This window comes from Paroedura picta, chromosome 7 (genome assembly GCF_049243985.1).
Source record: "Paroedura picta isolate Pp20150507F chromosome 7, Ppicta_v3.0, whole genome shotgun sequence".
Lineage (NCBI taxonomy): Eukaryota > Metazoa > Chordata > Lepidosauria > Squamata > Gekkonidae > Paroedura > Paroedura picta.
The window spans coordinates 110,452,180-110,523,411 of NC_135375.1; the positions used below are offsets into that span (position 1 = coordinate 110,452,180).

Below are 71,232 nucleotides of genomic sequence, written 5' to 3' on the forward strand. Positions count from 1 at the left end.
AACTGGAGATGCCGGGGATTGAACCTGGGACCTTCTGCCTGCCAAGCACTGTCCTCTTTTCGTTGTTCAAAATATTTTGACCAAATCTATTTTGAACATACGCTTCCCACACTGTCGAGGGAATAGAATATCACGAGAAGGCTCTCTGGCTTTAATTAGCAAAACGCACTCCTACCCACATGGCGTGCAATACACAAGCTCCACCGGTCTTTTGTCTTCTCATTCAATTGAAGAACATTTCTGATACATTTTAGAGACTAAAAGCCTTTTTAGGAGGACGATCAACACTGTCAGGTACAGATGGGCGTATCTTGAAAGATTTTTTTTTCCTTCTTAGAGCCACCATACCCAACTACCTGACTATTAGGTATCACCAGCAGGTTCCCATCATATTCTCCGCCATGCCAAAATTCTCGAAGGAATGGAAGGCCTGCTGGGGGGGGGGGCTGGCTCAGTGGCACAGCCTCTGCTGGGCAGACAGAAGGTCCTAAATTCAAGCCCCGGCATCTCCGGTTAAAGAAGCACAAGCAGTTGAGTGGCTGATGTGTGAAGGACCAGCCTGAGACCTGGGGAGACACTGCCGGTCAGAGTAGACAATGCTGGCCTTGACGGAACAGTGGCCTGATTCAGTAGAAGGCAGCTCTTCTTGTCCATGTGGACAGCATAGGGGGGATATCCCTCTCACTCCATGAATTTGCGTGTCAATTTTTTTTTAAGTCAGCTAGTTCTCTATACAACGATGCTAGAGAAAGGCAGCAGGGAAAGAGGAAGAGCCAACATGGGGCTGACAAAAGTAAAGGAAACCATGGCCCCCCGTTGGCATGACCTGAGCGAGGACAACAATTTGTAACCACTGCGACAAACAGGCGCACGAAAGCAGGTGGTGCAAACCGGGCAGGTGGCTCTTTAAATACGATGCCCTAAAACCACTGCCAGATATTTGCTCACCGGCACAGTAACTCGGTTTCCTGCTCCTCTTAATACTCAAGAAATGTTCTCATCTGGGGAATTAAAGCGAGTTCCAAGCAATGGGAGGATTAAGTCTGATCTTAAATGCAGGTCAATAGAGCCTATTCAGTTTGAGCCACTGGTATATCATCTGCCAGAAAACAGTATACCCATTCAAACAGCATTCCCCCGTGCTAACATAAATGCTCTTTTAGACCTCGGTATTGTCAGCAGAGGAACATATTGTGGTATTTTAATCGGAGGGGAAATACCAATACTAAAGACACTCTCCTAATTCCAGTGGGCATACATCTGAAAACTTAAAGCCATGAAGTCAGAGTGGGAGATGTTTTTTTTCTGGGTGAGTTCAACAGTTTGTAAAATAATAGCATGCAAAGTCCCCAAATGCCACCACTTGGCTTTCAACACAGCAAGAGTCCTTGCTGTTATTTCCAGGCAACCCCCCCCCCCTCCCCTTGAAGCAGGGTGCTTGGTTTGTGGGCTGGTTATAACGAATTCAGGAGTTTCATGGGCGAAGTTAAGTCCGACAGAAGCAGGCATCCCGAGAAGTGGCCTATGAGTCATTTCTTGGCTCTCCCGGATCAGGAGAGGAATGATGAGGGGCATTTCCCACGGCTTAAAAATAGCACAATGGTTGCCGATTGAAAACGCTACTAATTTGCCATAACGCACGACGTCGTCAACAATCTGCAACAATCCTGAAACCGATCAGCAATAAGCACTTCGTTGTGGCGCTTTCAGGGGAATCCAGAAAACTGGATTCACCCTCCGGATAGCGATACACTCCTGCAACCAATCTGCAACACTAGCGCTAAAGACCTGTGCGTTACCATTGTAGCTGGTTCTTCAAAGTCCCTCCCCCTGGATCTCTCCTCCAAACTTCCGGCGAAGCGATCGCCATTTTTTTTTCTCGGAGCGAGCGGGGATAAACGCACCGGCGAGCCTCTTTCTGTTTAGAGGCTTCCCTGGCTTCAGTCCTTCACCTTTAGTCACTAAGCACAAACCACTTAAAAGCCCGTTTGCTGAAATAAAGTCCCTTTATTTTTTACACATAAATTCAGCCGAAAATCGAGCCCGTGAGAAGGGGGGGGGGGAATTTTTTTTTATCACTCGGGGCAGCGTGCAAACGATCATACAATCAAACGATAGCTCACAATAGGCAGCTGGATGGGTCTCTCCGTAGCAACGAATCTACACAGATTCGTTGCTATGGGTCTGTTTTTTTTTTTAAAAAACCTTCCTTAAAGGGAAAGCGGCTGTTTGGGAGCATGCTAACGGCTGCCCATTGGCTGCTTGACGGCCAGGGGCGGGACGAGCTTGGCAATAGCGCTTCCTTTCTAGCGATTTCTGCCGAGACCGGAAGCCTGTGGGAAACGCTAAAAAACGCAACTGATTCCACTACAAAGCCAGGTGTGCAAAACGACGAATTCCACTATTTTAAATGGCGATTTTTCATTCCGCAAACAATTTGCAACAAAGATCCCCGTGCGAAATGGCCCTGAGTTTCCATCGAAACAGAACGCCTCCCGTTTTTCCATTTGGGAACCAGGGCCTCATCACTCAAGCCAGAAGGGATGAAAGCACTTTGAGAGGACAGTGAGGAACTGCCAGGTTCCCCTCAACACCACATGCTCTTGAGAACGAGGTCTTCACAAACACGCCCGGCAGCCGGCCAATCCACAAGACCCTGGCAACACTGCGACATTTTGTTTCAATGGCATTTCCTAAAATGCTGGCTAAGACCAAGCAGTTAAATCACAGTTCCGCTAGCACAGTTCCACAGGGCCAGTGAGACAGCTCTCTTCCGCCAGGGCCAATGGTGGGCCTCCCGCCACTCCTCTCCAGGACCCCCCCCCCGCCCTTTCTTGGCCAGGCTTATGTTCCCGCATTACGAGCCAGATGGAAGATGGTTGGGTGGGAGGGGGCTTGGGTTGGGAGTTAGCTGTACAGTGTTTTAAAATCTGATCACAAATGTTTTAATTCTGTTGTTAACTGCCCCAAGCCTGCTTGGGGAGAGTGGTGGCCTAGAAATATAATAATAGCAATAGAAATAACAATAATAGTAATAAATAGCTTATTCAAGACACCGTTCTTTGTTTTGCAAGGGTCTTGGCTTCAATATTACCACATAATGCTCCAAGTTTTGGGTTAACAGGACTCGGAGATTTCAATTTCTACTCTTGTTGCAGAAAGGGAAGAGCCTTGGCTCTCGAGAGTTTATGCTCTGAATCTCTTGCGGGTCTCTCAGGACTCAATTCTTGGCCTCCCATCTCACTTTTTGTTAATCTATACTCACACACACACAGAGCTACAAATCAGTTTTCAAACTTATACCCCACCTTTCTGCCCTGAGGAGGGCCAACAAGGTGGCTCACAGATTAAAAATACATATGTCTCAAAAGCCACTCAAACCAAACGCACAAATAATTAAAACAAGTTTTCGGAGGTCAGATGTGTTAGCGTGCAGGAGAAGAGTTAGGTCTGAGTCCAGTGCCAGCTTAGGGACTAACAAGCGTTTTGGAATATGACCTTTTGAGTGTCAAGGACATTTCTAGATTTTTCTTCCCCACCAAAAGGTCATCCTCCATACAGGAGTATCTGGCATTAGCCTCCTTATTTCTCCAGTAACCTTGTACTGCCCCCTTGGCTTCTTTCGAGCCCCTCCTTCTCCATTTGTTCCCATCCAGCTGCTATCTCTGGAGCTGGTCTACTGCTGCACAGCTATTGCTCCATCTCAGTTTATTCCTGAAATAACAGGCCTTCCCACTTCCAGTTAATTATCGGCGGTTAAGCGCTTTCTGGCACAGCCCCATCTCTTCCTGGCTCTATCGTTTCCACTTCTACTATTATTATGGAGCGAGGAAGGGAGGGCTGATTCTGGTGACAAAATTGTCCTGTCTTGGAGGCTTGGACCCTACTCAACTGGAATCCTGCTCACTCTGTGGTGTAGACAACAAACTCCCAAAAAGCTTCTAGGCTAATTTAATCCCCATCAGCACTCACAAATGCTCTCCCCGCAGGTGGCCATCTCCCACACAAATTCTATCTGCAAAACTGTACTATACCAGAGACTCTTCTGCGGAACCTCGGCTGGCAATACAAAGCCTGAGGACCACTGGGGACAGAAACCATATGAGAGAGAAATATATTTTAAAACGCTTTTCCACCAGCCCTATGGTTGAGGCCTAAAACAACGCTGAGTAGAGTTGGCCTGCCTATCAAAGTCCCATTTGGGGCTGGTGAGACTCCTCTGTTGTTGTTAGGTGCGAAGTCGTGTCCACCCCATGGGCAATGATCCTCCAGGCCTTCCTGTCCTCTACCATTCCCCAGAGTCCATTTAAGTTTGCACCGACTGCTTCAGTAACTCCACCCAGCCACTGCATTCTCTGTCGTCCCCTTCTTCTTTTGCCCTCGATCGCTCCCAGCATTAGGCTCTTCTCCAGCATTAGACTCCTCTACTGCCTCCTAATTCATCATGGGTCACAGGGCACAAAGGCGCTCTCCTCAATAAACATCATGGCCATAAACAAGAGAGAGAATGAATAAAAATGGGCCCCAACATACTAAGAGGTTCTCTTCAATAAGTCTCACTGCAATAAACCAGAGGGACGATCCGACCCAGCCGAGTAAGAAACGCCTTTGAAATTTTCGAATGAGACTTCACTGAAATACAAGGTCTGCTCTACAACAGTGGTCCCCAACCTTTCCGAGGCTGGGGACCGGCAGGGCATCGGGCCGCGCCCCCGCGGACCGCGCCCGTGCGGGCCACGCCCGCGGATCGGGCCGCGCCCGCGGGCCGCGCCCACGGATCGGGCCGCGCCCGCGGGCCGCGCCCACGCCGCGCCCGTGGGTCGCGCCCGAGCCGCGCCCGCAAGCCGCTCCCGGGCCGCACCAACGGATCGGGCCGCGCCCACGGGCCGCGCCCGCGGATCGGCCGAGCGGGCGTGGCCCGCACAGGCGCGGCCCGGCCCTGATTCCCTCTCCCCGCCTCCCGCAGTAAGAAGCTTCCCGGGCCGCAAGCTTGCGGCCTGGGAAGTTTTTTACTGCGGGGGCGGGGCGGGGAGAGGGAGCCGCGGCCCGGTGCCATGGCCTTTGCGGCCCGGCACCGGGCCGCGGCCCGCAGGTTGGGGACCACTGCTCTACAATATCCTCAAAGAACGGGGGGGGGATCTAAACCTAGATAAAAGAAACATTTTTGCTGAGCCCCAAGGGATAGAAGGCAGCATAAGAACCCGAAGTCACCCTTCCTAAATGAATCCAGATCATGCTGATTTTTTAAAATTCTGTGCCACAGGCTTAATAGTAGAACAGAGGGCATCTTCACAAGACAGGAGGGAAAGGCTTTCAAGTTTGTGAGCTTACCTTCTAGCAAGTCTCTCGCCAGACCCGGTTCTGCCCCCGTGGACCGAACAAAGTCTGACAGGACCGCATCTAGTTGTGCTGCCAGAAGTGCAGCAGGGTCAGGACAGGACCAGAGGCTACGAGACATCCATCTGTTAAAAGAGGTGGGAAAATACAATAGGTCTATAGAAAACCACTGAAAGATGCTAGGCGGCCGCATGCTGAACATGGAATAGACAATAAAACTGAAGTTTATGATGATCTATTCGAAAACTTTCCTTGGACAGTCACGAAGGCTACTCTATGGCTAGCTGAAGACCCCCCCACCGCCCCATTTCACAAAAACTAGACCCACATTCTGTACCCTCCACCCCATTTATTGATCCTTTCTCCTCTGCTGAAAACATAAAGTCTCGTCTTCTTTACCAAAGGTGCCCTCTTACCTGCCAAAAGAACCACCACGTGAAATACATTCCAAGTTTGCCTCATCCTCTGGAATAGGACAGCCAGGGCTTGGATGGTTTGCCACTTCCTCTGGCATGTCACAGCAGAAACTTGGATGTGGTTTCACATTTTCCTCCTCTGGGGAATAATGATCTTTAAGTCTGCTCTGCTGTAAAGTACATTCAGACCCATCGCAACTGCTGCTGTTTTGCCCAGAGCGCCCTGGTGGCTTTCTGTTGTCTTCTGCAGTTTGAATTGGTGAAATCTTGTTCACCACAGAAAAGGGTCTCCCCAACTTTCTGTAGAGCCATAGTGATAGAATCGCAAGTATAGCCGCTACAAGGAGAACACCAAATGCTATCCCAAATGCAATTCCCAGTTGAATGCTGCCCATATTCACTCAGTGAAAAAGGCAGTCCGCTATCAACCAACAACCTTGAGGGACTGATGCTGTTTACAGTAGCCCTCGACGACCGGCCACCCTCGCCTTCCAGCATCACAATCAAGTTCAGAGGTGAAATGACACGTCACAATGCGGCAGTTGATGGCAAAGGCAGCCAATCAGGAAGGGCTTGGAGGACACATCCACCCGCTCAAGATGCTTTCCTGAGAGTCACCTGCAGATGTCGAGAACCACATCTTCCCTTTGTTTCCTCAGAAACCTCATTAAGGGCGGGGGGGAAATAACCCGTTCTTTTAACCAGAGCTATATGGCTCCTTACTAGAACTGCCAACCTCCAAGTTGGGCCTGAAGTTCTTCCAGGATTGCGGCTAATGCCCAGACCACAGAGGTAAGTTCCCCTGGAGAAAATGGTAGATCAGGAGGGTGGACTTTAGAGGCTCCGCCCCAATATCTCCAGGAATTTCCCGACCCAGAGTTGGCAACCTTACCACTGTCATTGCCTCCAAGACATTATGTAAAGGTAAAGGTATCCCCTGTGCAAGCAACGAGTCATGTCTGACCCTTGGGGTGACGCCCTCTAGCGTTTTCTTGGCAGACTCAATACGGGGTGGTTTGCCAGTGCCTTCCCCAGTCATTACCGTTTACCCCCCAGCAAGCTGGGTACTCATTTTACCGACCTCGGAAGGATGGAAGGCTGAGTCAACCTTGAGCCGGCTGCTGGGATTGAACTCCCAGCCTTATGGGCAAAGCTGTCAGACGGCTGCCTTACCACTCTGCGCCACAAGAGGCTCATAGATGAGACATTATGTATATAATGCTCATAATGAGACATTATGTATCCAGAATCATTTTCGGAGTCTGAGATCCAATTTGATGTTGAGAGCCAGCTTGGTATAAAGGCTAAGAGCGGTGGCTTTTAACCTGGCAAGCCCACTCCTCCACGTGCAGCCAGCTGGGTGACCTTGGGCCAGTCACAGTCCTAACAGGGCTGTTCTCAGATCAGTTCTCTTAGAGCTCTTCCACCCCACCTACCTCCAAGGGTGTCTGTTGTGGGGAGAGGAAGGGAAGGCACTTTGAGACTCCTTTGAGTAGTGACAAGTGGTGTATAAAATTCAACTCTTCTTCTAACACCCTTTATTGCCTACTTATTAAGCCTGTGTCACTTAGAATCATAGAATAATAGAATAACAGAGTTGGAAGGGTCATCTAGTCCAACCCTCTGCACTATGCAGGACACTCACATCCCAATCTCTCACCTACTGTCACCTGCCACCCCCTTGAGTCTTCACAGAATCAGCCTCTCCGTCTAGAAGTCCAATTATAATCCAGACTCGGTTTAAAAATTTCCAAAGATGGAGAACCCACCACCTCCCGAGGAAGCCTGTTCCACTGACAAATAGCTCTAACTGTCAGGAACTTATTCCAGATATTTAGATGGAATTTCTTTTGAATTAATTTCATCCCAATCGCTCTAGTCTGTCCCTCTGGGGCAAGAGAGAACAATTCTGCTCCATCCTCCACATGGACACCTTTAAAATACTTGAAGATGGTTCTCAGATCCCCTCTCAGTTGCCTCCTCTCCGGGCTAAACAGACCAAGCTCCCCCAACCTTTCTTCATAAGTCTTGGTCTCCAAACCCTCACCCTCTTTGTTGCCCTCCTCTGGACATGTTCCAGTTTGTCAACATCCCTCTTCAGCTGGGGTGCCCAAAACTGAACACAGGACTCCAAGTGAGTCCGAACCAGAGCAGATTAAAGCTGTACCATCACCTTCTGTGATCTGGACACGATATTCCATTTGATACAGCCCAAAATCCCATTTGCCTTTTTAGCCACTGAATCACATGCTGACTCATGTTCAATTTATGGTCTACTAAGACTCCTAGATCCTTTTCACACATGCTACTGCCAAGACAAGTCTCCCCCATCTTATATTGGTGTATTTAGTTTTTCCTACCTAAATGCAGAACTTTACATTTCTCCTTATTGAACTTTATTTTATTCAGTTTAGCCCACTTCTCGAGCCTATCAAGATCAACCTGTATTCTGTAGCTGTCTTCAGCTGTGTTTGCTACCCCTCCCAGTTCAGTATCATCTGCAAATTTAATAAGTATCCGTTTTAATGCCTCATTCACTTCATTATGGTGGTGGAAAGGGTTTTCACGGCAAGCCACCCTGGGCTTCTTCCTCGGAGGTCTCCCATCCAAGTAGAAACCAGGGCCGACCTTGCTTAGCTTCCGAGATCTGACAAGATGGGGCTAGCCTGGGACATTTATTAAATTGATAAGACTGCCCCTCTCGGCGCAGCCATCTCCATGATGGCTGGACAAAATTTTAGCACCCTATCCTTCAAGCATATATACAAAGCCTTGAAGGAGCAAAGTGGCCGAGCACACAAACATCACTCCTTTATAGTTCAGGGTGATTTTCCGACTGCCTCAGAACCGAGGTTCTGTGACAACAATAAAACAAGAATAAAATTATACATCACCCCAAAATAGCACCTTAGAGACGAACAGGGTTTTCAGAGCTGTCAAACCTCAAAGCTCCATTCACTGGAGAGAGCTGAATCTTGAAAGCTCCTGTGCTAAAACCCTTTTTGGTCTCCAAGGTGTCGGCGGACTTCTGTTGCAGGCCGAAACAGCAGACCTCTGAAACGAACAACAACAACAAAATCTATCACTCCTTTAAACCATGAGGCCAATCTGAAATGCTCAGCAATTCAAGCAAACAGCAATGGCAGCAACAACCATCAACTAACACCTGGTGGGACCGCCAGCTGTTGAAAAGGAAACGGTTTTTGTTAGGCCTGAAAGGGTGTTGCTAAAAAACGAAACTGTCAATAAAGAAGACTGGGGGGGGGGTGTTTGTACCCTGCCTTTTGTTCCCTGAAGTGGTCCCAGAGCAGTTTACAAACTCCTTTCCCTTCCTCTCCCCTTATCCTCTCTAGCCGTACTATGTAGGGGCACCTACCGCATGGTTTCGGGTCACTGCTGAGAACCCCCCACCTCTCCCTCAGCTGTCACTCGTGATACCCTCAGTTTCTGCTGAGAATCATCCTGCACAAGGATGGTTCACCCCACCTCACCATTTCTGGTGAGATTCCCCTCCTGGCATTGCATTCAGCATCTGGACGTTCGCCTGAGGCATCTCCCTTGGGCCATAGCAAGAGAGGACGCAAGGACTGGCCCCAGGGCTCCCACCCATGTAGGAACCTCTTAAGAGCCAACTTGGTGTTGTGGTTATCACAGCAAAGCCAGGAATAGCTTGTGGATGAGTCCATTATGGCAGGATAGAGGGGAACGACCAAGGAGGCCCTGGAGAGCTCTCACAAAGCCCCTGGGGAGCCCTGGTTGGGATCTCTGCCCTCCAGGATCACCCTAAGTTAGTTGTGACTCAATAGTACTTTCCGCCCCCAACAGCAGAATCTTGTCAGACCTCGAAAGCCAGTCTGGTTTACAACTGGGATGGGAGGAAGTTCAGAGTCACTAGGCAGTGGCGGGCAACGATAACTCAGCACTGAACGTCTCTCGTCCTGAAACCCCCATGGGGTCGTCGTAACTCAGTTGTGACTTGACAGCAAACAAACCCCAAGAGAAATATAAACATGCCAGTTTTGGAAAGAGACTGAAAAGGCAACGGGAGCACTAGCGTGTCTGATGGGCTTCAAAAAATATTCCATTCAAAATATTTTGAAGCCCTCGAAGTCTGATTAGAGCTGCTGATTGCTCTCCCCAGGTCTGAGAAGATGGGGGCCGAAAGAGAACCTGTTCTGCTTCTCTGAGCGAGCAGCCTCTCTTTGTCTGGAGGCCTGCGCTCCTGTGATTTGTAGCCACAAACCGTAAAAAGACCTCCAGCTGTGCACAGCTCCACATCCTAAGAAAGGGTTTGGTTTTGTTTTTTGCAGAGACACATCACAATTGGTAGGAAGCAGCAGAAACAGAATGTTATCCCACTTGCTACCAAAACAACTACCCCAAAAAAAATCCTTTGTAAAAGCAATTTGTGATGCTCAATGCAACTTCTGGTTATTTTCTTTAAATAAAAATAAAGACGATATCACTTTCCCCAAGGAATCGATCTTAGCCTGCGTCATTGAATTAAAAATGGCATTGGAACATTTTAAATAGTTACGTTGACTTAAGTCTTTGGACAGTAGTATGATAGACGTACCTTTCCTCATCAAGTTGACAGGTCCGGAAATGCCTGTGCAGCTGTTTGTGTAGATAAGAATAGCCTAGCTGTAGCCTGCGTGCTTGTCCGGCAAGTGTGTTTTGATACAATGGGGATCTGAGCAGTATTTTTTATTGTGAAAAGGATATCAGTAAATTCATGAAAAATATATATATAGGAATTTCTGACTGCCCCTCTTAAAACTGATCAATTAAAAACATACAAACAAAACCGTGGAGGGAGTCTCGCATGGGAATCACTTAGGTCAACAGAATGTCCATGGTGGGCACTTAAGCACTGGTTTTTTTGATCCTGTTAATTTCAAAGTACCAGCCCCTATGCTCTTGATACACAGATCCTGATGAGTCTATACAGCCAGCACTTTGAGAGCCTCTGAGCAATTATGTGCTGTGCAGGAATCCTTTTGCACAGCTCCCAGCCTGGCCCTCAACTAACATCCTCCCCTCCTCGGCTAACATATTAAAGGATGTGCAGAGACCTAATGGTGTGTGGCTGAATTTGGGCTGCCCCTCTCTTCTCCTGAAAAGTCTGTGCGCAGATGTTTGGGTAGATAACGTTGCTTTGCTGTAGCCTTCTTGTTTGTCCTGCAAATGTGTTTTGATGTGATGAGGGGTTGAGTAACGTTTTTTCTATTGTTGGGAATATCTGCTGGTTCATTATTTAGGTCAACAGAATGTCCAGGGTTGGTGCTTAAGCAATGGATGTATTTTTATCCTTGTTCATTTCAAAGTATCATAGCCTGATTAAAATAAGCATATTAATTTTGGATCTTTGATGCTAAAAAACAGTCCTGTGCTCCTGATACACAGGCGCCTGATTTATTTTTTTCTTCTTCAAACCCACTGTTTGCAAAGGAATCCTTTGCATATCTCTCAGCCTTACCCTCCGTTAATCCCCCCCCCCCCCGACACATATTAAACGATGTGCAGAGACCGCACAGGGTCTGGCTGGATTTTTTAAATGGTAGATCCAGGGTATTTCAAATCGTTTTTTTAATTATCCAACCCACTTTGAATCTATCTCCCCCCCCACTAGTTTTATGTCAATAAGGGTATCATTATTACCAGCATGTAAAAAAAATACCTACTCTACACTCAGCATCCAACCACGGCTTGATTAAAATAACAAAATGAATTAATTTTGGATCTTTGATGCTAAAAACCATCCCTGCAAAGCGGACTGTTGTACAGATTTACACTTAGGGAGTGCTGTGGGACTCCAAGGGGTTCTCTGTGTCGCTGGAAGAAGTCTCAGAGAGTGTGGAGGGATTGGTAGGGGTTTTTTTGGGGGGGGAGTCGGGTGAGTATATATAAAAAAGCACCTCTGCATTTCTTCCCTATACACTCAGTATCCAACCGTGACTTGATTAAAATAACAACATGTATTAATTTTGGATCTTTGATGCTAAAAGCCAGCCCTGCAGAGCGGCCTGTTATAAAGATTTACATATAGGGAGTGCTCTGGGGCTCCAAAGGGTTCTCTGTGTGGCTGGAATAATTCTCAGAGAGTGTGCCAGGGGTGTTAGGAGACTTTTTGGAACTCCAGGAGTGCGCATGCTACCAACATTTAAACGTGCCAATGAGAGTGGGGGGTTTTGGCTGGGAACTGCCTTTCAAAAGGGAGAAAGGGGGGAGGCATCCTGCTGCAGGACCCTCTGCCCCATGGAAACCACACCAGCATATCTACTGTAGAGTCAGGATGAATATATATTTCAATTCAAACACATAGCTCTCAGCCTGTATGATCTGGCTTTCTAAGGAATTGCTCAGCCAGTTTGCCTACTGAATAGCTCACATATGTCAGAAAGGAAAAGACAGTTTAGGTCCCCCCCCCCCCCCCCGAAACGGCAGGGAGTGTGATTGTGGTTTGCTGTAGCTTGGCTGTCCAGCGAGTGTGTTTCGGGGTGATTAGTAGAAGGGTGGGGTAAGAGTAATCGCTTTTTCTTCTGTTGTGGACTCTTAAAACTTATCAACATGAAGTTTTTATTCTTGTTAATTTCAAAGTAGCAGGCCTTTGCCCCTCCACCCCACCCTCCATACGCAGAGCCTGAAATCAGCTATCTGTATACAGTCAATGATGTGAGAGTATCCGAGTTGACTGATTTATTTTCGGAGAATGGGTGCACAAGAAGATTCACAATATAAAGAAAATACACAAAATATATCACATAAAATACATACAGAAGCAAATTTTAAAACCACAATGTAGGACTACTTTAATCCTTTGCAATCCTAAACAAAGCTGACAGCTGCTTAGTAAGGACCGAAACCGCGAGGTTCGGGTGTACAACCCAGAGGAGATTGTTCCACAAGTGTGGGGCTGCGGCTGAAAAGGCCCTTTTTTTTCATGCAACCACCAAATAATCTTCTTTGGTTACTGGGACAGGCAGGCAGGCCTCTCCCAGTGATCTTAATTCCAGGGCTGACAAACTGGAACATGTCCAGAGGAGGGCAACAAAGAAGGTGAGGGTTTGGAGACCAAGACTTATGAAGAAAAGTTGGGGGAGCTTGGTCTGTTTAGCCTGGAGAGGAGGCAACTGAGAGGGGATCTGAGAACCATCTTCAAGTATTTTAAAGGCTGCCATGTAGAGGATGGAGCAGAATTGTTCTCTCTTGCCCCAGTGGGACAGACCAGAGCGATTGGGATGAAATTAATTCAAAAGAAATTCCATCTAAATATCCGGAAGAAGTTCCTGACAATTAGAGCGGTTTGTCAGTGGAACAGGCTTCCTCGGGAGGTGGTGGGTTTTCTATCTTTGGAAATTTTTAAACGGAGGATGGGTTATAATTGGACTTCTAGACGGAGAGGCTGATTCTGTTAAGACTCAAGGGGGTGGCAGGTGACAGTAGGTGAGAGATTGGGATGTGAGTGTCCTGCATAGTGCAGGGGGTTGGACTAGATGACCCTTCCAACTCTGTTATTCTATGATTCTAAGTGACACAGGCTTAATAAGTAGGCAATAAAGGGTGTTAGAAGAAGAGCTGAATTTTATACACCACTTGTCACTACTCAAAGGAGTCTCAAAGTGCCTTCCCTTCCTCTCCCCACAACAGACAACTTTGGAGGTAGGTGGGGTGGAAGAGCTCTAAGAGAACTGATCTGAGAACAGCTCTGTTAGGACTGTGACTGGCCCAAGGTCACCCAGCTGGCTGCACGTGGAGGAGTGGGCTTGCCAGGTTAAAAGCCGCCGCTCTTAGCCTTTATACCAAGCTGGCTCTCAACACCAAATTGGATCTCAGACTCCAAACATGATTCTGGATACATAATGTCTTGGAGGCAATGACAGTGGTAAGGTTGCCAACTCTGGGTCGGGAAATTCCTGGAGATATTGGGGCGGAGCCTCTAAAGTCCACCCTCCTGATCTACCATTTTCTCCAGGGGAACTTACCTCTGTGGTCTGGGCATTAGCCGCAATCCTGGAAGAACTTCAGGCCCAACTTGGAGGTTGGCAGTTCTAGTAAGGAGCCATATAGCTCTGGTTAAAAGAACGGGTTATTTCCCCCCAGCCCTTAATGAGGTTTCTGAGGAAACAAAGGGAAGATGTGGTTCTCGACATCTGCAGGTGACTCTCAGGAAAGAATCTTGAGCGGGTGGATGTGTCCTCCAGGCCCTTCCTGATTGGCTGCCTTTGCCATCAACTGCCGCATTGTGACGTGTCATTTCACCTCTGAACTTGATTGTGATGCTGGAAGGCGAGGGTGGCCGGTCGTCGAGGGCTACTGTAAACAGGATCAGTCCCTCAAGGCTGTTGGTTGATAGCGGACTGCCTTTTTCACTGCGTGAATATGGGCAGCATTCAACTGGGAATTGCATTGGGGATAGCATTTGGTGTTCTCCTTGTAGCAGCTATACTTCTGATTCTAGCGCTATGGCTCTACAGAAAGTTGGGGAGACCCTTTTCTGTGGTGAACAAGATTTCACCAATTCACCAACCTACAGAAGACAACAGAAAGCCACCACAGCAGTTGCGATGGGTCCTGTCCTGACCCTGCTGCACTTCTGGCAGCACAACTAGATGCGGTCCTGTCAGACTTTGTTCGGTCCACGGGGGCAGAACCGGGTCTGGCGAGAGACTTGCTAGAAGGTAAGCTCACAAACTTGAAAGCCTTTCCCTCCTGTCTTGTGAAGATGCCCTCTGTTCTACTATTAAGCCTGTGGCACAGAATTTTAAAAAATCAGCATGATCTGGATTCATTTAGTGACTTCGGGTTCTTATGCTGCCTCCTATCCCTTGGGGCTCAGCAAAAATGTTTCTTTTATCTAGGTTTATATCCCCCCCGTTCTTTGAGGGTATTGTGGCGCAGACCTTGTATTTCAGTGAAGTCTCATTCGAAAATTTCAAAGGCGTTTCTTACTCGGCTGGGTCGGATCGGCCCTCTGGTTTATTGCGGTGAGACTTATTGAAGAGAACCTCTTAGTATGTTGGGGCCCATTTTTATTCATTCTCTCTCTTGTTTATGGCCATGGTGTTTATTGAGGAGAGCGCCTTTGTGCCCTGTGACCCATGATGAATTAGGAGGCAGTAGAGGAGTCTAATGCTGGAGAAGAGCCTAATGCTGGGAGCGATCGAGGGCAAAAGAAGAAGGGGACGACAGAGAATGCGGTGGCTGGGTGGAGTTACTGAAGCAGTCGGTGCAAACTTAAATGGACTCTGGGGAATGGTAGAGGACAGGAATGCCTGGAGGATCATTGCCCATGGGGTGTACACGACTTCGCACCTAACAACAACAGAGGAGTCTCACCAGCCCCCAATGGGACTTTGATAGGTAGGCCAGCTCTACTCAGCGTTGTTTTAGGCCTCAACCATAGGGCTGGTGGAAAAGCGTTTTAAAATATTTTTCTCTCTCATATGGTTTCTGTCCCCAGTGGTCCTCAGGCTTTGTATTGCCAGCCGAGGTTCCGCAGAAGAGTCTCGGGTATAGTACAGTTTTGCAGATAGCATTTGTGTGGGAGATGGCCACCTGCGGGGAGAGCATTTGTGAGTGCTGATGGTGATTAAATTATCCTAGAAGTATTTTGGGAGTTTGTCGTCTACACCACAGTGTGAGCAGGATTCCAGTTGAGCAGGATAATGGCATCGTTTGTAAACAAAACTCAAAAAGTTGAACAAGTAAGATTAAAAGAAGGGGGGGAACAATATATACTGTAAGGGGAGGATTAATTTTGAAGAAAATGCAAAAAGATAACATTTTGCCAGGTCAGCGTAAGACAGTAGTAGAAATTAAGTCACTATGGTGCATTTCTTAGTGAATTCCACCAAGGTGGCCAACTTGGGGGTGCCTTCAAAACTAGCCCAATCTGTCATGCGTGAGAACTGTTATTCTATCAGAACCACAAGCCTGGCTCCAGGTTTCAGTGCTCCCTGGGCGTAGAGGGCACCTTATCCCCCCAATAATCAATAAAGATGTGGCCCAATTCTTCCAAGCAGAGTGAATCTGTGTCACTCCCCTTCCATGAGCTGGTCCCTACTCCAGGCACAATTATGGGAAGTTCTCTTTACCGCAGTCTTTCTCCCATCCATGTACCAGTGCTATGGTTTTTTTAGGCTTACCCACTCAGCACAAGAATCCATTTCCCATCCTGTTATGCAGGATGCAGGCCAAATAAGCCGTAAGATTGATAATTGGCCCCATTTTTGGCTATGGAAGGAAAACGTGACGGATCTCTTGCGCTGCTGCTTGACAGGTATGAAATTAACATCAGCTCTAGAGCAGCAAACCTTGGTGATACCATTGATCCAAAGATTTCTCTTTGAAGCTATGTTTAAACATCAGAGAGGAGGGTTTTTAATTTAATTTTATTTCATTTTTGTTCCCCCCCCCCCATCTGACTGTGCTGTGACAGAAGTTAGCTCTGTGTGCAAGTCAACAAGTCAGTTGCTACCAGCATCACGCACTTTTGGATCTTTGATGCTAAAAAACCAATCCTGCAGGGTGGGCTCTTGTAAGTATTTACAAGAAGAGTCTCCCTGCAGAAGCACATAGGGCGAAAAGCAGTCATGATGTCCCAATTTGGTTCTTGGACATAGCCCAAAGTTTTTTATCCTTGTTAATTTCAAACGTATTATAGTTTAATTAAAATAATCAGGTTAATTTTGGATCTTTGATGCTAAAAGCCAGCCCTGCAGAGCGGGCTGTTGTACAGTTTTATACATAGGGAATGCTCTGGGACTCCAAAGGGCTCCAGGAGCGCGCATGCTACCAGCATTTAAACATGCTAACGAGCGTGTGGGGCTCTGGCTGGGGACTGCCTTTCAAATGGGAGAGAGGGAAGGCATCCAGGGTGCTTTCTGCTACTGCAGAACCCACTGCCCCCATGGAAACCACACCAGTATATCTACTGCAGAATCAGGATGAATGTATATTTCTGTTCAAACTCATAGCTCTCAGCCTGTATGATCTGGCTTTCTAAGGAATTGCTCAGCCAGTTTGCCTACTGAATAGCTCACATATGTCAGAAAGGAAAAGGCTGGTTAGGCTCCGCCCCCCTCCCCTCAAAACGTCAGGGAGTGTTGATTGTGGCTTGCTGGATTATGTATTATGCTCAACTCTACCCCCCCCCCCGACCCCCCCACACACACATCCAGGCTTGGAGAAGGGCATTTTTTGTTGTTTTAATTAGTGAAACAACTTTGGGACAAGCTTTCCAAGGCTCAAGTCCACATCAGATCCCCTTTAGCAGCTTTTGACAGCCAAATTATTGAGTTTGTGTTCCAATGACAAGACCTTCCCTAGTATGTAGAACTAATTCTTCTCAGTGAGATGGTGATCCTCCATGTGGCTTACCATGGCAGACAGCAAGTGAGAGCTCACACATCTGAAGGCTTCCTTGTACACAAAATATACCACTGCATAGAAAAACTCAGGCCTGGAATGAAGATCACTGGGAGAGGCCTGTCTGGTTGTCCCAGTAACCAAAGAAGCTTATTTGGTGGTTACATGAAAAAAGGGCCTTTTCAGTGGCAGCCCCACACTTGTGGAACAAGCTCCTCTGGGTTGTACACTTGAACCTCCCGCTTTTGGTCCTTACTAGGCAGCTGTCGGCTTTATTTAGGATTGCATCGGATTAAAGTAGTCCTAAATTGTGGTTTTAAAATTTGCTTTTGTATGTATTTTATGTGATATATTTTATGTATTTTCTTTATATTGTGAATCTCCTTGGGCACCCACCCTCCAAAAATAAATCAGTCAACTCAGAGGCTCTCACATCGTTGACTGTATACAGCCAGTTGCTTTCAGGCTCAGTGTATCAGGGGAGAAAGGGCTGCCACTTTGAAATTAACAAGAATAAAAAACTTCCTGTTGGTCAGTTTTAAGAGAGCACTCAGAAATTCCTATATTCTATTCCACGAATGATCAGATATCCCCCCACGATAGAAGAAAAAAAACCATTAGTCGTACTCCACCCTTCTACTAATCACATCGAAACATACTCGCTGGACACCCAAGCTCCAGCAAGCCACAATCAACACTCCCTGACGTTTCAGGGGGGGGAGCCTAACCAGCCTTTTCCTTTCTGACATATGTGAGCTATTCAGTAGGCAAACTGGCTGAGCAATTCCTTAGAAAGCCAGATCATACAGGCTGAGAGCTATGTGTTTGAACAGAAATATATATTCATCCTGACTCTGCAGTAGATATACTGGTGTGGTTTCCATGGGGGCAGTGGGTTCTGCAGTAGCAGAAAGCACCCTGGATGCCTTCCCTCTCTCCCATTTGAAAGGCAGTCCCCAGCCAGAGCCCCACACGCTTGTTAGCACGTTTAAATGCTGGTAGCATGCGCGCTCCTGGATCTCCAAAAAAACCCTTCCTAGCACCCCTGGCACACTCTCTGAGACTTTTTCCAGCCACACAGAGAACCCCTTTGGAGTCCCAGAGCACTCCCTATGTGTAAAACCATACAACAGTCCGCTCTGCAGGGCTGGCTTTTAGCACCAAAGATCCAAAATTTATTCATTTTGTTATTTTAATCAAGCCATAGTTGGATACTGAGTGTAGAAGGGAGGAAATGCACCCTCCGAGCCCCCCCCCCCCAAACCCCACCTACCATCCCCTACCACACTCTCTGAAACTTCTTCCAGTCACACAGAGAACCCCTTTGGAGTCCCAGAGCATTCCCTATGTATAAAACTGTACAACAGCCCGCTCAGCAGGGTTGGCTTTTAGCATCAAAGATCCAAAATTAACCTGATTATTTTAATTAAACTATAATACGTTTGAAATTAACAAGGATAAAAAACTTTGGGCTATGTCCAAGAACCAAATTGGGACATCATGATTGCTTTTCGCCCTATGTGCTTCTGCAGGGAGACTCTTCTTGTAAATACTTACAAGAGCCCACCCTGCAGGATTGGTTTTTTAGCATCAAAGATCCAAAATTAATCTGCTTATTTTAATTAAACCATGACTCAAGCTACAACACTCCACCAACCAGCCCCCGTGGCACACTCTCTGAGACTTCTTCCAGCCACACAGAGAACCCCTTTAGAGACCCAGAGCACTCCCTATGGGTAAAACTGTACAGCAGGCAGCACTGTTGTGGGATGTTTTTGTTTTGTTTTTTAGCATCAAAGATCCCAAATTAATCTGCTTATTTTATGCAGGCTATGATACTTTTGAAATTAACAAGGATAAAAACTTTGAGCAATGTCCAAGTACCAACTATGGGACATCATGATTGCTTTTTCGCCCTATGTGCTTCTGCAGGGGAGACTCTTCTTGTAAATCCTTACAAGAGCCCGCCCTGCAGGATTGGTTTTTAGCATCAAAGATCTAAAATCATTCTGCCTATTTTTTAAGCAGGCTATGATACTTTGAAATTAACAAGGATAAAAAATACAGCACCATCCACGGGGCATTCTGATCGGCTTTTCTCTCAGGTGCTTGTGCTAGGACACTCTGCTTGTAAAATCCTTACACCTACCCGCCCCGCAGGGGTGGTTTTTCAGTATCCAAGATTCAAAATTAATCTGCTTATTTTAATTAAACCAATACTCAGGCTACAATAAGACATAATTCCTACCCCTCCCATTTCAGAGGGAGGGGCGAACCTGACCATGTGGGCAGGACCTTATACCCGCCTTAGTCCCACCTCCTCTGAGCTCTCATTGGTCAGAAAATACTGCACGCTCATTGGCTGGGGCACCTGTCATGATGAATGGTATACCCTCAGGACTACTCCTGGCTCAGGGGAAGAACCTCTGCTTGGCATGCAAGACCTCAGCCGGAGACCCTGGAGAGCCACTTCCAGGCTGAGTTCACAAGTCTGACCTTGACGGACCTGGGGGAGGGGGTCTGATTCAGTATAAATGCACCTTTGTGTCTTCACGCCTCTGTTGCTGCCATCCTCTCGCTGTCCTTTTAATATGCCTGTGGGGAATTAACACTTTTCTCAATGGGTCTCTTTCCAGACAAAAACTGGGATTTGTCAGCCGCCCTAAATGACTACGAACAGCTCCAGCAGGTGCATACAGTGAACCTCCCCCAGGTATTCAACGAAGGGAAGGACCCCAGGCAGCAGCAGGACCGAGAGCCTCCTCAGCAGGGGAACAAGACCGAGCGGCCCTCTCTCCAAAGGCAGGATGACATCGCTCCAGGTAACACGCTTCAGAACGGCAGAGCTTTGATAGCAAAGCAACTGACGGCCGTGGTTTGGTCAGCAGCTGGAGTTGGAGCAGGATCTCTCGAGAGGCGGGCTGCAGCCACACGCTGGCCGGCTGATCCCCTGTGTCCCTTTGCAGAGGAGAGTGGTCTCAGTTCCTCAGTCATCTATTAGGGGATCTATGTGGCTCAGTGACAGAATATCTGCTTGGCCCCTGTAGTTAAAAGGACCAGGCAGCAGGTGATGGTGAATGACCTTGTTCCCAAAGTGCTGCAGAGCTGCTGCCAGTCTTGAGTCGATGATGCAGACTTTGATGGACCAAGGCAGCTTCCCGCGTTTACTTAAAGCCTTTTGTTTGTTTACCCTCCTCACCCACCCTGTTTGACCTTCACAGCAGCTCATACAATCTCCAAAAGCCCTTCAAAGCAGTAATAAGCTACATGGCCACCACCCTCACATTTGGTCTGCTGTCAAAGGAGCATTCTCATTAGCAGAACAAAATTTGAGTCGGGGATGCACCTTAAAGGCCAGCACAGTTTCCTGAGATAGATTCAGGTGGCCAGCCATCTTGAGCTGAAGCAGCAGAACAATGTTTGAGTCAAGGGGCACTGTTACCGCCCACAAGGTTTTATTTACAGTAGGAATAAAAAGTCTTTGGTAAAATTCAAATCAAATTCAAAAAACCTTTAATGGCATATCAAAATCACGAGAACAAGGGTAATTCATAATATAATTAATTGATAAAAATTACATAGTCTAGATAAACAAATATAAAAGAGAATAAAAGGTAAAATTCAGCATTAGGAAAGGGAAGAGGGTGTGAAAATAAAGTTTCACAGGTTTGATGTACACAAGAGGAAAGTGAAAACAAAATGGGGATTTTTTTGAACAATGAGCTGTGAAGAAGAGTTGGTTTTATACCCCGCTTTTCACTACCCAAAGGAGTCTCAAAGCGGCTTACAATCGCCTTCCTTTCCTCTCCTCCCGGCAGGCACCCTTTGAGGTAGGCGTGAGTGAGAATCTGACAGGACTGCTCTGAGAATGGGAGATCATTTCCCCCGCCAAGGCCATGTTTTACCCCTCTCCTCTTTCTTTTCCCAAACAGAGAAGAGGCTTTCTAGAGGAATTTCTCATGCCAGCTCAGTAATAGTCTCCCTTGCTCGCTCTCACGTGGCCAACGAATGTAACAGTGAACAGTTCCCGTTGGAGATGCCCATCTACACATTCCAGCTCCCTGATCTTAGTGTTTACAGTCAGGACTTCAGGTGCTTCATTGAACACGATTTGATTGAGCAAGCCACAATGGTAGCTTTGGAACAAGCAGGTGAGCAGTTCCGTGAGCGTCTGGCTAACTTGGTCTTTTGAATTAGCTTGCACCAGAAGGTTTTGAATCCTCTGGAACAATGCAGCTTCATCCCTCTCATCTCACACAAGGTATCATAGAGCGGGAAGTGGGTAAAACGACCAAGGTGAGTGGCGGGAGGCATCTTCCCTTCAGAGAGTGGCTGAAGAGGGGAGTCCTTTCCATTTAGCAAAGAGAAGGCAAGGCAAGGGGAAGAAAGGGATGAAAATGTACACAGTTAGGTAGAGTTTAATTTCTCTTTCTTGTATTACTAACCCTTGGAGAGGCCCAGTTGTTAGTGCTTTGAAAAGCGGAGACTCCAAAAATCTTGTTGCTCTCTAAGGCGTTACTGGACTCAAAATTCTGGAGGAATATCTACATGGTTTAATTAGGCAGAGTGAGAGATTAAAGAGGCTTTTTATATAATGCTCCGCTTCAGAAATGTTCAGCTGTATTAGCTGCCTATCCACATGTGGGCCTGTCCTTGGTGATTAGACATAGATCGAGATGGATTTGACAAATCAGCATGAATAACCTCCTTGAAAGTCACTGCGGCTCGGTTCTCTCACAGTGCCTGAGCTTTGCATTAGGCTAGTAAGCCTCAGGCATGCGTATCCTGCCCCACTGGTCCTTCTGCAGGCCCCCTTCTTCTCCCGTACACCAAAGATCATGGCATACTGTTACAGGTGAACCACCAAATGATGGTTGGTAAACCTCCCTCCCTGCAAATTATTCATGGCTTCCAGTTTGAGTTTGGAGGGAATTCCCCTGCAAGTCGCTTATTTGGACATTACGTTCCTGAACTAAGGGCACAAGTGTTTGGAACTGGTGCTAAAAATGAGAACATGTTATTTCCAATATTATCTTTCCTAGTGGCTGTCTGACACTCTTTAAATTATTCTTTCCCGGGCCACTCCCAATCTAGATTTAATAAAACTGGGTAGGGACACGGAGCTGTTACCAGCGGCTGTTAATGGGATACTTCTGAAGATTACCAAGTTTGGGTAAATGGTATTTACAGTGGGTAATGTTTTCCAGTATATCCCTTGTATGCAGTCAGCTGGGTGACTCTGAGCCAGTCCCAGTTCTCTCAAAGCTCTCTCAGCCTCGCCCACTTCACAGGGTGTCTGTTGTGGGGGAAAGGAAGGGAAGGTGATTGTAAGTCACTTTGAGACGCCTTTGGGCAGTAAAAAGAGGGGTACAGAAACTCAGCCCTTCTTCAGATCCCCTTACCTGTGAAATATTACGTATCTTGTCTTTTTGTACTATCCATTAGATTCGTTGTACTCTTTATTGCTGCATGATATTGAAGAATGGGACAAGCTTTGAAATCAGCACAGGTTGAAACAGCTGGGCTGTGGCTGGTTTGGGCTTTGTAATTTTGCATTTCCACCTTTGTTTTTCTCCCCCAGGTCGTCTTAATTGGTGGACCACAATGTGTAATGGTTGCAAACGGCTTCTTCCACTGGCAACCCCAGGGGACGGAAACTGCCTTCTCCATGCTGCTTCCCTTGGTAGGTCCTCATTCTGTGAGAGGAGCCTTCTGGGAAATGCCCATATTCCCTCCTAGTTGGCTTATTTTGAATGTCTCTTTCCCGCCTCTCCTTTTCAGAAAAGCTCGACTAGTTCTTATCTGTCTCCCTACCTCATCCTGTTCCATCTCTTATCAATTTTAAGCAGATCACTAAAATCTGAGAAAAAGTAGACTTCATTTGAGTGGCTGTGAAAAAAAATTATTATAATAATTATTATATTTGTATACTACTCTCCTGCAAGCAGCTCGGGGCAGTGACCAAAATGAATAAATAACGTGTGAAATATAATCAAAACAAATATTATTCTCATCAAAATTTAATTAAACTATTTTGCAGCTAACAGTGATAGGTCTGCTCTTGCCTTCTAATAAAACAGGCAGTGTCTCTATGTGATCTATATTTTGGAGCAGAGGAAGAACCGAAAAGATTTTTAGGGTCCGAAAAGTAGGGTTCAAAGGTCACATGAATACAGGTGGACAACACTGACCTGCAATCGCATGCTGCATCAGGGTACGGTATCTTCAGAATGCCCCCTTTGCAAAACTTCTCGACTGGGTGCCAAGGCCACCTAAAGACAGGGCTGTAGCGAGGAGCAGTGAAATACAAACAGTAATCAGGAAAGCGGAAGAATCCCAGCCGATCGAAAAGAACAAACACGTTGTGCTCTACAGGTGTGTAGCTGGGCTGCTCTGCAGGTAGCACTACTATAATCATAACGTAAATAGATGTTTCTTAATCATTCTCATGACTTCCTCCTTGGTACCTGACTAAAGGGAGGCCAAGGGAAGAGTGAGGAGCTGGAATCGTTGCTTGGACTGGCTGTTACGGATCAGGCCCCAAGATGTTCAGATTAGCTGTTGAGAGAGTGCTTATTCAGGATGGCTTGCCGGGCCAAAGCACAGCTGGCTCTAGTCATGTTGAGCCGAGGGCTCTGCTCGCCCAACCTCTGTATCTCTCAGCCTCCATTCCCCATCTATCTCTTGTGCTCCGCTGCGACCTGTCTCACAGAATTATGGCGAGATAACGCAACGTTACCCTTTTTGGAAAAGATTTCCAGGCAGGAGAGGGAATAAAATTGAAATGAAACGCCGTTCTGTCCCCCTCCCCCTTCTGTAAGTTATTTTGGATATGTCACGATTCGTACAATTTGATGGATGACAGACGTGTCGCTGTCTGAGCGGGCGAGATAAAGGTGTGAGAACAAATTAAACCTTTTAACCTGTAGGGCCGTCACGTGCTGTCCCTATGAAGTCCGGGCCTGATGCAGGCAAAGATTGCCTTTTCATCTGAAAGCATTTTACCTTCAGCAATATTGCAGACTCTGCTCAGGCCATGGAAGCTAAGCAGGGTCAGCCCTGGCTACTACAATTTGGACGGGAGACCCCAAAGGACCCCCAGGGTTGCCGTGCAGAGGCAGGCCGTGGCAAACCACCTCTGAACCTCTCTGGCCTTAAAAGCCCTACAGGTTGCCACGAGTCAGCTGTTAAATGGGAGCTTTCCAGAACTGTAGGGAAGGGCAGCATATAATGGAAAGAAATAATAATAAAAATAACGGGCTGCAAGAAACCGTCCCCAAATCAATTTCTATAACATGTAAGCCTGCCGCTGATCGTCTATTTTAGGATTCAAATCTGTCGGGTCTAGCGCTTGTGGGTTTTTTATTTAATTTCATTTTTTTTACAAAGATCCTCCATTGTAGGGAGACAACAAAGCATGGGATCCTTGAAGGAGTTAGGCAAGTCTCTAGCGACTGCAGGCAGTTTGAAGCCTCCGATTAGAACAAGCAGTTTCTAAGGCTAAAATCAAGAGCCTTGAGCTCCTCCTGGCCCAGCAGGAGCTCCACGAGAGAGCCCAGGCGGAGATAGCTAAAAGCCTTTCTGTTTTTCCTCCTTCCTTTCTTAAATTTACAAGAGAGGTCTCTTCACCATCCATTTAGACTCCACTGTTGCTCCTATTAACCTGTTTAATCCTGACAGCTATGATTTGAGAAAGGCTTAGAACAATGAGAGGGCGTCAGGTACAGGCGATAATTAGAGCCCTTCCAGGCACCCGCCAAGCCTTAAGTCGTCTCTCTGCCTGTTTTGCACCGTTTCAGTGCTGCTGTCACTGGATCTGTGGCGCTAACTTAGAGGGTGTGTCTGTGTGTGATTCCTTCCTCTCCCCCCCCCCTGCATTTAGGAATGTGGGGGTTCCATGACAGGGACCTCATGCTGCGGAAAGCCCTCTATACCATGATGAGAAGCGGCGCTGAAAGGGAAGCCCTCAAGAGAAGGTGGAGATGGCAGCAGACGCAACAAAACAAGGAGGTTGGTTTGGCCCGAAGAGGCAAGCCCTCGCCTAGAGTTTCCCTTGGCAGCTGTGGCCGCAGGGTTAATCGGGCCTTGCTGGTTTGCAGGGGAACAGCCGGGTTTGAATCCAAGAGGTTGGGGGCATAAGCTTTTGAGGGTCTCTTCACCAGCTGCTCGGTAGGCAGTTTCAAGGGGGAAGCTACATCAGCCTGCAGCGGGAGAGCTAGATTAGAGTCCAGCGACCGCTCAGAGACCAAGAAGGTTTCCTCTCATCTGGGAGGGACAGGAGAAGAGGCTAAACAGGCCAACTAAGCAAATGAATCACACTGCATTCTCTTGTCTCCCCTAGTTGGGACTTGTGTACACAGAAGAAGAATGGGAGCAGGAATGGCACGAACTTCTCAAGCTGGCTTCCAGCGAACCACGCACTCACTTGAGCAAAAACGGAGGCACGGGTGGGGGGTAAGTCCCCAAAAACTCCTGTGTTCTCCTTCCCCCCTCTCCCCTTCTTTCTTTTTGGAGAAGTGGCTAATCCACGCTGCTGATTCTGCATTCAGGTCCTTATCAGCCGTTTCCCCCAGCCTCATTCTGTCCTCAGACTTCCTTTGGTTTGGTTTTGCTTCATGTTTCGCACAGCTTGGTGCTCCCCAATTAGAAAATGTGCGGAGAGGTGTTTGCCAAAAAAACTCCTGTCTCTAGAGAAGTCGCTTCTGACAACTTTGTTTCTCCGAAGATCAAAACCAACACGTACATAGCACGGATAAATATTTTAAATATCGAACGCGACAGTGCTCCGAGTCCGGTCTCCTGGGGCGTTACCAGCCGCTAGGGAAGGGACACAGTCTGCCTTCCTTCCTCATTCGGCAGACTTTTCCAGATTAGTTATCGCATGTAACCTGTAAGAAAACGTCTCTTATTGGAGAGGGTAAGGATGCTGGTGACTGTAGTTCCGGAGGGGGCCGGACAAAGGCAGCCGGGTTCTCAAGAATCCTTTCCAGTATAAGCTGACTTGGGGTTTTCCGTAGAACGGCAGGAAGCTAATATAAGTACAGATAAGTACAGCTGAGGTTTCATGGTCTGAACTTGCTGTGTTCATGTGTATCACAGCCCTGTGACCCAAACCAAACAAGGTTAGCCTTATTTCTGCTTTATGAATCATTAGCAGCCTCCAAAGATGCCATTCCATTGATGGAGAAGTGGTAATGCCCTCCCCCCCCCACACACAAATATCCTGAGACCCTCCCTTTTCTCGCCTCCTGTCCCAGATGATCTTTCCTAGAGTAGAAATTTGAAGGGGGAGGGGGGGCTGCAGAACTGGGACACAGGAGCTTTATTCCCCTGGATCCAAGCCACTGTTTTGGTGGTCCTACAAATGGAGTGTTCAAGGCATTCTCTATGTACCGTGAAGGGGGAGATACCTCTTAATATCAGAGTAAGGTGTGGCTGCAGTCTCTTGTCCGGATCCAAGGTAAAAATCTGAAGCCTCAAGATAAATGTAAGAGCCCCAAGTTGGGAGCCATGAATCTCCCCCCCCCCAAAAAAAATCTCATGCATTACATTTCCCAATTATTTCACTGTACTTGGTACTAATTGGGAAATGTAATGCATGAGATTTTTCCCAATTATTTCACTGTACTTGGTACTAATAAGAGCCTCTTGTGGCGCAGAGTGGTAAGGCAGCCGTCTGAAAGCTCTGCCCATGAGGCTGGGAGTTCTATCCCAGCAGCCGGCTCAAGGTTGACTCAGCTTTCCATCCTTCCGAGGTCAGTAAAATGAGTACCCAGCTTGCTGGGGGGTAAACGGTAATGACTGGGGAAGGCACTGGCAAACTACCCCATATTGAGTCTGCCATGAAAACGCTGGAGGGCGTCACCCCAAGGGTCAGACATGACCCAGTGCTTGCACAGGGGATACCTTTACCTTTACTTGGTACTAAAGGGAATTCGCAAATCAGCCTGTGAATTATAGATGAGCCCATTTTCTTTGGTGTCAGAACAAACTTGACACATCCCAAAGTGCAGCGGCTTCAAAGCAAACTCCGTTTAAAGGGGAGGAAACGGCGGATTATGAGCGAGACTAAGCTGCCACCTGTGTGTCAGGGCTTTTTTAAAAAAAAAATTAAGTTTTTGTGGGCCAAAATACTCTTTCTAAAAAAGAAAGCACCTGTAGTAGCAGTCAACTGAGCACTGCAGAACTGGGGGATCGCCTCCTAGATGTTACGGGGCCGCTTCTGATGTTTGTCTGATTCGTACAGTCACGATGGCAAACATCTTTGGGGAGGGCTATCAGGAAACTGAGACCAGCAAGCAGTGAATTGCATGCCCCATTGCTTGGTTTTCCAGAGTGGACAACTCGGAAGATCCAGTGTACGAGAGCCTAGAGGAATTCCATGTGTTTGTCCTAGCACATATATTAAGACAGGCAATTGTTATGGTTGCAGATACAGTGCTGAGAGACTCAGGAGGGGAAGGTAAGCCTGTTGGATCGTGGTTTGCCCAGATTGGTTAGCTTAACCGGTGCTTGGCTGTGGGGACTTCCCTACTCAGGGGCTTTCCGCACCGGGATCTTTGTAGCAAATTGGTTGCTGAATGAAAAATCGCCATTTAAAATAGTGGAATTCGTCGTTATGCATACCTGCCTTTGTAGTGGAATCCAGTTGCATTTTGTAGCGTTTCCCACAGGCTTCCGGTCTCGGCAGAAATTGCTAGAAAGGAAGCGCTATTGCCAAGCTCGTCCCGCCCCTGGCCGTCAAGCAGCCAATGGGCAGCCATTAGCATGCTCCCAAACAGCCCCTTTCCCTTTAAGAAAGTTAAAAAAAAAAAAAAACAGACCCATTGCAACGAATCTGTGTTGATTCGTTGCAACGGAGAGAACCATCCAGCTGCCTGGTGTGTTTGAGCTGTCATTTCATCGTTGCCACGCTCCCTCTGAGTGAAAAAAAAAAAATCCCCCCCCCCCTCTCACGGGCCCGATTTTTGGCTGAATGAATGTGAAAAAAATAAAGGGAAAATACATCAGCAAACGGGCTTTTCTGTTCTTTGTGCTTTGTGACTGAAGGGGAGGGACTGAAGCCGGGGAAGCCTCTAAACAGAAAGAGGCTCGCTGGTGCGTTTATCCCCGCTCGCTCGGAGAAAAAAAAAATGGCGATCGCTTCGCCGGAAGATCAGAGGAGAGAGCCAGGGGGAGGGACTTTGTAGAAACCGCAACAATGTTAACGCACAGGTCTTTTTCGCAACTGTTGCAGATTGGTTGCAGGAGTGTATCGCTTTCCGGAGGGTGAATCCACTTTTGGGGATTTCCCTGAAAGCGCTACAAGGAAGCGCTTTTTGCAGATCGGTTTCAGGTGTGTGGCAGATTGTCGACGACGTTGTGCATAATGGCAAATCAGTAGCGTTTTCAATTGGCAACCATTGTGCGATTTTGAAGGCGTGCGAAAAGCCCCTCAGTATAGGGCGTCAACGCACCTTGTGGGAGCCTTTTGTAAGGAGGAAAAGACTCCTCAAGAGAATTGCTGAGCTTCGCACAGGTCAGTCTCGAGCAGACCAGGAAGTTGTCTTTAACGAAGGCATCCGTAGCTGGTTTAGTTAATGAAAATCTCCTTCAGGAATCTCACTCGTGAAGAATTCGGGCGCCAGAATCAGAAGCGCTCTGTGGTTTTAGGTCACCAGGGTCTGAGTGAGTCCCCCAGTGGTATGAAACCTAAAAAAACACCACTGTCATCGTTCAGGAGGCCACCTAGTTCTGCGGCTTATTTCAAACAAATCTTGGTGGTTGCTTCCCTCCCCCCCCCTCTTCACAGCATTTGCGCCAATTCCATTTGGCGGTATTTACTTGCCTCTGGAAGTCCCACCAAACCGTTGCCACTGCTCTCCCCTGGTCCTCGCCTATGATCAAGCGCACTTCTCAGCTCTCGTCTCCATGGAGCAAAAAGACCAACAGAAAGAACAAGGTATGTGGCACGTGAAAGCAATGCGTAGGAGAGGGGGAGGCAGAGCGGCAGCCGAGGGGCTGTCCTGACCGTGGGCTCAGAGCTCAGCCGGAGGCAGAGTTGCTACTGGGAACGTATGAAGAAGAAGAAGAAGAAGAGTTCGGAAGAGTTTCTCCGTTCGGAAAAGAGCAAGGGGGGGACATGATAGAGGTCTCTACAGCGGTGGATTCAGGCAGGTCGCCTTCTTGGTCTGAAGCAGCGGAACAAAGTTTTGAGTCCAGGGGCACCTTTAAGCCCAACCGAGTGTTATTCAAGGTATCAGCTTTCGGGTGCGTGCTTTTGTGGGCATAGGCCGTACGACAGGGTGTGGTTTTAGTCGGTTCTGAGGGTGTGTGCTTTTGAGAATCCACACTCCCTTTGTCTGGTATTGCGACAAACTATGCACTGCAGTACATAGCTCCACCGTCTGTATATTATGCACGTGGTTTGGGTGCAGTGGCCCACCTAATCCAACTCTCTATGCCACTCAGTGGGTCCAAATCCCGGAGCCATCCGGAGGTCCACCAGCAGGGCCAGGACTCCAGCACAAGAATACAGAGTATCACTGTCCTAGACCAGCTCCTCTGGAGGACCAAGAACAGGGCCTAGAGGCTGAGACTGTTTCATTGCTGCCTGGCTTTTGGCTCTGGGCTTCCGATGATTAGTGCCACCCCCCAGTCCCCATGCCTAGGAGTCACGGATAGAATTGTCCTTTATAGATCACTTTTCAGGCTGTTTATTCCTGTGGCCATCACGACATCCTCTGGCAGCAAATTCCACGTGTGTGGGTGCCCTGAAGCTGTGCAACATTGTTGGGTATCCTCCAAGAGCCTTTTCTTAACCCACCCCCACTCGCCCCAACGTCAAGGGGGTGTACGTCAAGCCAGTTCCAGCTAAACCGATTTCTTCCTTTCCGCTCTTCTTTCCTTCAGCGGTGATCCCTCTGACTGACTCTGAACACAAGTTACTGCCTTTGCACTTTGCGGTTGATCCCGGGAAAGACTGGGAATGGGGGAAGGATGACAGTGATAACACCAAGCTGGCCAAGTAAGACCTGGTTTCTCTCTTTAAAAACCCTCAAGACCTCAGCGTCCGCTGAGCCTGAAGGCAGCGGGGGGTGCCTTCGACGCAGCAGCCAGGTCATTGCTGAGCCTGCATTCCTAGCAGAAGCCCCAGAACAAGCGAGGTTTTTGAGCCACAGGCAATTCTTGCACTGCCGATGGCTCACGCAGTCCCAGCCGTCCGTGAACCAAGTGCTTCAGCCTCGTGCCGAAGCTCTCGTGCCTCACGGGAGTGAGTTGGGGTCCCGTGCTAGCAAGCTCTCCTGCAGGGCTGGCTTCCCGGGGGAACTCGAGGGTGTTTCAAGAAAATCCCCCCACCCCCTATGTTTTTTTGCTGAGAGTATTCCTTTTGGAGATTCAGTAGCGTTGGCCTTGCTTAGAATGCCGCGTGGCTGTTTCTTTTGATCATGCGCAAGAGTTGTGTGGCTGTACTGTTTTCAGTAATTATGTAGTATGTGGTCTTTCCTTTCCCTTTCTCTTTCTCTCTCTCTCCCCCCCTCCCCCTTCCCTTTCTTAGTTTGACCCTCTCTCTGGAGGCCAAGCTTAACTTTCTGCACAGTTACATGAACGTAACCTGGATACGCATACCATCAGAAACACAGGTAAACCCCCTTTATTCTATAACAGCTTCTGGAGGGAGATGGGAGACCACTGTGGGTGTCTGGGCTCACCAAGGGGGCTGCAGGGTCTTACAGTACAAGAGGGCTCTTCCTCAGCTAGTGCTCTAGAGAAACTGTGGCCCAGTGCTGCACCCTGTGCAGTGGCATCTCGAGAGGCGGGAAAGAGACAGGAGGAGAGGTGGGGCTGCTAAGATATCCTCTAACTCAGGGGTCGTCAACCTGTGGTCCTCCAGATGTTCATGGACTGCAATTCCCATGAGCCCCTGCCAGCATTTGCCCCTGCTTTAACTAACCTTCTGGGTCACTAGAGCCTGTGGGCCGATGCCATTTTAAGACCGCCTAAAAGAGTCAGACGGTTGGCGATGTAAAAGGCCTTATCCAGAGACCCTGGAGAGCCACCGCCTGTCAGAGGGCCCAGGAACGACCTCGAAGGCAGATTCATGCTGCTGCTCTCCAGGGTCTCAGTCGGAGCTCTTTTCTGTCCCCTCCTACCTGATCCGCCTATCTAAACCAGGGATTGAACCTGGGACCCCCTGCATGCTTTCCCACTGTACCACAGTCCCTCTCATCCCACACCTGTAATAATCCACCAATACACTCTCTTATGTGTGCGTAAAAGCCTCAGAATGAGGTTAATCCCTGCTGCCTGGTCCTTTTAACGGGGGAACCCAGGGATTGAACCCCAGGGACCTTCTGCTGCCAAGCACCTCTTTTGCACGGCACAATTTCAAGACCGTAACTTTCCCAAAGATATTTTGATGAGGTAGCGAAGGCCTTGAGGAAGTTTTAGTTTTTTTTTTCTGTAGGGAACTCCCACTAGAGTGTAGATCATGGGTAGTCGACCTGTGGTCCTCCAGATGTTCATGGACTACAATTCCCTGCAATTGCTGGCAGGAGCTCATGGGAATCGTAGTTCACGAACATTTGGAGGACCACAGGTTGACTACCCCTGGTGTAGATAACGGGATTCTTACCAGAGATGACCGCAGGGCTAAGAATACTCGTTCGCTTCTAATTGTCAACTTACTTCTCCCAATAGGCACTGCTAGCCCAGCCAGAATCCCCAACTGCGTCAACTGGGGAAGATGTTCAGTCTCTGGCTGACTCCATGGATTCTGACAGGGATTCTATCTGTAGTAATTCTAACGGCAATAATGGCAAAAATGGGAAGGAGAAAGAAAAACAGAGGAAGGACAAAGACAAAAATCGGGCCGATTCAGTTGCGAACAAGCTCGGAAGCTTGAGTAAGACCCTCGACATTAAGCTGAAGAGGAATATGGGTGGTCTCGGAGGACTTGTGAATGGCAAAATGAGCAGAGCAAATTCAGGAAATGGGAAGAACGGGGAGATTGTCGAAAAAGTCAAGGAGAAGAAGTCCAAGTCTCGCAAAGGAAGCAAAGAAGACTCTGGCCAGTCGGCTAGCACCTCTCCTTCCGCAAAGACCACTCCTTCTCCCACGGAGAAGGTAAACATCTCAGCCATAGAAAAACTGAACTCTAAATCTCCTTCGGACAAGCAGTCGGACCCGTGGAAGTACAGCACAGATGTCAAGCTGAGTCTCAACATACTTAGAGCAGCCATGCAAGGTGAGCGAAAATTTATTTTTGCTGGCCTCCTCTTGACCAGCCACAGGCATCAATTTCATGAGGAAATGATCGGCTATTACTTGACCAGCGCTCAGGAGCGCTTCACTGCCGAGCAGGATCAGAAGAGGAAAGAGGCGGAGAAGAAGGCCGTGCTCAACGGGATGTCTTGCCGGAAGCTGGAGCAAGAGGCCTACTCGAAAGAGAGGCTGAACTCATCTCCTGAGGGAAGGGCGTCACCCGTCCTGCCGCAAAGCCATACCACGCAACTGGCCTTAAAGTTTAAAGACCGCTCGAGTCCCCCACCGGCACCGTTTCCTTCGCCTGTCAACAGCCCCAAGAGAAGTGGGCACATCCCGGTATCCACCCACTATAGCCATACGCCCAGGCGTCAATTTCACGAGGAAATGATCGGCTATTACTTGACCAGCGCTCAGGAGCGCTTCACTGCCGAGCAGGATCAGAAGAGGAAAGAGGCGGAGAAGAAGGCCGTGCTCAACGGGATGTCTTGCCGGAAGCTGGAGCAAGAGGCCTACTCGAAAGAGAGGCTGAACTCATCTCCTCAGGGAAGGGTGTTTCCCGTCCTGCCACAAAGCCATACCACGCAACTGGTCTTAAAGTTTAAAGACCGCTCGAGTCCCCCACCGGCACCGGTTCCTTCACCTGTCAACAGCCCCAAGAGAAGTGGGCGCATCCCGGTATCCGCCCACTATAGCCATACGCCCCCTGTCCAGAGGCAAAGCGTCATCCACCTGCATGACGTCCGCTCCAAGCCGTCGAGCTTCCAAGACGACATCTACAAGCCGGTAGTCGGCACCTTGAAGACCTGTGCCACCTACCCCCAGAAGAACCGGTCATTGTCTTCGCAGAGCTACAGCCCAGCCCGGCTAGCAGGCATCCGTACCGTCAACACGGTAGAATCCCTGACCTACGCCATGCCCACGGACCACAAGTCGCAGACGTACACCAATGGATTTAATGCCAACGAGGCTAGAGACACCTTGGAATACGTCAATGAGGAAGCCCCTCAGACCTGGTTGAACAATGACAAAAACTGAGGCAGAAGCCCACTTTGCCCGAGATACTTGATCCAGCAGAACCGCTGCAAGAAGGAAAGCTGCTCCTTTTATAGCTGCCCCGAGACTGAAAACTATTGCTCCTACTGCCATAGGGAAGAGCTCAGGCGCAGGGAGCGGGAAAGCAAGGGCCATCGACATTGAAAAAAGTGGAGTGCTTCCCACGAATATTTATTTCCTCCGTTTTCTTACTTACCCAAGCGTGTGGCAATGGATCCTAGGAGGAAGAGAAATGGAATTTATGGGGAGAAAGGTCTAGTTTGTTCCCCTAACCCTGCCAGGGGTGATGGGGGGGGGTGTATTAATTTATCATAAAAAGCTTGTTGTTTTCCATGTTGTCAGTGTCCTTTTCTTTTCTTTTTTTACATATGGTGAAGCTGAAAGGTTGTTTACTCCTTTTGTCAGTGCTGTGTATATGTGTGGTCCAATTTCTACTAATGGTGCCTGAATTTACACTGACATCACTCAGGTAGTAGAAAGATAGGGGAAAAGTCATCACTGGATAATACGGTATTGTAATAAGATAGTGTCTGCCTCATTCTTCACAGTCATTTCGGGTTTTCTGTAAATGAAATATTCCATTCTTTCCCCCCCCCCTCTTTTTTGTTTTTAAAAGGGCATAATTTTGCCGACAGCGCATCCGAACATGCTTACACCATTGCCTTGCTCTGAAGCGCCTGTGTTTCTTTTGTAGAACGCTTTCCCCACAGATATACAAATGAAGGTCTGGATTCATGAGTGTATTTTAAGCCAGGCAGATTCTTGGGGACGGGAATACAATCAAATTCTAGTTTTGTACTTCACGGCATCTTCCAGGACCTTATAAAGGGCTTTCCACCAAAGACTTCCTCCCAAAGGCCTACTCCTGGGGGCTTTTCGCACGCCTTCAAAATCGCACAATGGTTGCCAATTGAAAACGCTACTGATTTGCCATTATGCACAACGTCGTTGACAATCTGCCACACACCTGAAACCGATCCGCAAAAAGCGCTTCCTTGTAGCGCTTTCAGGGAAATCCCCAAAAGTGGATTCACCCTCCGGAAAGCGCTACATTCCTGCAACCAATCTGCAACACTAGCGGGAAAGTTCTGTGCATTACCATTGTTGCGGTTTCTACAAAGTCCCTCCCCCTGGCTCTCTCCTCTGATCTTCCGGCGAAGCGATCGCCATTTTTTTTTTCTCCGAGCGAGCGGAGTTCAACCCACCAGCGAGCCTCTGTTTAGAGGCTTCCCCGGCTTCCGTCTCTCCCCAGAGCTGTTTAGTCACTAAGCACAAACAACAGAGAAGCCCGTTTGCTGATGTATTTTCCCTTTATTTTTTACACTGTTTTCGGCCGAAAATCGGGCCCGTGAGGGGGGGGATTTTTTTTTTCACTCGGGGGGAGTGTGGCAACGATGAAACGACAGCTCAAACACACCTGCCAGCTGGATGGGTCTCTCCGTTGCAACGAATCAACACATATTCGTTGCAATGGGTGTGTTTTTTTTTTAAAAAACCTTTCTTAAAGGGAAAGGGGCTGTTTGGGAGCATGCTAACGGCTGCCCATTGGCTGCTTGACGGCCAGGGGCGGGACGAGCTCGGCAATAGCGCTTCCTTTCTATCGATTTTTGCTGAGACCGGAAGCTTGTGGGAAACGATGGAAACGCAACTGGATTCCACTATAAAGTCAGGTATGCATAATGACGAATTCCACTATTTTAAATGGCGATTTTTCGTTCAGCAAACAATTTGCTACAAGGATCCCGGTGCGGAAAGCCCCCTGGTTTTAAAAAATGCCTGTTTTTGTCCTTTTGCGTTTGCTTGGCCCTTGTGTTTTAAAATAAGCAATTTACAGTTTAGAAGGGTGGGACAACCATGGCAGGCATTGCCAGTCCCCCCCCCCCCGCCCAATCTTCAGTCCTGTTCAGCAGGCATGCCGTAGCTAAGATGGAGAATCCCGTCTCCACAGTCGGCAGGGGTTAGCAAGTGTGGGTTTTTGGATCCACAGTTCGTTCGCTGCGTCTGTTCCTAAGCAGACTGGGAAACGTTGATGCATGTAAGAATTTGTATGTACAATTATAGACGCAGCCCCCTCGAAGAGCTGCTTCTGCTGTGAATTCTTACCCGCATCGACACCTGTTTGGAGACCACTGACCAGATAGTTTTGGTCATCTCCAGAACTTGAACTTGTCTTACACCCAATGTTCTGTCTACGCGACGGCAGAACGGATTTCACGGGGCCTTCCCAGAGTTCTGCCAGCTTCCCTTTCTCCATCCCTTCCTGGCAGACTACTTGGTAAGACTTTAAGCAGCACGACCCTCCCAATCTGAGAAGTCTGCTAGAGAGAGTCCAGAAGGAAACCTCCCGCCATCCTGGCCATCTGCTCCCGTTCAGGGGGATGGCCCGAGTGGCTTGTGGTAGTTTCTCCAGGCATCTAGGAAGAAGTGGCGGAAGAAAAGAGGAGAAGCACCAGAGGTGCTCAAGTGGGATCTTTCCAAATCGGTAACAAGACACTGGTGAGGGTAACCTGGCTCGATCCCTCCGTCCCTTTCCCTTTAGTCACTTGCCAGGTTTCCCCCCCGTTTGTGAATAACACGTCCCCTGCACAGGACAGTCTCGCACATGACTGGGGTCTGCCCAATATGGGTTGCCATTGTGGCCGAGAGGAAGCTGGCTCGTGTAAGGAAACCTTCACACCCGAAGTAGCAAAACAAAAAAAAGAACGGCTCGCAGCAATGCAGGCCTGAATCACGTGTATTCGGAGACCTCTGCTGTTGGCGAGGCTTGGGGTGAGGCCAGCAGCTCTTCCCCTCACCTCTCTGCACTTGTGACTCATAAATGGATCCGTTCTGGTCTCAAAAGTTACGTCAAAAGGAAAACAAAGCGACACGGTTTCTCCTCCTAACCGATATTAAGCTGTTTCAGATGGGAGAGGGGAAAGCAAGGCATCCCGTGTGAGCTGGATGGAGCAGTGACTTCTGGCTTGCGGTGGAAGTGGAAAGGATTGATTTCTCAGCCTTGCACAAGAGGCAACGCCTGCTTCCCCCCTTCCCCATGGCTTGTTGATCCCCTGGTACGTTCCGGCGGGCCTCCGCCAAGGACCCTGCTGCCCCCGAGAGAGACGCTAGGAAAGGTGGAAGACAGAGGTGGCGGCCTTCCAAATCCTCCCTGTGCTCCCCTCTTGGCCCTGTTTGCAAAGCTCTTTCACTGTGAGCAAGCGGGGCTTAAGGCCTGTCTTCTTTTAAATTCTTGTATTTATAGGCCATGTCTCTTCCCCCGCCCCCTGCCCCCCGTTTTGCACTTAAATTTTACATGCCCAGGTACAAAACACGTGCACCTCTTGCCAAGGGAGAATGAGGCGGCCAAACCCGCATTTAAACTGCCCCTCGCTGAAGCAGCCCTTCGATGCAAAAATCAAATGGGTGACTCTTCAGCAGAATTTCAGGGGAGGGGAGGACCGTACAAAGCCCTGCTTTACTCCAGAGCTCTCCGTGAATCCAGGCTTGTAGTTTGCATATTTGGTGTGTCTGAATTGGCATCCCTTCTTTTCCTGGGAGAAGGTATGTTACACAGTGAGATGTTTAGAGCCCCCCGCAAGGAAGAGAACCAGGGGTGTAAAGGCCTTCCTTCCTTCCTTCCTTCCTTCCTTCCTTCCTTCCTTCCTTCCTTCCTTCCTTCCTTCCTTCCTTCCTTCCTTCCTTCCTTCCTTCCTTCCTTCCTTCCTTCTGCCCTGAGTCCTTCCTTCCTTCCTTCCTTAGATGCATTGGTTAGAGGTGGTCATTTGCTCCTCCGTTTTCTTTCGCCAAAGAAATGTGTGGTATCAGCTGGAGTTACCTGTGATTGTATATGTGTGAGAGAGAGAGAGAGAAAGAGAGAGAGAGAAGCCAGGAATGATTATCTTCAAAGTTTCTAAGAAAGCAAATATTAGGGGGCTTTACGCACCGGGATCTTTGTAGCAAATTGGTCACTGAATGAAAAATCGCCATTTAAAATAGTGGAATTCGTCGTTATGCAAACCTGCCTTTGTAGTGGAATCCAGTTGCGTTTTGTAGCATTTCCCACAGGCTTCCGGTCTCGGCAGAAATCGCTAGAAAGGAAGCGCTATTGCCGAGCTCGTCCCGCCCCTGGCCGTCAAGCAGCCAACGGGCAGCCGTTAGCATGCTCCCAAACAGCCCCTTTCCCTTTAAGAAAGGTTTTTTTTTAAAAAAAAACAGACCCATTGCAACGAATCTGTGTTAATTCGTTGCAACGGAGAGACCCATCCAGCTGCCTGGTGTGTTTGAGCTGTCATTTCATCGTTGCCACGCTCCCTCCGAGTGAAAAAAAAAAATCCCCCCCCCCTCTCACGGGCCCGATTTTCGGCTGAATTAATGTGTAAAAAATAAAGGGAAAATACATCAGCAAACGGGCTTCTCTGTTCTTTGTGCTTAGTGACTGAAGGGGAGGGACTGAAGCTGGGGAAGCCTCTAAACTGAAAGAGGCTCGCTGGTGCGTTTATCCCCGCTCACTCGGAGAAAAAAAAATGGCGATCGCTTCGCCGGAAGATCAGAGAAGAGAGCCAGGGGGAGGGACTTTGTAGAAACCGCAACAATGTTAACGCACAGGTCTTTTTCGCTAGTGTTGCAGATTGGTTGCAGGAGTGTATCGCTTTCCGGAGGGTGAATCCACTTTTGGGGATTTCCCTGAAAGCGCTACAAGGAAGCGCTTTTTGCAGATTGGTTTCAGGTGTGTGGCAGATTGTCGACGACGTTGTGCATAACAGCAAATCAGTAGCGTTTTCAATTGGCAACCATTGTGCTATTTTGAAGGCGTGCAAAAAGCCCCTAGGAATTCCGCATACATTCAAGTTAAGGGTAGCCCTTGAATATCTGGAGATTAAGTTAGGCATAACGAAATTGCCGTCAAGAACAATTCCTGCTTTCCCCTGTGATTCAGGTATCAAAAGCTTTAAGAAATCTGTCTGCGACTTTTACAAAGTAGGCAATGCAGTAGCCTTTTTTAAAAATTAGAAAGCGTATGAGGAAATTTTTTTAACAAGCAGAACCATGGCTCATGCCAACCATGGTACTAGGCAATTCTGAAGCAGGAATCAGAACCCAGAGAAATTCCATTCCATCTTGAGCCATTGCCCACATCTCAGAATAGCCATTGCTATGGTCATTTGCTTGAATCGACGCCACATCTGTGCTGCCCAAGAGCTGCTTCCTTTCCTGGAGCCCCCACTCTGGGCCTTGTTGGCGGAGTGCTACATTTCCAAATAGGAGTAGCTTTGTTGGGGGGTGGCCCATCTCTTCTCAGCTCAAGCAGGAACTTTGAGGTAGGAGATGGGGACAACCTAATTTAGATAGCGGGCCACTGTGTTCTGAGGTTCTCGGTTCAGTCCATTGTAAAGCTGGAGACATGGCAGGGACCGGCTTAGAAGTTGCAGTTGCTTTTGCCCTTCCCATTGGCCCTTTGGATCTGACTGTCGCAAGAGAGGAAGTTACGGGGGTAGCAATCTGTGGCAATCCTGTGGCTCACACCTGTGCGTCCCGATTTCACAGCGAGCTGCAGTTAAGCCTCCAGGAATTGGAGCACAGCTTATGGTTGCCCTAGCGTGTTCCCTTTCATCCTCATGTTCCTGGATTGACCAAGCTCCCACGGGCTCTGACATCCTGCTGCGTGCGTGGAAGGAAGTGAGTGAATGGAGCACCAAGCATTGTGCCTTTGGAAAGCCTGATCCCAGCTTCTCCAGGCATGTCAAAGCAGCCGGAGACTAAACATGGGGCCAGTTGACCAATATGACAAGACATCTCAACCTGGATTATCCATTTTAGCTGTTCTGAAAGAGCATTGCTGTGGATCAGTGGAAGCAGCAAGAAAACCTTCTCTCCATCACCAGAAAACTAAACATTCATAAAATTAGCCAGTTCCTGAGAGTTGTTGTTGAAAGTTTTGCCTGAACTCACTCTCTCTCTCTCTCTCTCTCTCTCTCTCTCTCTCTCTCTCTCTCTCTCTCTCTCTCTCTCTCTCTCTCTCTGTATTACTTTCTCTACATGACTGTGTTCTCATTTTGCTCAGCATTTTTATCGCCTGTGCCAGCGATTGGTGGGTTTGTGGTTACTTGGTGGGGTGATAAGTGGGTATTGAATACCATTCAATATGTAAAGGCAAAGGGGGAAGTTGGGGAGGGGGGCTCATACCAAGTCAGGAAGGCAGAGCTGGACGGAGGCAGAATTCCTCGGTCAACACGGGGGGATTTGGGTCTTGCGTCGAAGCCCTTGTTTTTAGAATAACAGAGGCACAATGTATTGGGAAGTTCCCCTGAACAATGAGTGGAAGCCAGACACGAGCCAGTTTATTGGCCTTGCCAAACTCATGTTCGTTTCTAAGAGTCACGGATGAGTGGACTTCCCATGGATCGTGTCCTTTGTTTGGTGTATCAGAAGTACAAAACGTGGAACAGTGGTTGAATGTATTAAGTATTGCTAACTGTTCTGGGTTGAATAAAGTGATGTTTTACAAATTAAAAAAAAGAAGAATGCTTTGACTGGCATGGTGAACTCAGTCATAATAAGACGCGAGCCAGCTCTTGGCATGAACAAAGGCCACAGCTTTATTAAATAACAACAACTAGGGGTTGGCCTGGAACGAGGTATAGAGCCTTCCCCATGCAGCCGTCCGACTGCTGACATAGGCTCCAGGGGTGCCCTGGGTCCCCCGTTCCTCCCAGCCGGGAGGAAGGATCCCTTGCCCCTTGATGCCCTCCCCCGGGAGGAGGCCGGTCATGGCCGTTGGGCGTCCGCCTCATACAACCATCCCTACCTCCTGGCTCCGAGTCCCTGGCCTTTCCAGCTGGTTAAGGTCGCGCTCGATCTCAGCCGGTCTCTTAATGAGACCCCCGCCTCAGATCCCAGTCGCAAACTGGTCCCTGAACAAAAACTCTACCTCGTGCCCCCTATTCCGCCACTGAACGAGGCCTGCCCACCCTCGTTCCCGCCAACCCCAAAATTCCCTTGACACCACAAACGCAGTGCCAAGCCCAAACTGCCCAACCAAGCATCCATCCCAAAAGCTGAAAGATGCACCCCGTCATTCCTAAAAACGGGGGCATTCCGATGCCTGATGTTGGGGTGCCGTATTATAGCTCCCCCCAACTGCGCCATAAGTTTTCTGACTTCCTGGTTAACCTTTTCCTTAGCCAGATGGACCTTCTCGGGGCGATCCGCATGTCTCCAAATCCTCCGATCCATAAATTTGGACCATACAAGGTAAGTATTCGGGAGCTTTTTCTTCAGCAATCGAAAATCCTCAAACACCATATTCCGGAGCTGAAGCCCAGATATCTCGGGAAGATCGTTCTCCCCGAGTCGTATCACCAGCACCGCAGGTGGTCCAGCCTCAAAGACTTTCCTGGAGACCACATCCACGAGCACTGACCACTTCAGTCCCCGGTAACCAGCCCACTGAAGTCGAAGACGACCTTCTAGCCCCAACTGGGCTTCCCATCCGGACGTCTTCGCATACCGGGCTGCCCAGTAAACAATGCTGTGGCCCACGATCAGTGCTGTTGGCGCAGTACAATCCGGTCCTGAAACAAGCAACAAATTAACTCATGCAACCAGTACAAATGTAAAACTTAAACGCTGAGGACCTCCAACGCCCCAGCCTCATGATTTCCGTGGGCTCTGCCCCATCACAGAAGGCCTGGGTCGCGGCCCCTATCCGGAATGAGTGGGTGCCATACCACTCATGGGGTAATCCAGCCTCCCGCAGACACAACTTCAAAATCGCTGCGAACTGAAAATGGGAAAGACACGTCCCGTCCCTGTGGATAAACGGGACACCTGGCCGTGCAGGATGCAAGGTCAAGAAACTTGACATTGCCAAAACTGGGCACCCCCGAGCCTCCCAGGCCCTGTGGAGGAACACAGGCACCCCTTTCCCCTCCCGGTCAGTTCAGTTTTTCTATGGGTGAGATGTTCACCTTCCCCGTGGGAGAAGGAGTGGTCTTTTCGTAAGGATACGTGCTAGCCGACTGGCCAGAGTCCTCTTTGCTTCCTTTAGAGCACCCCATGGGCATAGTTTTATCCACATACCATTGGCCGGCGAACTCGATCCCCAGGAGATTGAAATCCTCCGGATGGATGGGAAGCAGCCGGAACACAGACTGTATGTCGGCTTTCGCCAGGAGGGCCCCCGGCCCACAGGCCCAAACCATGGCTACTGCCTCATCAAAGGAAGCATACCGGACGGAACACAAGGCCGGCAGGATGGCATCGTTCACCAACCCACCCCGCGGATAAGAGAGGTGGTGGATCAGGCGGAATTGGCCCGCCGCCTTTTTGGGCACCACCCCCAGCGGGGACACCCTAATATTCTGCAGTGGCGGGCGATCAAAGGGGCCAGCCATGCGCCCCGCCATGCATTCTTTCTTGAGCTTGTCCGCCACAATGCCTGGGTGGTCCCTGGCCGATTGTAGGTTTCCACACAAAGTGGGGATCCGCTCCCCCGTGAAAGGGATCTGGAACTCCTCCGTGAAACCTTTTGCCAGATAAAGGGCCTTCTGCCTCTTGGGATACAATAGAAGCCAGTCTATCAATGGGCCCAGCTTGATGGGCGTGCGGGCCACCCGCCTGAGATCCCTCAGGGGTTCAAGCAGTTTTTCCTGTCGAGGATCCTGGGACACCCGGCCCTCCGTCCTTCTTACCGGAGAGCCGCGTCCCTCGAAAGGGAGGGCCCCCAGTCCCCTGAGGGCACGCCGGCAATGCATGCGCCCCCCCACAACCTTCACACTTATGTTCAAACCGGCACTGCCGGCGTTTACACCCTGTCCGGTTGAAGTCCCAGCACACGAAACCTGCTAGCTTCTTGCTGCTGGGTACCGGGGCCTTTCCCTTTTCCTTATGTTGTCGCACACTGGGTCCAACCTGAACAATCCACGTATCGTGGTGCTTCAGATCCCAGCGTGCGAGGGGGTTGTGCGAGGCCAATTCCCTGAACTCCCTATCATACTCAAGGGCAGCCTCATCCCCAGCCAGGTCCCTGGCCTCTAACACATGCGATATATACTTCCAGGTATGCCACCCCTGCTCAGGGTAAGCCACAGTCACCAGAGCCATATATTCTACAAGGCCTCTCAACCAATTATCAAAATTCTTTTCCACTGCTTTATTGCGCTTGCGGGGTTCCTTGCGCTTCCCCGTATCTCCCCCTTTTCCCTGCCCCCTGAGCATGGAAAAGACATCGATGAAAAACCCTTCCAGGGCCCGCTCCCGGATTTGGGGTGGTAAATGGATGCCGGGAGGCGCATCATTGGCCGTGTACCACACAGGAGGCGCCCTGTCTTCCTCAGCTACTCTCTCCTCATTCAGGAGTCGAACAGCATCATCACTCCTTTTCAAAAGCCAACGAGGCAGCGCAGGTATAAAGGCCCCTTCAAGCCAATACCAGCCTTCCCGTAGGTCTTCATCCCCGTCCCAGGAAGAAGTTTCACCGGAGAAGGGGCTGGGCTTCTGCCTATACTTCTTGTCCATCTTGCGGGGCCGGTCCCGTCCATGCAGCCTACTCCGGTCCCCGCTGGCATCTGAAGAGAGACTGGAAATAGACATGTCACCCGAGCCTGACCCATGTATCGGTTGGCTGGCTGCCGAAGCCTCACTGGGACTGCTGTTGGCCATATGCGCCAAGACAGCCGAATAGCCGCGCCAATATGCGGCATCCTCCGGGGGGAAAGCAGCCACCCGCCGGGACTTTGAACGTGGAGCCCTGCGCCCAACCTTGGCCCGAGAAGCCTTATTCCCCTTTGACTGCCTTTTTTGCCTGTTTTCGGCTGCCTTAAGAGCACGCCGCCGCCTAGTGGCCACTGGTGAGGCCGCGTCCCTGTTCCCGGCCTCCCGCAGCCCAGCTGGGCGACGGCCGGCACGCCCCGGCCTTGAGCTCCCTGCAGGGCGCGTCGGACTGGGGCTGCCTGCGGAGGCAGGGATGAGCCTGCTTGCCGGGGGTTGCCTGGGCCCGCCCCGTGTCCTCCTAACCCCCTTACGGCCTGCCCCACCCCTTGAGGAAACACTGTGCGACGCTCCCCGGCCCCTCACCGGGGAGCATGACCGGGGGGAGCTGGGCACCGCGGCAGGGCCTTTTGTGCGTGCCCACCCCCTGCTGCCCGATGCCGGTGACCATGTTCCCCGGGCCATGGGAACGGCCGCAGCTCAAGCCTCCTGAGCCCGCAAGGCACCCGCTCAGCTCCACCCCCTCCCTCGGGCCTCGCCCCCGCCGCCGTCTGGGCGTCGGAGCCGCAGGTCTCACCGCACCGGGTGCGCGAATGCAACCCAGCCATCTCCTGCTGCGTCCCTGTCCCCTAGCGTCTCCGCCAGAACAAGCACCGCTGCTCTGCCGCTGCTCCCCTGGCCCCCGCGTCGGCCCCACTCCAATCCAAGCCGAAAGGTAGGCCTCTGCTCCGGTCAGCTATGCGTGCTGTCCCCGGAGCTTGCAGCAGTGAAAGAGGACGGGGGCCAAGCACGTGGCGCTTATAAACGCCTCGCCCCCGCCCTCTGCATCGCTCCAACTCACCTGCCGCGCAGGCGCTCCAGCTGCCTCCGTCTTCCCTTCCTTCCTCCTCCGCCCGTCAACTGCGGCCGCGTCCAGCCGCAGCTGCTCTTTATGGTTACAAATGAGCATCGATATCAAATATGGATTGCTAATAGACCTCAGAAGAAAGAAGTCTTTCGCGGCGGGGATCAGAGACTGCTTGTTAAAATTCTTCGAGCCGCTAATCCGGCACTTGTGAAAAGATCTGAAAATATGCAACTGGTGTGATCCTTCCTTCTTCTATGGACTATAAAGGGTCTGAGGGTTAACAAGGGAATGGTCTGTAAACATTCTCACTCTTTGTAATAACAATGCAGTTAGAAGAAGTTTGAAAAGGGCTAATGAACGAATAAGACGCGATACACTCACGTTTACAGATAAGTTGTGCTTTAGGTTGTTTTGAAGCATGCTGGGAGTCAGTTCTGCAAGCACCTAAGAGCGATCTATTGGACTCTGCGGCTGTCACTCCACCATCCCTAGTCCAATCAGTTCATCCGTTGCTATTCTTGCGAAACAAGACCCTCGTGCGCCCCTTGTGCTTCTGAAATCCAAAAACTTCCTTTCTGAAGTTCGACACGCATTTGAAATTGGTGGCAAAAATATCCTATTCAACTGAGATGCGGTCCTCAGGAAAGGGCTGCTGTCACGTAATTTGGAGAAAGGATCTCCAATTTCCTGTACCTGCAGCCCTGGGTTCCTGCTCAGCATGCATCTTCCCTCTTTCTGCATTGACGAGAAGGTCAAAACATCTCCTTAAAAACGACACAGTGCTGGGCAGAGTTGAACTTCCTTGGAATCCCAGCTGTCATGTGTGTGTGTGTGTGTGTGTGTGTGTGTGTGTGTGTGTGTGTGGCGGGGGGGTTGCGTTCTGTTTTCACTACCTTGACGAGCAACCTCAGAATAAATTTATGCAACAACAGTTTTTAAGAAGCAGAATAAGTTATGCAAAATGGGCGGATTTGCGTGATTTGTTGGCTTTATATGGACAGGAGGTTTCCATCTTTGCTGGTCGTAGAATTTCAGACCTTTTTTGGCAGAGAGTCAGACATGCTGCCCGGCTTACAGAGATGACTTCCAGAAGCATTTGGACCCACTCTGACAGAACGTGAGACTTGTATTGCTTGGAACATGGAGTCCAAATCAGGTGTAATATCTTCCTGGTAACGGTATTGTCCCCTAAGAAAGCTTCTCTCTCTTATTGGTCAACTTAACTACTTTTTGTGACGCTGGCAAAGCCATCTGAAGTAAAATTACCTCCATTGTCCCTACGTGACTTCATTAAGTTGGCCATGAAACTGAAGTAGTCCTATTGCACCCCCCTCCCCCCAAAAAAGGCAAGAGAAATTTAAACATTGAATCATTTTCTCTAGAGAGGAATAGATTCTTATCAACGAGGGGAAGATCTGATCCTGAGAACTTGATTGTCGGTTGATTTTTCCACAACTGTCCCGCTTCAGCCTTTTGCGTTGTCCCACTGTGCACCCTTAGTTCGAAGGAATGGCAAAACGCTGTAGGGTTGTGGCCAAAGGGCAGGATTGTGGCAGAGGACTAAAACTGCTTGAGTGATTTCTTTGCACTTGTGCGTTCCTGTGTATGTGACGGACATTTTTTAAAAAGGAAAAGAAACCTGTAATGAAAAGTGTTTTTGTGCATTCGGTCCGTAGACTTTCAAAGGCTGCATTATGATGCCATTCCCCGGCCCAGTTTAAATTACGAGAGAAGGGATTATTTTTGTATTCGTTTCAGAATAGGCTACAAAGCAATATTTTACGCCTTTGTTCTAGAGAGGTGTTGTCACTTTTTGTAGAACCGTTGTGGGAACTGTGCTAGCAACTAACCTTGTCGAGAAAGCTTGGTAGATGTTTCTGATTTATTCTGAATGCTCCTTATGTATGCCAGCATCTGTGGTGGACAGGACAGGGAATGGTTTTTAATGGAAGAGCTTTATATGCTGGTTTATATATTTTGGTAAAAGAAAAAAAACTTTCCTTCAAACTTCTTATTTCTCTATGGAATCTTATTTTATAAGCAGCTTCAATGCCATACAGTTTTTAAATTTTTAAGATCAGTTAGCCACCCCCACCCAAAAAAAAAAAACATATCCCTGCACCAGAAGAATGGTCTTTGGATCAATCCAACGTAAAATTTCAAAGTGCCAATTTCATACCATTATGGCCCAATTTTGCCCATCTGTTTCATACTAGGGATGTGCATTTGGCTAATCTGAGCTGAAAAATAACCCCAAAATACCTTATTGGGGTTTTCCAGGTATCAATTCAGACTGGATATAATTTTTAGGTGTTTTTCAGCTAAAATTATCACACCTGAAAAATCCTGAAAATATTCAAGATTTTTTCAGACTGCTGGATTGCCACAGTTGAAATGCATTTAATGGGTTCTCTGTTCCTTTGGATGCCTTCAGAGTGAACTTTCGGTTTGGAGAAGTCATTTAAAGGGACTGTGAGCCCTTTAAATGCCTTCCCTCACTCAGCCACTGACATTTAAATTTATAAAGGACTGTGTATCCTTTAACATTTAAATGCCTTCCCCCGCCCTTTCATAGGAAGCAATGGAGGATGGGGGCACCTTCTTTGGGGGCCCATATAATTGGACCCCCTGGTCCAACCTTCTTCAAACTTTTTTTTAAATTTAACAAGAGGCACTAGCAGTTATGCTGCAAATTTTGTGCCTCTACCTCAGAAAACAGCCCCCAAGTCCCAAATCCCCCCAGATCGATTCTCCATGGCCTATAATGGAGCTAAAAATCTTAGGCATTCCAGAATGTCTGCTGAATCCGAATTCCATACCACGACTGAGATTGTTAGGAAATACCGATACTTTTCGGATTCATCATACACATTTCATACAGCTGATCAGCTCTCTTGTTCGGCTTGTAGCCTGGAAGGACAGCCGGAAGGACAGTCCCAGCGACTTCTGCACATTCCCGGTCCTGCTTCTCACGGCCATGAGCGCCTCGTCTGCTTGGCCACTGCCTTGCTTTCATGTCCACGTCTGCAGTCTGCTCCTAGCCTTTTTGTAGAAATTACCCATTACCGCTCGGGCCCCTTTAATTGCGTGGTGCTTAGAAACAATTTCTTTTGGAAGCTACTGATCTTTGATGGCCGCCATCATGCCTGGAGCCCCCCCCCCCCCCGGCAATGAAAGAGAATGAGTGTTTGAAAGGGACTTGAGATAATTAGGTAGGTGATAGTAACTACGGCAACAAGGCGTTTCCGTGGCGGTGGAGTCCTTAATTTCAAAGGCCGTTGTCTCCCCAGGGATGAGAAACCCCATGCCCAGGCTTACAATGTGTGTCATTCTGTTGTACTATTGAGCTGCAAGGCTCCTTTCCTCTGTTGCCAAGAACTATTTGAGAAGGGGACGGGAGCTGGGAGGGGTCTTTGGTTTTAATATCTTGTTGGGGCAAAGTCAATTAGGCTCCCCATGCAGCGTTGTCTGTAGAGATCTTTGGAAGCCAGGTTTCGGTGTGCTTTAGCTGAGAGACGCTTCCGTGTGAGTCATTAAGGCAAGTCTGAGGCATCTTCCCATGCCCACGCTGGAGAACTCCATCCCGCGCACGACATGCACTTTGTTCACATCGACAGTGGCGTTGGTGGAATTCCTCGGAAACCTTTCCTCTTGGTGACTGGAATTCCTTCCCCTCAAAGATGTGGTGCCTTAGAACAGGGGTAGTCAACCTGTGGTCCTCCAGATGTTCATGGACTACAATTCCCATGACTTGCTCTTACAGGAGGCGTTCGCGAGCAGGGGCTCACGGGAATTGTAGTCCATGAACATCTGGAGGACCACAGGTTGACTACCCCTGCCTTAGAAGACGCAGTTTAATTATTTTGACGCAGTTTCATTAATTAGTTTAATTAGCCTTGCAGACCATGGGATTCAGGTGCTGAGGTCACCCAAGCCCTCTCTGAGTGCCAGCTGCCTGAGTGCAACCTGTGGACATTTGCCTTACGTGTCTCGTCAGGGCCAAGATCCTCGCGCACACCGCAGCTTACACGGCAGTCTTTTAGATGCATACGTGACACTCAAGAGCGTGTTTGTGACTTGCTCTTACAGGAGGCTTTACTCAAGTAGGAACAGACTGGAGGGTCTTCTGGGTGGGGAAGATGCCTGGATTCAGTGTCTTGGGTCCCTCCGAAATAGACCGGGTCGGGGGACATGCCCCTAAGAGATTGTCATGTCCATAGGTCTGTAGGAAAACAGAGAGAGCAATAAGACCACCAATACTTAGCAGTGTAGTAACTTGAAGTTTCCCATTTCCGCCAAGGCACCAATACAGGGGTATGTGGAGCTTTGTTGCGGATAAGCCTTTAGTTTAGTTTAGGGAACTGTTGTTACTTACCCAAATGTATACCCTGGCCGTCCTTAGGACAGCAAATACATTCAAGATCTCCGAATTCTCAGCCTTGGATCTTATTTTTTGCGTTCCTACCTCCCCATGATTGCTCATGACCTCTTGCAACTAGATTAGAGCCCTCCATTCACCTAGCACCAAAGCCATATTTTTAAAAAGAGAGAGGAAGAGAGAGAGAGAGAGAGATAGAAAGTGGAAGATCGGTGACTCTCTGCAGAAACCCGATGAATTTGGGTTCTTCCCAAGGTCTGCATAGAGGCCGGTGAATCTGTAAAGGAACGTGTCTCTAGGAAGCGATGGGCTGTTCTTGGTAAACATTTATTTTTTTTTAAAAAGACAATTGTGCAAAAAATCATAATAATACTCGCCTTCTCTGCAGAACACTCTCCTCGCATATAGTTTTGGCCTTTTATGAAGCTTAACTCCTTCAGCAGAGGATTGTAGGAGGGGATAAAAAAGTGGGAGCAATGACCCTAAAACATTTGCACCCAGAATGTCCTCGTGGTGCTTTAGGTCTGTAGCCCTGTCAGGTGGTTGCTCTTCAGCACGGCTCAGATCCGGTGGGATTTTTGACTCCCCCTCTCCCCCCATTCCTTGTGGGAACCTCCTCCTGCCCAGGGGCTGTCTAAATTTCAAACCACTTCTGAAGGGGTCTGCTCTGTAGCTAATGATAGGGGGGACGTTTAAGAGCTCCCTGTGGGTGCCTGGAGCCCCCCCCCCCAATTCTGTTTCTTTGGCTCTGCGCCTGAGTCCATTTGTCTTTCTTCCTTTTAAGTCACTACCCTCATATCATCCTGAATGACTCCTTCAGAAACAGCAAGGGCGCTAAATAAATACGAACAGGTATCGAATGTGGGCGTTTCTCCTGGGACGTGTGCAATCTACGTGCAATCTTTCTTCCTTCCTTCCTTCCGACGATGACGATGGAACGCTATTTTTTAATACGCTCCATTCTTTGACAAATTAAAAACAAACAAAAAAAGGCCACGCATACAAGCCGTTTTTAGTCGTTGGGATTGTTGTTTTTGTAAAATATGAGAGCACTAAAACCAATCTTTTTGCAATAGTCATTATGAAATCTGGCTTTGGTTTCTGACCAGGTCTGGGGTGGGGTGGGGGAACCTTCCAGTTAAGACTGTCACTGTTTTTCTTTTTAAAGAACTGTTAATTCCTTCCTTTCTTTTATGAAAGATGGCTACAAGTTACTGATAGCTCTGTAATCTGTGTGATCGGGTTCTCCATTGTTTGAGACTGAGAGAAGCTCCGGTACCCATTCAATAAAATTAACTTATTTGTAACATGTCAGCTTGTCTGGATTCTTGCGTGGCGTTATTCCTCTTGTGCGGGGCCACCCGTTAAGTGGTCTCCCCTGCCCAGCTGTCAAAAGATTAAATCATTTTAAGTTGCTTGGTTCTCGCCTTGACCTGGATGGCCCGGGCTAGCCCCATCTCATCACATCTCAGAAGCTTAGCAGAGTCAACCTGGGTCTGTGTTTGAGTGGGAGGCCTCCAAGGAAGAAGGCCAGGGTCGCTACGCAGGGGCAGGTAACAGCAAAACTGCCTCGGGAAATCTCTTGGCCTGGCTCAGGAGAAATCGTGGCTGGACAGCGGAGTGTGGGGGTTTGTCTCCTGCGCTTCAAGTGAAAAGGTACAATTCTGTGCATGGTTTTTGGGGATCAGCCACAGTGAACTCAATAGGAGTTTTCTTTCTGACGGCCCAACTGCACGTGGTGTGTTTAATAGGCTGCAAAACCAAAAAGGGAACGGAAACCCAACCTTAACAAAGTCAGGGACTCAAAAGTCGAGCTATAAAACAATGTTAAATTTAAACAATCATTGATTAAATTGCACCAATATTAGGTTTAAAAACAAAGTAAAAACCGTATTAAAAAACTAACATGTTCCTACATTTATTTTCCCACAGCTATACTTCATAACTGGTTTTGTATAAGAGTGCATTATTCAGTCATATTGGCCACCAAGGAAGACTCAGTAGGGTCGAAATGCATTTGGTCTATTTGTTTGCACTTAGAAGAAGAAGAGTTGGTTCTTATATGCCGCTTTTCCCTACCCGAAGGAGGCTCAAAGCGGCTTACAGTCGCCTTCCCATTCCTCCCCCCACAACAGACACCCTGTGGGGTGGGTGAGGCTGAGAGAGCCCTGATATCACTGCCCGGTCAGAACAGTTTTATCAGCACCGTGGCGAGCCCAAGGTCACCCAGCTGGCTGCATGTAGGGGAGTGCAGAATCGAACCCAGCATGCCAGATTAGAAGTCCGCACTCCTAACCACTACACCAAACTGGCTCTCTGTGTTCAGGGTTAGTCAAACTGGCCTAGAGCAAGACCCACCGAGATTCTCGAGGCTGTTTCTGTTCCCCTGGAAAGGGAGGGCACGTATGTTATGACAGCATCTGCAGCTCAGGAGGAAATCTTTTCTTGGGTGGAGTTTCTATCGGGGAAGGGAAAGGAAACGGCTCTGGTTAACAGTCTCTTGGTGACCTCTGGCAACACGGACTGTGAGCGTTTAAAAACTTCACCTTTCTGCTTTTGCTCCGTCCCACCCTAAACATAGCTGTGGGTGGAGCACAACGTTTCTGGGAGCCCAAATGTACGCCAATATTCCTTGGCTCATTGTTCATTCACATTGTTTCATCTATCTCTGTCTGAAGTGGCTGGGAAAGGCCATGAGATGTAGAAATATTTTTTCCACATTTTTTTCCTTGTAAAAACAGGTGAATCAATTGGGCATTCTGTTGGTATTTGGGAAGTGTTAGACCTCTGGGAGAAAAACTAAAGTGGCTGGGAAAGGCTATGGGATGTAGAAATATTTTTTTCACATTTTATTTCCTTGTAAAAACAGGTAAATCAATAGGGATTTTCGTACGGATAAGTACCCAGTGAATGGTTCGTTTAGCTTTATATATTGTTCCGGGTGGGCGTTGTATTGGTTTTTCGGAAGTGTTAGACTTGTGGGAGAAAAATTTAAATGGTTGGGAAAGGCCATGGGATGTAGAAAATTTTTTTTCACGTTTTATTTCCTTGTAAAAACAGGTAAATCCATAGGGATTTTCGTACGGATAAGTACCCTGTGAACGGTTCGTTTAGTTTTATATATTGTTCTGGGTGGGCGTAGTATTGGTTTTTCGGAAGTGTTAGACCTGTAAGAGAAATATTTAAATGGTTGGGAAAGGCCATGGGATGTAGAAATATATTTTCAACATTTTTTTCCTTGAAAAACTTGTAAATTAATACGGATTTTCTTACGTCTAAGTACCCAGTGAACGGTTCGGTTAGCTCCATTTATTGTTCCCGTTGGGCATTCTGTGGGTTTTTCAGAAGTGTCAGACCTCTGGGAGAAAAACTGAAGTGGCTGGGAAAGGCCATGGGATGTAGAAATGTTTTTTTCATGTTTTTTCTCGGTCCTCCCCTTCTCATGGCAGCCATTTTGTAGCTGACTCCTACCCTTCTCATGGAAGCCATTTTGTAGCTGACTTCTCCTCTTCTCATAGCAGCTATTTTGCAGATGACTCATGGCAGCCATTTTGTAGATCACTCCACACCTCATGGCAGCCATTTTGTTGATGACTCCACCCCTTATCATGGCAGCAATTTTGTAGCTGACTCCTCCCCTTGGCAGCCATTTTCTAGCTGACTAACCCCTTCCTATGGCAGCCATTTTTTAGTTGACTCCTCCCTTTCATTTGTCTGCCATTTTGTAAATGACTCCTCCCATTCTCATGGCAGCCATTTTGTAGCTGACTCCTCCCCTTCTCATGGCTGCCATTTTATACCTGAGACCTCCTTTGCCCATGGCAGCCAGTTTATACCTGACTCCTCCCCTTCCCTAGGCAGCCATTTTGTAGCTGACTCCTCCCTTCCCTAGGCAGCCATTTTGTAGCTGTCTCCACCCCTTCTCATGGCACCCATTTTGTAGCTGACTCCTACCTTTCTCATGGCAGCCATTTTGTAGCTGACTCCTCCTCTTCTCATAGCAGCCATTTTGCAGATGAGTCATGGCAGCCATTTTGTAGCCGACTTAGTTAACTGCTCCCCTTCCCTAGGCAGCCATTTTGGAGCTGACCCATCCCCTTCCTATGACTCCATTTTTTATGAGACTCATCCCCTTCTCATGGCAGCCATTTTGTAGATGACTCCACACCTCATAGCAGCCATTTTGTTGATGACTCCACCCCTTCTCATGGCAGCCATTTTGTAGCTGACTCCACCCCTTGGCAGCCATTTTGTAGCTGACTCCTCCCTTCCTATGGCAGACATTTTGTAGCTGACTCCTCCCCTTTCTATGGCAGACATTTTGTAGCTGACACATGGAAACTATTTTATAGCGGACTCCTCCCCTACAATTGGCAGACATTTTGTACCTCGGTCCTCCCCTTCTCATGGCAGCCATTTTGTAGCTCCTACCCTTCTCATGGAAGCCATTTTGTACCTGACTCCTCCTCTTCTCATAGCAGCTATTTTGCAGATGACTCATGGCAGCCATTTTGTAGATCACTCCACACCTCATGGCAGCCATTTTGTTGACGACTCCACCCCTTCTCATGGCAGCAATTTTGTAGCTGACTCCTCCCCTTGGCAGCCATTTTCTAGCTGACTAACCACTTCCTATGGCAGCCATTTTGTAGTTGACTCCTCCCTTTCATTTGTCTGCCATTTTGTAACTGACTCCTCCCATTCTCATGGCAGCCATTTTGTAGCTGACTCCTCCCCTTCTCATGGCTGCCATTTTATACCTGACACCTCCTTTACCCATGGCAGCCAGTTTGTAGCTGACTCCTCCCCTTCCCTAGGCAGCCATTTTGTAGCTGACTCCTCCCTTCCCTAGGCAGCCATTTTGTAGCTGCCTCCACCATTTCTCATGGCACCCATTTAGTAGCTGACTCCTACCTTTCTCATGGCAGCCATTTTGTAGCTGACTCCTCCTCTTCTCATAGCAGCCATTTTGCAGATGAGTCATGGCAGCCATTTTGTAGCTGACTAAATAAACTGCTCCCCTTCCCTAGGCAGCCATTTTGGAGCTGACCCATCCCCTTACTATGACTCCATTTTTTATGAGACTCATCCCCTTCTCATGGCAGCCATTTTGTAGATGACACCACGCCTCATAGCAGCCATTTTGGTGATGACTCCACCCCTTCTAATGGCAGCCATTTTGTAGCTGACTCCACCCCTTGGCAGCCATTTTGTAGTTGACTACTCCCTTCCTATGGCAGCCATTTTGTAGCTGACTCCTCCCCTTACCTAGGCAGCCATTTTGTAGCTGACTCCTCCCCTTCTCATAACAGCCATTTTATCGCTGACTCCTCATTTACTCATGGCAGACAGTTTGTAGAGGACTCATGGCAGACATTTTGTCGCTGACTCATGGCAGCCATTTTGGAGCTGACTCCTCAACTTCCCTATGTAGGCAATTTTGAGCTGACTCCTCCCCCATTTTGTAGCTGACTCCTCCCCGTCTTTAGGTAGGCATCATGGAGCTCACTCTTCCCCTTCCTATGGCAGCCATTTTGTAGCTGACTCCTCCCTTCCCTAGGCAGCCATTTTTTACCTGACTCCACCCCTTCTCATGGCACCCATTTTGTAGCTGACTCCTCCTCTTCTCATAGCAGCCATTTTTCAGAGGAGTCATGGCAGCCATTTTGTAGCCGACTTAGTTAACTGCTCCCCTTCCCTAGGCAGACATTTTGGAGCTGACCCATCCCCTTCCTATGACTCCATTTTGTATAAGACTCATCCCCTTTTCATGGCAGCCATTTTGTAGATGACTCCACACCTCATGGCAGCCATTTTGTTGATGACACCACCCCTTCTCATGGCAGCCATTTTGTAGCTGACTCCACCCCTTGGCAGCCATTTTGTAGCTGACTCCTCCCTTCCTATGGCAGCCATTAGGTAGCTGACTCCTCCCCTTCCCTAGGCAGCCATTTTGTAGCTGACTCCTCCCCTTTCTATGGCAGACATTTTGTAGCTGACACATGGAAACTATTTTGTAGCTGACTCCTCCCCTACAATTGGCAGACATTTTGTACCTCGGTCCTCCCCTTCTCATGGCAGCCATTTTGTAGCTGACTCCTACCCTTCTCATGGAAGCCATTTTGTAGCTGACGTCTCCTCTTCTCATAGCAGCTATTTTGCAGATTACTCATGGCAGCCATTTTGTTGATGACTCCACCCCTTCTCATGGCAGCAATTTTGTAGCTGACTCCTCCCCTTGGCAGCCATTTTCTAGCTGACTAACCCCTTCCTATGGCAGCCATTTTGTAGTTGACTCCTCCCTTTCATTTGTCTTCCATTTTGTAACTGACTCCTCCCATTCTCATGGCAGCCATTTTGTAGCTGACTCCTCCCCTTCTCATGGCTGCCATTTTATACCTGACACCTCCTTTACCCATGGCAGCCAGTATGAGACTCATCCCCTTCTCATGGCAGCCATTTTGTAGATGACTCCAGACCTCATGGCAGCCATTTTGTTGATGACTCCACCCCTTCTCATGGCAGCCGTTTCATATCTGACTTTCCTTTACTCCACCCCTTGGCAGCCATTTTGTAGCTGACTACTCCCTTCCTATGGCAGCCATTTTGTAGCTGACTGCTCCCTTCCTATGGCAGCCATTTTGTAGCTGACTCCTCCCCTTCCCTAGGCAGCCTTTTTGTAGCTGACTCCTCCCCTTCTCATGTCAGCCATTTTGTAACTGACTCCTCCCTTTCTCTTGGCAGCCATTTTGTAGCTGACTCCTCCCCTTCACTAGGCAGCCATTTTAAGCTGACTCATGTAGATGACTCCACACCTCATGGCAGCCATTTTGTAGCTGACACCTCCTCTTCTCATGGCAGCCATTTTGTCACAAATTCCTCCCCTTTCTATGGAAGATATTTTGTAGCTGACACATGGCAACCATTTTGTAGCTGACTCCTACCTTTCTCATGGCAGCCATTTTGTAGCTGACTCCTCCCTTTCTCATGGCTGCCATTTTATACCTGACACTTCCTTTACCCATGGCAGCCAGTTTGTACCTGACTCCTCCACTTCCCTAGGCAGCCATTTTGTAGCTGACTCCTCCCTTCCCTAGGCAGCCATTTTGTAGCTGACTCCACCCCTTCTCATGGCACCCATTTTGTAGCTGACTCCTACCTTTCTCATGGCAGCCATTTTGTAGCTGACTCCTCCTCTTCTCATAGCAGCCATTTTGCAGATGAGTCATGGCAGCCATTTTGTATCTGACTTAGTTAACTGCTCCCCTTCCCTAGGCAGCCATTTTGGAGCTGACCCATCCCCTTCCTATGACTCCATTTTGTATGAGACTCATCCCCTTCTCATGGCAGCCATTTTGTAGATGACTCCACACCTCATGGCAGCCATTTTGTTGATTACTCCATCCCTTCTCCTGGCAGCCATTTTGTAGCTGACTCCACCCCTTGGCAGCCATTTTGTAGCTGACTACTCCCTTCCTATGGCAGCCATTTTGTAGCTGACTCCTCCCTTCCTATGGAAGCCATTTTGTAGCTGACTCCTCCCCTTCCCTAGCCAGCCATTTTGTAGCTGACTCCTCCCCTTCTCATGGCAGCCATTTTGTAACTGACTCCTCCCTTTCTCATGGCAGCCGTTTTGTAGCTGACTCCTCCCCTTCACTAGGCAGCCATTTTAAGCTGACTCATGTAGATGACTCCACACCTCATGGCAGCCATTTTATCACAAATTCCTCCCCTTTCTATGGGAGATATTTTGTAGCTGACACATGGCAACCATTTTGTAGCTGACTCCTCCCCTACAATTGGCAGACATTTTGTACCTGACTCTTCCCCTTCCTATGTCAGACATTTTGTAGCTGACTCCTCACCTTCCAATGTCAGCCATTTTGTAGCTGTCTCCTCTTCTCATGGCAGCCATTTTGTAGCTTCCTCCCCTACAATTGGCAGACATTTTGCACCTGACTCTTCCCCTTCCTATGGCAGACATTTTGTAGATGACTCCACCCCTTCACATTGAAGCCATTTTGTAGCTACCTCCTCCCCTTCTGATAGCAGCCATTTTGTAGCTGACTCCTACCCTTTGTATGGCAGCCATTTTGTAGATGACACCACTCATTCTCATGCCAGCCATTTTAAGCTGACTCATGGCAGTCATTTTGTAGATGAATCCGCACCTCATGGCCGCCATTTTGTAGCTGACACCTCATCTTCTCATGTCCGCCATTTTGTCACAAATTCCTCCCCTTTCTATGGGAGATATTTTGTAGCTGACACGTGGCAACCATTTTGTAGTTGACTCCTCCCTTACAATTGGCAGACATTTTGTACCTGACTCTACCCCTTCCTATGGCAGACATTTTGTAGCTGAGTCCTCCCCTTCCTATGGCAGCCATTTTATAGCTGACTCCTACACTTCTCATGGCAGCCATTTTGTAGCAGACCCCTCCTCTTTGTATGGCAGCCATTTTGTAGATGATTCCTCCCCCTCCCTAGGCAGCCATTTTGTAGCTGATTCCTCCCCTTCCCTAGGCAGCCATTTTGGGGCTCACTCCTCCACTTCCTATGACAGCCATTTTGTATGAGACTCCACCCCTTCTCATGGCAGCCATTTTGTAGCTGACTCATACCCTTATCATGGCAGCCATTTTGTAGCTGGCTCCTCCCCTTCCTATGGCAGCCATTTTATTGCTGTCTCCTCTTCTCATGGCAGCCATTTTGTAGCTAACTCCTCCCCTACAATTGGCAGACATTTTGTACCTGACTCTTCCCCTTCCTATGGCAGACATTTAGTAAATGACTCCACCCCTTCAAATTTAAGCCATTTTGTAGTCAGCTACAAAATTGCTGCCTAGGGAAAGGGAGGAGTCAGCTACAAAATGGCTGCCTAGGGGAGGGGAGGAGTCAGCTACAAAATGGCTGCCTAGGTAAAGGGGAGGAGTCAGCTACAAAATGGCTGCCTAGGGAGGGGGAGGAGTCAGCTACAAAATGTCTCCCATAGAAAGGGGAGGAGTAAGCTACAAAATGTCTCCCATAGAAAGGGGAGGAGTCAGCTACAAAATGGCTGCCTAGGGCAGGGGAGAAGTCAGCTACAAAATGTCTCCCATAGAAAGGGGAGGAGTCAGCTACAAAAAGGCTGCCTTGGGCAGGGGAGGAGTCAGCTACAAAATGGCTGCCTAGGGAAGGGGAGGAGTCTTCTACAAAATGGCTGACATGAGAAGGGGAGGAGTCAGCTACAAAACGGCTGCCATGAGAAGGGGAGGAGTCAGCTACAAAATGGTTGCCTAGGGAAGGGGCGGAGACAGCTACAAAATGTCTCCCATAGAAAGGGGAGGGTTCAGCTACAAAATTGCTGCCTAGGGAAGGGGAAGAGTCAGCTACAAAATGGCTGCCTAGGGAGGGGGAGGAGTCAGCTACAAAATGGCTGCCTAGGGAAGGGGAGGAGTCAGCTACAAAATGGCTGCCTAGGGAAGGGGAGGAGTCTTCTTCAAAATGGCTGCCATGAGAAGGGGAGGAGTCAGCTACAAAATGGCTGCCATGAGAAGGGGAGGAGTCAGCTACAAAATGGTTGCCTAGGGAAGGGGAGGAGACAGCTACAAAATGTCTCCCATAGAAAGGGGAGGATTCAGCTACAAAATTGCTGCCTAGGGAAGGGGAGGAGTCAGCTACAAAATGGCTGCCTAGGGAAGGGGAGGAGTCAGCTACAAAATGTTTCCCATAGAAAGGGGAGGAGTCAGCTACAAAATTGCTGCCTAGGGAAGGGGAGGAGTAAGCTACAAAATGGCTGCCTATGGAAGGGGAGGAGACTTCTACAAAATGGCTGCCATGAGAAGGGGAGGAGTCAGCTACAAAATGGCTGCCTAGGGAAGGGGACAGTCAGCTACAAAATGGTTGCCATGTGTCAGCTACAAAATGTCTGCCATAGAAAGGGGAGGAGTCAGCTACAAAATGTCTCCCATAGAAAGGGGAGGAGTCAGCTGCAAAATGGCTGCCTAGGGCAGGGGAGGAGTCAGCTACAAAATGTCTCCCATAGGAAGGGGAGGAGTCAGCTACAAAATGGCTGCCTAGGGAAGGGGAGGAGTCTTCTAAAAATGGCTGCCATGAGAAGGGGTGGAGTCAGCTACAAAATGGCTGCCTAGGGAAGGGGACAGTCAGCTACAAAATGGTTGCCATGTGTCAGCTACAAAATGTCTGCCATAGAAAGGGGAGGGGTCAGCTACAAAATGGCTACCTAGGGGAGGGGAGGAATCAGCTACAAAATGTCTCCCATAGGAAGGGGAGGAGCTACAAAATGGCTGCCTAGGGAAGGGGAGGAGTCTCCTACAAAATGGCTGCAATGAGAAGGGGAGGAGTCAGCTACAAAATGGCTGCCTAGGGAAGGGGACAGTCAGCTACAAAATGGTTGCCATGTGTCAGCTACAAAATGTCTGCCATAGAAACGGGAGGAGTCAGCTACAAAATGTCTCCCATAGAAAGCGGAGGAGTCAGCTACAAAATGGCTGCCTAGGGCAGGGGAGGAGTCAGCTACAAAATGTCTCCCATAGGAAGGGGAGGAGTCAGCTACAAAATGGCTGCCTAGGGAAGGGGAGGAGTCTTCTACAAAATGGCTGCCATGAGAAGGGGTGGAGTCACCTACAAAATGGCTGCCTAGGGAAAGGGACAGTCAGCTACAAAATGGTTGCCATGTGTCAGCTACAAAATGGCTACCTAGGGAAGGGGAGGAGTCAGCTACAAAATGGCTGCCTATGTAAAGGGTAGGAGTCAGGTACAAAATAGCTGCCTAGGGAGGGGGAGGAGTCAGCTACAAAATGTCTCCCATAGAAAGGGGAGGAGTCAGCTACAAAATGGCTGCCTAGGGAAGGGGAGGAGTCAGCTACAAAATGGCTGCCTAGGAAAGGGGAGGAGTCAGCTACAAAATGTAGCTAACACCTCCCCTTCTCATGGCAGCCATTTTGTAGCTGACTCCTCCCCTACTCATGGCAGCCATTTTGTAGCATATTCCACCCCTTTGTATAGCAGCCATTTTGTAGCTGACTCCTCCCCTTCCCTAGGCAGCCATTTTGTAGCTGACTCCTCCACTTTCTATGGGAGACATTTTGTAGCTGACTCCTCCCCTTCCCTAGGCAGCCATTTTGTAGCTGACTCCTCCCCCTCCCTAGGCAGCCATTTTGTAGCTGACACCTCCCCTTCACATGGCAGCCATTTTGTAGAAGACTCCTCCCCTTCCCTAGGCAGCCATTCTGTAGCTGACTCCTCCCCTTTCTATGGGAGACATTTTGTAGCTGACTCCTCCCCTTCTCATGGCAGCCATTTTGTAGCATACTCCACCCCTTTGTATAGCAGCCAATTTTTAGATGACTCCTCCCCTTCCCTAGGCAGCCATTTTGTAGCTGACTCCTCCCCTTCTCATGGCAGCCATTTTGTAGAAGACTCCACCCCTTCCCTAGGCAGCCATTTTGTAGCTGACTCCTCCCCTTCCCTAGGCAGCAATTTTGTAGCTGACTCCTCGCCTTTCTATGGGAGACATTTTGTAGCTGACTCCTCCCCTTCCCTAGGCAGCCATTTTGTAACTGACTCCTCCCCTTCCCTAGGCAGCAATTTTGTAGCTGACTCCTCCGCTTTGTATGGCAGCCATTTTGTAGATGACTCCTCCCCTTTGTATAGCTGCCATTTTGTAGATGACTCCTCCCCTTCCCTAGGCAGCAATTTTGTAGCTGACTCCTCCCCTTTCTATGGGAAACATTTTGTAGCTGACTCCTTCCCTTCTCATGGCAGCCATTTTGTAGCTGACTCCTCCGCTTTGTATGGCATCCATTTTGTAGATGACTCCTCCGCTTTGTATGGCAGCCATTTTGTAGATGACTCCTCCGCTTTGTATAGCTGCCATTTTGTGGCTGACTCCTCCCCTTCCCTAGGCAGCCATTTTGTATCTGACTCCACCCCTTCTCATGTCAGCCATTTTGTAGAAGACTCCTTCCCTTCCCTAGGCAGCCATTTTGTAGCTGACTCCTCCTTTTTACCTAGGCAGACATTTTGTAGCTGACACATGGCAACCATTTTGTAGCTGACTGTCCCCTTCCCTAGGCAGCCATTTTGTAGCTACCTTCTCCCCTTCTCATGGCAGCCATTTTGTAGAAGACTCCTCCCCTTTGTATAGCTGCCATTTTGTAGATGACTCCTCCCCTTCCCTAGGCAGCCATTTTGTAGCTGGCTCCTCCCCTTCCCTAGGCAGCCATTTTGTAGCTGACTCCAGCCCTTTCTATGGGAGACATTTTGTCGCTGATTCCTCCCCTTCTCTAGGCAGCAATTTTGTAGCTGACTCCTCCCCTTTCTATGGGAGACATTTTGTAGCTGACTCCTCCCTTTCCCTAGGCAGCCATTTTGTAGCTGACTCCTGCCCCTCCCTAGGCAGCCATTTTGCTCCTGACTCCTCCCCTTTACCTAGGCAGCCATTTTGTCGCTGACTCCTCCCCTTTACCTAGGCAGCCATTTTGTAGCTGACTGCTCCCCCTCCCTAGGCAGCCATTTTGTAGCATACTCCACCCCTTTGTATAGCAGCCATTTTTTAGCTGACTCCTCCCCTATTTTGACCCCTCCCCTTTCTATGGGAGACATTTTGTAGCTGACTCCTCCCCTTTCTATGGCAGACATTTTGTAGCTGACACATGGCAACCATTTTGTAGCTGACTGTCCCCTTCCCTAGGCAGCCATTTTGTAGCTGACTCCTCCCCTTCTCATTGCAGCCATTTTGTAGAAAAATCCTCCCCTTCCATAGGCAGCCATTTTGTAGCTGACTCCTCCACTTCCCTAGGAAGCAATTTTGTAGCTGACTCCTCCCCTTTCTATGGGAAACATTTTGTAACTGACACCTCCCCTTCCCTAGGCCGCCATTTTGTAGCTGACTCCTCCCCTTCCCTAGGCAGCAATTTTGTAGCCGACACCTCCCCTTCTCACGGTAGCCATTTTGTCGCTGACTCCTCCCCTTCTCAGGGCAGCCATTTTGTAGAAGACTCCTCCCCTTCCCTAGGCAGCCATTTTGTAGCTGACTCCTCCCCTTCCCTAGGCAGCCATTTTATAGCTGACTCCAGCCCTTTCTATGGGAGACATTTAATCGCTGACTCCTCCCCTTCTCTAGGCAGCAATTTTGTAGCTGACTCCTCCCCTTTCTATGGGAGACATTTTGTAGCTGACTCCTCCCCTTCCCTAGGCAGCCATTTTGGAGCTGACTCCTCCCCCTCCCTAGGCAGCCATTTTGTTCCTGACTCATCCCCTTTACCTAGGGAGCCATTTTGTAACTGACTCCTCCCCTTTCTATGGGAGACATTTTGTCGCTGACTCCTCGCCTTCTCTAGGCAGCAATTTTGTAGCTGACTCCTCCCCTTTCTCTGGGAGACATTTTGTAGCTGACTCCTCCCCTTTACCTAGGCAGCCATTTTGTAGCTGACTGCTCCCTCTCCCTAGGCAGCCATTTTGTAGCTGACTGCTCCCCCTCCCTAGGCAGCCATTTTGTAGCATACTCCACCCCTTTGTATAGCAGCCATTTTTTAGCTGACTCCTCCCCTATTTTGACCCCTCCCCTTTCTATGTGAGACATTTTGTAGCTGACTCCTCCCCTTCCCTAGGCAACCATTTTGTAGCTGACTCCTCCCCCTCCCTAGGCAGCCATTTTGTAGCTGACACCTCCCCTGCTCATGGCAGCCATTTTGTAGCTGACTCCTCCCCTACTCATGGCAGACATTTTGTAGCATACTCCACCCCTTTGTATAGCAGCCATTTTGTAGCTGACTCCACCCCCTCCCTAGGTAGCCATTTTGTAGCTGACTCCTCCCCTTCTCATGGCAGCCATTTTGTAGAAGACTCCTCCCCTTCTCATGGCAGCCATTTCGTAGCTGACCCCTCCGCATTGTATGGCATCCATTTTGTAAATGACTCCTCCCCTTGTATAGCTGCCATTTCGTAGATGACTCCTCCCCTTCCCTAGGCAGCCATTTTGTAGCTGACTCCTCCCCTTCCCTAGGTTGCCATTTTGTAGCTGACTCGAGCCCTTTCTATGGGAGACATTTTGTAGCTGACTCCTCCCCTTCCCTAGGCAGCCATTTTGGAGCTGACTCCTACCCTTTACCTAGGCAGCCATTTTGTAGCTGACTCCTCCCCTTCCCTAGGTAGCCATTTTGTAGCTGACACATGGCAACCATTTTGTAGCTGACTGTCCCCTTCCCTAGGCAGCCATTTTGTAGCTGACTCCACCCCTTCTCATGGCAGCCATTTTGTAGAAGACTCCTCCCCTTCCCTAGGCAGCCATTTTGTAGCTGACTCCTCCCCTTCCTATGGGAGACATTTTGTAGCTGACTCCTCCCCTGCCCTAGGCAGCCATTTTGTAGCTGACTCCTCCCCTTTCTATGGGAGACATTTTGTAGCTGACTGCTCTCCTTTCTATGGCAGACATTTTGTAGCTGACACATGGCAACCATTTTGTAGCTGACTGTCCCCTTCCCTAGGCAGCCATTTTGTAGCTGACTCCTCCCCTTCTCATGGCAGCCATTTTGTAGAAGTCTCCTCCCCTTCCATAGGCAGCCATTTTGTAGCTGACTCCTCCCCTTCCCTAGGCAGCAATTTTGTAGCTGACTCCTCCCCTTTCTATGGGAAACATTTTGTAGCTGACTCCTCCCATTCCCTAGGCAGCCATTTTGTAGCTGACTCCTCCCCTTCCCTAGGCAGCAATTTTGTAGCTGACCCCTCCCCTTTCTATGGGAGACATTTTGTAGCTGATTCCTCCCCTACTCATGGCAGACATTTTGTAGCATACTCCACCCCTTTGTATAGCAGCCATTTTGTAGCTGACTCCTCCCCTTTCTATGGGAAACATTTTGTAGCTGACTCCTCCCCTTCCCTAGGCAGCCATTTTGTAGCTGACTCCTCCCCTTCCCTAGGCAGCAATTTTGTAGCTGACCCCTCCCCTTTCTATGGGAGACATTTTGTAGCTGACTCCTCCCCTACTCATGGCAGACATTTTGTAGCATACTCCACCCCTTTGTATAGCAGCCATTTTGTCGCTGACTCCACCACCTCCCTAGGTAGCCATTTTATAGCTGACTCCTCCCCTTCTCATGGCAGCCATTTTGTAGAAGACTCCTCCCCTTCTCATGGCAGCCATTTTGTAGCTGACCCCTCCGCTTTGTATGGCATCCATTTTGTAGATGACTCCTCCCCTTGTATAGCTGCCATTTCGTAGATGACTCCTCCCCTTCCCTAGGCAGCCATTTTGTAGCTGACTCCTCCCCTTCCCTAGGTTGCCATTTTGTAGCTGACTCGAGCCCTTTCTATGGGAGACATTTTGTAGCTGACTCCTCCCCTTCCCTAGGCAGCCATTTTGGAGCTGACTCCTACCCTTTCCCTAGGCAACCATTTTGTAGCTGACTCCTCCCCTTCCCTAGGTAGCCATTTTGTAGCTGACACATGGCAACCATTTTGTAGCTGACTGTCCCCTTCCCTAGGCAGCCATTTTGTAGCTGACTCCTCCCCTGCCCTAGGCAGCCATTTTGTAGCTGACTCCTCCCCTTTCTATGGGAGACATTTTGTAGCTGACTCCTCCCCTTCCCTAGGCAGCCATTTTGTAGCTGACTCCTCCCCTGCCCTAGGCAGCCATTTTATAGCTGACTCCTCCCCTTTCTATGGGAGACATTTTGTAGCTTACTCCTCCCCTTTCTATGGGAGACATTTTGTAGCTGACTCCTCCCCCTCCCTAGGCAGCCATTTTGTAGCTGACTCCTCCCCTTTACCTAGGCAGCCATTTTGTAGCTGACTCCTCCCCTCCCCTAGGTAGCCATTTTGTAGCTGACCCCTCCCCTTTCTATGGCAGACATTTTGTAGCTGACACATGGCAACCATTTTATAGCTGACTGTCCCCTTCCCTAGGCAGCCATTTTGTAGCTGACTCCACCCCTTCTCATGGCAGCCATTTTGTAGAAGACTCCTCCCCTTCCTATGGGAGACATTTTGTAGCTGACTCCTCCCCTGCCCTAGGCAGCCATTTTGCAGCTGACTCCTCCCCTTTCTATGGGAGACATTTTGTAGCTGACTCCTCCCCTTTCTATGGCAGACATTTTGTAGCTGACACATGGCAACCATTTTGTAGCTGACTGTCCCCTTCCCTAGGCAGCCATTTTGTAGCTGACTCCTCCCCTTCTCATAGCAGCCATTTTGTAGAAGTCTCCTCCCCTTCCATAGGCAGCCATTTTGTAGCTTACTCCTCCCCTTCCCTAGGCAGCAATTTTGTAGCTGACTCCTCCCCTTTCTATGGGAAACATTTTGTAGCTGACTACTCCCCTTCCCTAGGCAGCCATTTTGTAGCTGACTCCTCCCCTTCCCTAGGCAGCAATTTTGTAGCATACTCCACCCCTTTGTATAGCAGCCAATTTTTAGATGACTCCTCCCCTTCCCTAGGCAGCCATTTTGTAGCTGACTCCTCGCCTTTCTATGGGAGACATTTTGTAGATGACTCCTCCCCTTTGTATAGCTGCCATTTTGTAGATGACTCCTCCCCTTCCCTAGGCAGCAATTTTGTAGCTGACTCCTCCCCTTTCTATGGGAAACATTTTGTAGCTGACTCCTTCCCTTCTCATGGCAGCCATTTTGTAGCTGACTCCTCCGCTTTGTATGGCATCCATTTTGTAGATGACTCCTCCGCTTTGTATGGCAGCCATTTTGTAGATGACTCCTCCCCTTTGTATAGCTGCCATTTTGTAGATGACTCCTCCCCTTCCCTAGGCAGCCATTTTGTAGCTGACTCCTCCCCTACTCATGGCAGCCATTTTGTAGCATATTCCACCCCTTTGTATAGCAGCCATTTTGTAGCTGACTCCTCCCCTTCCCTAGGCAGCCATTTTGTATCTGACTCCACCCCTTCTCATGTCAGCCATTTTGTAGAAGACTCCTTCGCTTCCCTAGGCAGCCATTTTGTAGCTGACACATGGCAACCATTTTGTAGCTGACTGTCCCCTTCCCTAGGCAGCCATTTTGTAGCTAACTTCTCCCCTTCTCATGGCAGCCATTTTGTAGAAGACTCCTCCCCTTTGTATAGCTGCCATTTTGTAGATGACTCCTCCCCTTCCCTAGGCAGCCATTTTGTAGCTGGCTCCTCCCCTTCCCTAGGCAGCCATTTTGTAGCTGACTCCAGCCCTTTCTATGGGAGACATTTTGTCGCTGATTCCTCCCCTTCTCTAGGCAGCAATTTTGTAGCTGACTCCTCCCCTTTCTATGGGAGACATTTTGTAGCTGACTCCTCCCTTTCCCTAGGCAGCCATTTTGTAGCTGACTCCTCCCCCTCCCTAGGCAGCCATTTTGTTCCTGACTCCTCCCCTTTACCTAGGCAGCCATTTTGTCGCTGACTCCTCCCCTTCTCTAGGCAGCAATTTTGTAGCTGACTCCTCCCCTTTCTATGGGAGACATTTTGTAGCTGACTCCTCTCCTTCCCTAGGCAGCCATTCTGTAGCTGACTCCCCCCTTTCTATGGGAGACATTTTGTAGCTGACTCTTCCCCTTCTCATGGCAGCCATTTTGTAGCATACTCCACCCCTTCTCATGGCAGCCATTTTGTAGAAGACTCCTCCCCTTCCCTAGGCAGCCATTTTGTAGCTGACTCCTCCCCTTCCCTAGGCAGCAATTTTGTTGCTGACTCCTCGCCTTTCTATGGGAGACATTTTGTAGCTGACTCCTCCCCTTCCCTAGGCAGCCATTTTGTAGCTGACTCCTCCCCTTCCCTAGGCAGCAATTTTGTAGCTGACTCCTCCGCCTTGTATGGCAGCCATTTTGTAGATGACTCCTCCCCTTTGTATAGCTGCCATTTTGTAGATGACTCCTCCCCTTCCCTAGGCAGCAATTTTGTAGCTGACTCCTCCCCTTTCTATGGGAAACATTTTGTAGCTGACTCCTTCCCTTCTCATGGCAGCCATTTTGTAGCTGACCCTTCCGCTTTGTATGGCATCCATTTTGTAGATGACTCTTCCACTTTGTATAGCTGCCATTTTGTAGATGACTCCTCCCCTTCCCTAGGCAGCCATTTTGTAGCTGACTCCTCCCCTTCCCTAGGTAGCCATTTTGTAGCTGACTCCAGCCCTTTCTATGGGAGACATTTTGTCGCTGACTCCTCCCCTTCTCTAGGCAGCAATATTGTAGCTGACCCCTCCCTTTTCTATGGGAGACATTTTGTAGCTGACTCCTCCCCTTCCCTAGGCAGCCATTTTGGAGCTGATTCCTCCCCCTCCCTAGGCAGCCATTTTGTTCCTGAATCCTCCCCTTTACCTAGGCAGCCATTTTGTAGCTGACCCCTCCCCTTTCTATGGCAGACATTTTGTAGCTAACACATGGCAACCATTTTGTAGCTGACTGTCCCCTTCCCTAGGCAGCCATTTTGTAGCTAACTTCTCCCCTTCTCATGGCAGCCATTTTGTAGAAGACTCCTCCCCTTCCATATGCAGCCATTTTGTAGCTGACTCCTCCCCTTCCCTAGGCAGCAATTTTGTAGCTGACTCCTCCCCTTTCTATGGGAAACATTTTGTAGCTGACTCCTCCCCTTCCCTAGGCAGCAATTTTGTAGCTGACTCCTCCCCTTTCTATGGGAGACATTTTGTAGCTGACTCCTTCCCTTCCTTAGGCAGCCATTTTGTAGCTGACTCCTCCCCCTCCCTAGGCAGCCATTTTGTAGCTGACACCTCCCCTTCTCATGGCAGCCATTTTGTAGCTGACTCCTCCCCTACTCATGGCAGCCATTTTGTAGCATATTCCACCCCTTTGTATAGCAGCCATTTTGTAGCTGACTCCTCCCCTTCCCTAGGCAGCCATTTTGTATCTGACTCCACACCTTCTCATGTCAGCCATTTTGTAGCTGACTCCTCCTTTTTACCTAGGCAGACATTTTGTAGCTGACACATGGCAACCATTTTGTAGCTGACTGTCCCCTTCCCTAGGCAGCCATTTTGTAGCTAACTTCTCACCTTCTCATGGCAGCCATTTTGTAGAAGACTCCTCCCCTTTGTATAGCTGCCATTTTCTAGATGACTCCTCCCCTTCCCTAGGCAGCCATTTTGTAGCTGGCTCCTCCCCTTCCCTAGGCAGCCATTTTGTAGCTGACTCCAGCCCTTTCTATGGGAGACATTTTGTCGCTGATTCCTCCCCTTCTCTAGGCAGCAATTTTGTAGCTGACTCCTCCCCTTTCTATGGGAGACATTTTGTAGCTGACTCCTCCACTTCCCTAGGCAGCCATTTTGTAGCTGACTCCTCCCCCTCCCTAGGCAGCTATTTTGTCGCTGACTCCTCCCCTTCTCTAGGCAGCAATTTTGTAGCTGACTCCTCCCCTTTCTATGGGAGACATTTTGTAGCTGACTCCTCTCCTTCCCTAGGCAGCCATTTTGTAGCTGACTCCTCCCCCTCCCTAGGCAGCCATTTTGTTCCTGACTCCTCCCCTTTACCTAGGCAGCCATTTTGTAGCTGACTCCTCCACTTCCCTAGGTAGCCATTTTGTAGCTGACACATGGCAATCATTTTGTAGCTGACTGTCCCCTTCCCTAGGCAGCCATTTTGTTGCTGACTCCTCCCCTTCCTTAGGCAGCCATTTTGTAGCTGACTCCTCCCCCTCCCTAAGCAGCCATTTTGTAGCATACTCCACCCCTTTGTATAGCAGCCATTTTGTAGCTGACTCCTCCCCTTCCCTAGGCAGCCATTTTGTAGCTGACTCCTCCACTTTCTATGGGAGACATTTTGTAGCTGACTCCTCCCCTTCCCTAGGCAGCCATTTTGTAGCTGACTCCTCCCCCTCCCTAGGCAGCCATTTTGTAGCTGACACCTCCCCTTCTCATGGCAGCCATTTTGTAGAAGACTCCTCCCCTTCCCTAGGCAGCCATTCTGTAGCTGACTCCCCCCTTTCTATGGGAGACATTTTGTAGCTGACTCCTCCCCTTCTCATGGCAGCCATTTTGTAGCATACTCCACCCCTTCTCATGGCAGCCATTTTGTAGAAGACTCCTCCCCTTCCCTAGGCAGCCATTTTGTAGCTGACTCCTCCCCTTCCCTAGGCAGCAATTTTGTAGCTGACTCCTCGCCTTTCTATGGGAGACATTTTGTAGCTGACTCCTCCCCTTCCCTAGGCAGCCATTTTGTAGCTGACTCCTCCCCTTCCCTAGGCAGCAATTTTGTAGCTGACTCCTCCGCCTTGTATGGCAGCCATTTTGTAGATGACTCCTCCCCTTTGTATAGCTGCCATTTTGTAGATGACTCCTCCCCTTCCCTAGGCAGCAATTTTGTAGCTGACTCCTCCCCTTTCTATGGGAAACATTTTGTAGCTGACTCCTTCCCTTCTCATGGCAGCCATTTTGTAGCTGACCCTTCCGCTTTGTATGGCATCCATTTTGTAGATGACGCTTCCACTTTGTATAGCTGCCATTTTGTAGATGACTCCTCCCCTTCCCTAGGCAGCCATTTTGTAGCTGACTCCGCCCCTTCCCTAGGCAGCCATTTTGTAGCTGACTCCAGCCCTTTCTATGGGAGACATTTTGTCGCTGACTCCTCCCCTTCTCTAGGCAGCAATATTGTAGCTGACCCATCCCCTTTCTATGGGAGACATTTTGTAGCTGACTCCTCCCCTTCCCTAGGCAGCCATTTTGGAGCTGACTCCTCCCCCTCCCTAGGCAGCCATTTTGTTCCTGAATCCTCCCCTTTACCTAGGCAGCCATTTTGTAGCTGACCCCTCCCCTTTCTATGGCAGACATTTTGTAGCTGACAAATGGCAACCATTTTGTAGCTGACTGTCCCCTTCCCTAGGCAGCCATTTTGTAGCTAACTTCTCCCCTTCTCATGGCAGCCATTTTGTAGAAGACTCCTCCCCTTCCATATGCAGCCATTTTGTAGCTGACTCCTCCCCTTCCCTAGGCAGCAATTTTGTAGCTGACTCCTCCCCTTTCTATGGGAGACATTTTGTAGCTGACTCCTCCCCTTCCTTAGGCAGCCATTTTGTAGCTGACTCCTCCCCCTCCCTAGGCAGCCATTTTGTAGCTGACACCTCCCCTTCTCATGGCAGCCATTTTGTAGCTGACTCCTCCCCTACTCATGGCAGCCATTTTGTAGCATATTCCACCCCTTTGTATAGCAGCCATTTTGTAGCTGACTCCTCCCCTTCCCTAGGCAGCCATTTTGTAGCTGACTCCTCCACTTTCTATGGTAGACATTTTGTAGCTGACTCCTCCCCTTCCCTAGGCAGCCATTTTGTAGCTGACTCCTCCCCCTCCCTAGGCAGCCATTTTGTAGCTGACACCTCCCCTTCTCATGGCAGCCGTTTTGTAGAAGACTCCTCCCCTTCCCTAGGCAGCCATTCTGTAGCTGACTCCTCCCCTTTCTATGGGAGACATTTTGTAGCTGACTCCTCCCCTTCTCATGGCAGCCATTTTGTAGCATACTCCACCCCTTTGTATAGCAGCCAATTTTTAGATGACTCCTCCCCTTCCCTAGGCAGCCATTTTGTAGCTGACTCCTCCCCTTCTCATGGCAGCCATTTTGTAGAAGACTCCACCCCTTCCCTAGGCAGCCATTTTGTAGCTGACTCCTCCCCTTCCCTCGGCAGCAATTTTGTAGCTGACTCCTCGCCTTTCTATGGGAGACATTTTGTAGCTGACTCCTCCCCTTCCCTAGGCAGCCATTTTGTAGCTGACTCCTCCCCTTCTCATGGCAGCCATTTTGTAGAAGACTCCACCCCTTCCCTAGGCAGCCATTTTGTAGCTGACTCCTCCCCTTCCCTAGGCAGCAATTTTGTAGCTGACTCCTCGCCTTTCTATGGGAGACATTTTGTAGCTGACTCCTCCCCTTCCCTAGGCAGCCATTTTGTAACTGACTCCTCCCCCTCCCTAGGCAGCTATTTTGTCGCTGACTCCTCCCCTTCTCTAGGCAGCAATTTTGTAGCTGACTCCTCCCCTTTCTATGGGAAACATTTTGTAGCTGACTCCTCCCCTTCCCTAGGCAGCCATTTTGTAGCTGACTCCTCCCCTTCCCTAGGCAGCAATTTTGTAGCATACTCCACCCCTTTGTATAGCAGCCCATTTTTAGATGACTCCTCCCCTTCCCTAGGCAGCCATTTTGTAGCTGACTCCTCGCCTTTCTATGGGAGACATTTTGTAGATGACTCCTCCCCTTTGTATAGCTGCCATTTTGTAGATGACTCCTCCCCTTCCCTAGGCAGCAATTTTGTAGCTGACTCCTCCCCTTTCTATGGGAAACATTTTGTAGCTGACTCCTTCCCTTCTCATGGCAGCCATTTTGTAGCTGACTCCTCCGCTTTGTATGGCATCCATTTTGTAGATGACTCCTCCGCTTTGTATGGCAGCCATTTTGTAGATGACTCCTCCCCTTTGTATAGCTGCCATTTTGTAGATGACTCCTCCCCTTCCCTAGGCAGCCATTTTGTAGCTGACTCCTCCCCTACTCATGGCAGCCATTTTGTAGCATATTCCACCCCTTTGTATAGCAGCCATTTTGTAGCTGACTCCTCCCCTTCCCTAGGCAGCCATTTTGTATCTGACTCCACCCCTTCTCATGTCAGCCATTTTGTAGAAGACTCCTTCGCTTCCCTAGGCAGCCATTTTGTAGCTGACACATGGCAACCATTTTGTAGCTGACTGTCCCCTTCCCTAGGCAGCCATTTTGTAGCTAACTTCTCCCCTTCTCATGGCAGCCATTTTGTAGAAGACTCCTCCCCTTTGTATAGCTGCCATTTTGTAGATGACTCCTCCCCTTCCCTAGGCAGCCATTTTGTAGCTGGCTCCTCCCCTTCCCTAGGCAGCCATTTTGTAGCTGACTCCAGCCCTTTCTATGGGAGACATTTTGTCGCTGATTCCTCCCCTTCTCTAGGCAGCAATTTTGTA

General features: G+C 49.0%; 1 protein-coding gene across 1 annotated transcript; it reads left to right on the plus strand.

The window, feature by feature from the left end:
* The first annotated feature begins 13,629 nt into the window (after nt 1-13,629).
* On the plus strand, nt 13,630-33,715 carry LOC143841968 (OTU domain-containing protein 7A-like). Its single transcript, XM_077346518.1, is given in 12 exon segments — nt 13,630-13,638; nt 14,290-14,434; nt 19,760-19,945; nt 21,056-21,274; nt 22,705-22,806; nt 25,006-25,133; nt 25,465-25,577; nt 27,458-27,585; nt 28,915-29,064; nt 30,015-30,129; nt 30,661-30,745; nt 31,803-33,715. Coding segments are annotated over 12 exon segments (3,144 nt in total). The 3' UTR covers nt 33,567-33,715.
* Nucleotides 33,716-71,232: the final 37,517 nt, after the last annotated feature.